This window comes from Anser brachyrhynchus (genome assembly GCF_964034855.1).
Source record: "Anser brachyrhynchus genome assembly, chromosome: 1".
Lineage (NCBI taxonomy): Eukaryota > Metazoa > Chordata > Aves > Anseriformes > Anatidae > Anser > Anser brachyrhynchus.
In genome coordinates, this window is record NC_137694.1 from 177,481,052 (window position 1) to 177,553,045 (window position 71,994).

At 38.1% G+C, this 71,994-nt stretch overlaps 1 long non-coding RNA gene across 4 annotated transcripts; it reads right to left on the reverse strand.

Annotated features, from left to right (window-relative positions):
• Positions 1 to 20,061: 20,061 nt before the first annotated feature.
• LOC308187589 lies at positions 20,062 to 47,993 on the reverse strand. 4 transcript variants are annotated; one of them, XR_013944805.1, is made up of 7 exons: positions 47,970 to 47,993; positions 42,751 to 42,812; positions 41,175 to 41,349; positions 31,597 to 31,633; positions 28,773 to 28,849; positions 26,969 to 27,008; positions 20,062 to 25,675 (listed from the first exon to the last, which is right to left on the reverse strand). It is a non-coding gene; the product is annotated as an uncharacterized lncRNA (long non-coding RNA). The 4 variants fall into 4 exon arrangements; XR_013944806.1 differs by having other exon boundaries at positions 31,560 to 31,633; XR_013944803.1 differs by lacking the exon at positions 28,773 to 28,849.
• Between the last annotated feature and the right edge of the window lie 24,001 nt (positions 47,994 to 71,994).

Below are 71,994 nucleotides of genomic sequence, written 5' to 3' on the forward strand. Positions count from 1 at the left end.
GCGTTGCCAAGCCTCACTCCATCATATTTGAAAAGACCTGGAAGTCAGGTGAAGTCCCTGGTAACTGGAAAAAGGGAAATATCACTTCTATTTTTAAAAAGGATAGAAAGGAGGACCTGGGGAACTACAGACTGGTGAACCTCACCTCTGTGCCTGGCAAGATCATAGAATCACACAACCATAGAATCATAGAATGATGGATTCATGGATTCATAGAATCATAAATTGGCTTGGGTTGGAGGGGACATTAAAGATCATCTAGTTTCAACGACAAGGCCATGGGCAGGAATGCCACCCACTAGGTCAGGTTGCCCAGAGTGTCATCTAACCTGGTCTGGAACATTTCCAGGGATGGGGCATCCACAGACTCACTGGGCAACCTGTTCCAGTGCCTCACCACCCTGAGTGAAGAATTTGTACCATGGTTTCCAAGTCCTCCTCCTTGTTTCCCACACTGCGTGTGTTGGTGTAGAGGCACATCAGCTGGGCTATCGGTCGTATCACATATCCAGAACACGTCCTGATTGCACTGGGACAGTTCACAAGTATTTCATTGTTGAGAGAGTGATCACATTTTCAGGTATGCTTTCTTCACTCAGAGTTGCATCCCCTTCCCCCATGAATAGATCATGGAACAGATCCTCCTGGGAGCAATGACAAGACACATTCAGGACAAGGAAGTGATCCACAAGCCAGTCAGACAAGGAAACACCCAGCACAGCTTTAGCAGGGACAAATCGTGCCTGACCAGTCTGGTGGCTTTCTATGATGGAGTGGCTGTATCAGTTGAAAAGGGAAGACCAACCGGTGTCATCTAACTGGACTTCTGCAAGGCCTTTGACATGGTCCCACATGACATCCTGGTCTCCATATTGGAGAGATACGGATTTGATGAGCGAACCTTTCAGTGGATAAGGAATTCACTTCAAGTCCACACCAGGAGAGAGGTGGTCAATGGCTCTATGTCCAGGTGGAGTATGGTGGCAAGCGGTGTCCCTCAGGGGTCTGTTTTGGGACTGCTACTCTTTAATAACTTTATCAATGACATAGACAGTGGGATGGAGTGCACCCTCAGCAAGTTTGCAGATAACACCAAGCTGAGTGGTGCAGTTGATACAACAGAAGGAAGGGAAAACACCCAAAGGGAACTGGACAAGATAGAAAAGTGGGCCCATGTGAACCTAATAATGTTCACCAAGTCTAAGTGCAAGGTGCTGCTCCTGAGTCGGGACAACCCCAGATATGAGTACAGGCTGGGAGAAGAATTCATTGAAAGCAGCCCTGCAGAGAAGGACCTGGGGGTTCTGATGGAGAAAAAGCTTGACACGAGCCAGCAATGTGTGCTTGCAGCCCAGAAGGCCAACTGTGTCCTGGGCTGCATCAACAGAGGCATGGGTAGCAGGTAGAGGGAGGTGATTGTCCCCATCTGCTCTGCCCTTGTGAGGCCCCACCTGGAGTTCTGCATCCAGGTCTGGGGCCCCCAGCACAAGAAGGATTTGGACTTGTTGGAGCAAGTGCAGAAGAGGCCCACAAGGAAGATCAGAGGGCTGGAGCACCTCTCCTCTGAAGAAAGGCTGAGGAAGCTGGGGATGTTCAGCTTGAAGAAGAGAAAGCTCCAGGATGACCTCATTTCAGCTTTTCAGTAATTTCAGGGGGCTTATAAAAAGATGGAGAACAACTTCTTGCTCAGGCAGCTAATGAATAAGATGTCTCAGATCATGAAGCACCTTAGATGGTACGATGGTACCAGGTACCTTTTTTTTTTTTTTTTTTAATCAAATTACCTAAGCTACGTTGCTCCGTCTTTTTATTTTATCATTTAATGCTCATGGAATTTCTATTTTTTTTTCCATGCATCCTATAACTATTGTTTATTTTTTAATGTTTATTTTCATTAAAATGTAGTAATTATATTCCTTTTTGAATTTGAGTCAGCCTCATCAGATATGTGCTGCCAATTTTTATATCTGATTCATATTCCATTTGTTTGTTTATTTATTTATTTATTTACTTACTTAATTACTTACTCTCTTATTTATTTATTATGGTAGTTGAACTTACTGCTATGAGGGGAATTCAGAGGAAAAAGAAATCCCAGCACCCCTTCATCCCCAATTCAAAACAAAAGATGCAGTGATAAGTTGATGTTGTCCAGAGAGGCAAAACAGGTGGTGGGCCAACCAGAGTCAGATCAGCTATCTGTTTTGACCGTATCACACTTTTTAAAGACACATGGAACTTGCTGGAACTGGGGATCTGAATTCCTTGAAAACTGTCAGGAAGAAGAGAAGAGGTAAAACAGCAAAAAAGCTAGATAACACCAAGGGACAGAAACTAGACCTAAGACAAATAGAAGAACAAAACATTTCTGACAAGTATTCTTGTCACAATACAAATAACTGTGGAAAATAGCTGAAAAGTCCATGGAATGAATGAACGTGAGCTATACATCCATGAGAATAGTCAGTAATACAGCTGTTATGGAATTGAGAAAACACTAATATATCACTGATAGCAATGGATTATCCTTTAAATGGAAAACAGGGAAAACATGGAGCATCTTCCTGAATCAATGCTTTATGCATTGTCATTGAATATGGAATGGGTCATTTATTTTGCTATTAATACATACAGATATTTTATTTGAAATTAATCATGAAAAAATGAAGTCTCAAAGAGGTGAATTTCTCTTTGTAGGTATGATGTTGTGATGTTGGTTTTTTTTGTTTGTTTGTTTCTCAAAAAAAAAAAAAAGTTTGTTATTGCAATTTTGGGGAAAAAATAAAAAGAAAAGAAAAGAAAGCAAAGAAAGCGAAGATAACTATGACATACTGGCTAAGGTGTCTATTTTGCACTTTACAGAATGTACAAATGAACATGAGAGGCCTGTGCTGAGCTGACTAAGGCACAATGAATATGAAAGTGAAGATATACTGCTGCTAAATTAACTTTGGAAATAGAGGGACAGAAACAATCCTTCTGAGTGATATTCTGTTTGTTTTCCTACTAGTTTTGAATAATATGTCTGTAATTTTAAAAGATATTTTCTGCAATCTGAAAGATATTTTCTTGATTATGAAAATGTCATTTGAGAATATATATTAAAAATCTTAATAAAGTTAATGTGTCACATTTACTTGTTCCCCTTATCCACTATACCTGTTACCCTGTCAAAGATGGAAATCTGTTTTGACACAATCTATTCTAAACAAATACATGAGAGATGTTTTTTATCACCTTATACTTATCTAGTTACTTGTAAGGTAATTATTTAATAATTTCTTTTACTGTCCTTCTAGGAATCAAAACTAGGTTTGTTTTACAGCTCTCCGAGTCCTTTCTCTTACCCTTTCCATAAGTAGGTACTATGTTTGTTTTTCATTCTTCTGGGACCTCTTCAGTCCTCAACAATTCCATAACCACTAAGTATTTCTTCTACTATCTTCTTAGTTACTTCAGGGAAAAAATCTCACAGCTTCTATAGTAAATTTCAAATGGTTTTCATTCCAGGAAATTCCTGCTTGGTCTCTCAATACTGTTCATTCCTTGTAATTCATTGCATATATAATTGCTTTACTATCTTTCACAATTACCACTTTTAGGCTAAGGAGATGTAGAGTGTTAAGAAGATGTAGAATTCCCATGTCATAATGAATTTATAATTTTAAATATCTCCTCCTCAATATATTTATAGTACCATTATTTTTCCAATTATGCTGTTTGATAGTTACACCTCATATCACGCCTTCACCTTGGCGCTTTTAAATCTAAGGTTTCTGTCTTTTCTAACAGTATGTCCAGGTTCTACTTTTGAATTATTCCTTTTCAAGTTCTGACTTACTAAAGATCTCCCAGTGTAGTCATATAAGTTTCTTTTATCTTTACCTCCTGTCTTTGCAAAGTCTAAAGACTATCTGTATCCACGACTTCAATAAAGTCTCTTTTAGGAGACGCTAGGTCTCTTTTTCAACTTAGAAATCTTTCCTGGTGGATTTTACTCACCAGGCCATTGAATTGGTTCAAATTTACATTTTTAGGACCATTCTCATTATTTTATAGCTCTGTCTCACTCTTATGTTGAGATAATTTATTTTACTAGTAAGTAAGGATTTCTCTCTAATTTGCTGTCTGTATGCAAAGTCTTAAATATGCTTATGTGAATCAAATTCACTGCTTGTGTGAATCAAATTCAGTCTAGTCAAACTACCATTTGTATGCCTCTGTTTCCTTCCAAAGAAAGTTTTTGACCATTAAGTCATTGACTGTCTTTTCCTTTGTAGTGCTATAAGTGTGGGCATCTAAGTCTAATTCCAGGGATGTGGCATCCACAACTTCTCAAGGCAACCTGTTCCAGTGCATCACCACCCTCATAGTAAAGAATTTCTTACTTATATGTAATCTAAATCCATCCTCTTTTAATCTCTTTTAGTTCAAAAACATCACTCCTTGTCCTATCACTCTACTCCCTGACAAAGAGTCCCTCCCCAGTTTTCTTCTAGGCCCGCTTTAGGTAGAGTAAGACTGCTATAAGGTCTCCCTGGAGCCTTCTCTTCTCCACACTGAACAACCCCAACTTCCTCAGCCTGTCTTCATAGAATAGATGCTCCAGCCCTCTGATCTTCCATGTGTACCAGTTCTGGACTTGCTCCAGCAGGTCCACGTCCTCATACTGTGGGCCTCAGAGCTGAATGTAGTACTCTAGGTGGCATCTTATTAGAGAAGAGTAAAGATAGAGAATCACCTCCCCTGACCTGCTGGTTACACTTCTTTTGATGGATTCCAAGGATACGCTTGGTCTTCTGGGCTGAAAATGCACATTTCCAGCTCACTTTGAGTTTTATATCACCCAACACCCCCAGGTCCTTTCCTTAGAGCCTGTTTCTATTCTCCATCCAGCCTGTATTTGTGCTTGGGATTGCCCCAATCCAAGTGTAGGACCTTGCACCTGGCCTTGTTAAACTTCATGATGTTTGCATGGACCCACCACTCAAGCTTATTAAAGTCGCTTTGGATAGCATCCCTTCCTTCCACGGTGTCAACCACACCACTCAGCTTGGTGTTGTCTGCAAATTTGCTGCGGGTGCACTCAATCCTGCTGTTCATGTCTGACAAACATGTTAAATAGACCTAAGTATATATTTATTAAACACCCCGAAACTAAACAGAAGCATAGGCTACTACATATGGTATATGTCTTTCTTAGTTTTACATTTGATTTTGATACCCATTTAAAAAATGTTCTATATAACTTAGGTAACCAAACTTCTTTCATATTTTTCCTTCCTTCCTTCCTTCCTTCCTTCCTTCCTTCCTTCCTTCCTTCCTTCCTTCCTTCCTTCCTTCCTTCCTTCCTTCCTTCCTTCCTTCCTTCCTTCCTTCCTTCCTTCCTTCCTTCCTTCCTTCCTTCCTTCCTTCCTTCCTTCCTTCCTTCCTTCCTTCCTTCCTTCCTTCCTTCCTTCCTTCCTTCCTTCCTTTCCTTCCTTCCTTCCTTCCTTCCTTCCTTCCTTCCTTCCTTCCTTCCTTCCTTCCTTCCTTCCTTCCTTCCTTCCTTCCTTCCTTCCTTCCTTCCTTCCTTCCTTCCTTCCTTCCTTCCTTCCTTCCTTCCCTCTTCCCTCCTAAATTTAGGGTGAGATTCCTCACATCTAACTTTTGGTATAGACATCTGCTTCTGAGAAAGATGGCTAGATGGCTTAACTTTTGGTATAGACATCTGCTTCTGAGAAAGATGGCTAGATGGCTTCATAGTTAATGGAAAACACATCAGTGGAATTGATGCTGTCACCTAAGCTAATGTACTCACCTGAACGAATATGGTTGCCTACTTTATGATGAAATCAATTGCTTTCCAGGTTCCATTGACTATATTAACTGGATTTTCATTTATTACAATGGGAATTTAAACATCTGCATTTTATTGACCTGGAATAAGTGAGATGAATTCTTCTAGGGATTCAATTCAGCTGGCCAGGATCTCATGAAATTTGCCATATCCTAAGTATCACGACTGGTGTTCAGGTAATCTGAAATGAGGAATCATCTATGTGTCACACAGTGTCTGTTTTGTATTAGCCAAAGTTTTACACTTCTCTGAAGCATCTTAGCGCTATACACCAGTGATAAAGCAACTAAATCTTTAATGGTTATCTCCAGATACTGCACCTAGGGTAAACATCATGAATTACCTGTATGTTTATAGTAGAGAATTAGACAAATAACGAGCAAGACTCTTCTAAGCCTTGTTCTCTAAATATTTATCAGGTAATTTGTGCCTTAACTGATCAGTTTAGATGAGCCCTTCTCGCCATTTGAAACATGTAGTGATAACACTTCTTGCTCATTCATTTTAGTTAGAATGTACAAGAATATGAAATACTTGTTAAGCAAACTGATGCTGGAAGTTTCTGATTAATTTACGGTCAGAACATCAGTGAATGTTATTTTTATACCGTGTAGCATGTACTCTACACCTACCCTGTTAACAGTATCTATTCACAAAAAGTAATATCTAGTTTCTAAACCAAATGATTCAGAATGATTTCCATCTACTGAACAGAAAACTGATCCCCTACAATGTAACTCAATTAAAACCGTTTTGAATCACTTGAACTAAGACTGTAATGGGCCATGTTTATTGTCTTTATATTGTAAGGGCATGATGATAGCTAGCATGCTTTGCAGTTAAAGGTCCTGAAATAATGGAGCTCCTAAAATGGAGCTCTTGAAACGGAGCTCCTGAAATAATTCTCAGGTTGTCCAGAGAAGCTGTGGGTGCCCCATCCCTGGAGGTGTTCAAGGCCAGGTTGAAGGAGGCCCTGGGCAACCTGATCAAGTGGGTGGCTCCTCTGCCTATGGCAAGGGGGTTGGAGTTACATGATCTTTAAGATCCCTTCCAACCCAAGCCATTCTATGATTCTATGAATGTGTGGGAGGTGTGGCAAGTACCATTATGATGTTTTTGTTACATGATGACGAGTGTTGAGTTACTTATGTTGAAGAGATGCATTATGATGCCGTGGGCATAACATCCTGAGGGTTCAAAGCCTGAGAAGATAGTGTGACAGTGCTTTATGGAACAAAAGGAATTAGAAGTCATACAATATCATTTCCAGCATGCACAGGAGCATACTGTCAACATTGGTGAACCCTAGTTTTATTTTAGAAGAACCTGATTAATCAGAAAATCAAAGCCAACAAGTAAGCTAAGGTATATGCATTGTGAATGATCTCCTTAGAGTATGCAGCTTGACAGGACCTGTTTAGAATCATAGAAGGGACATGGATCATTCTCACCTATATCCAACTTTCCACTGCCAGCACTTCACTCCATAACACTGATTGCTGAGCCTGGAAGTCTACAAGGATGTGGATTGCATAAACCTTTCAGGTAAATGTCTCCAGCTCTGAACTATTCTGCCAATAAAAGACTTCTGAAAAATCCAGTCTGCAACTCCCAAGCCACAATCAGTGGCCATTGTTGTCTGTCACTAAGGAAGGAAAAAAAAAAAACAAAAGCTCACTCATCTTTTCAACTTTTGTTGCAGCAGCTGTAAAAGGCTATCAGATCTCTTCATCACAGTATAGAAGACCAACTTCCAGAACCTCTTCTTTGACAGTGTTGAAATAGCTGATCTTCATTATAGAGATTATAACTTATATCTGCAAATGGAACAAACAAAGCCAGGAAATTGATACTAAAAATGACTGTACAGAACTGAAAGATCTTAAGAAAAACTGAAAAGGATAAATAACATGAATTATAGTGACCTTTCAAGGTCCTTTTTCTTCAAGGCATATTTTCTTATTTTAAGATGTAGAATTACAAAAGGAAGTACCTAGGAACTACTTGTGCAAATACTTATAATTCTGCTGAAGTCAGTTAGATTAGTTGAAAAAGTACCAAATTTTAAGACAATATTTAGCTGAAAGTTAAAGTTTAAATATATATATTAACTTTAGTTAATAGTGTTAGTAGTTACCTTAATTACTAATAGTGTTAGCAGTTACCTTAATTTGTTTCAGAAATTTTCTACACTATTCTTAATTACCAATTATAAAGTAATTGGTAATATAATTACTTTAAACTTGAAAAATAAATTGCATATATATATATAAATATAATATAGTGATCTCTTATGGCTTACCTAGACATTTAGAGGTTTCAAGATACCAAATGAAACAGGAAATTCTGGCATAGGTTTATTTTTGTTGCTTTATTTTATGCTTAAGGGTTATATTAATGATATATAAATATTAATATATAAATATTATATTAATGATATACAAAGGACTGTCCTCATCTATTTCATCTTCTCACCTTTCCCTTTCTTATTCTTTGTGTTCCAAAGTACCAGTTAGAAGAACATTATTAAGAACACAGATGATTTCAGCTTCCATCTGTCACTTCTGCTTTGTACTGTTAATCCCATATATAAAGGAAACAATGCTTTCAAGAAAATTTCTTTACCTTCTTGAATAGCTCAGAGGCAGTCCACCTAGTCATTTTCAACAATTTAACACACAGACTCAAATAAGGCCAGACCTATAATATACAATGGATGTAAATAAAACCAAGAAGGGATTCTATAGGTACATTATGAGAGCGAATGAAGGCGCAAGCATCGATCTATTCTCTTTAGCAACCAGAGAGCGGACCCAAGGGAATGGTGTCAAGCTGCGATAGGGGAGGTTCAGGATGGATATCAGGAAGAGAGGAAGAGGTTCTTCACTGAGAGGGTTGTCGTGCACTGGAACAGGTTCCTCAGGGATGTAATCACGGCACCAAGCCTGTCGGAGTTTAAGAAGTGTTTGGACTGTTCCCTTAGTCATATGGTCTGAATTTTTGGGTAGACCTGTGTGGTGCCAGGAGTTGGACTCGATGATCCTTATGGGTCCCTTCCAACTCGGGATATTCTATGATTCTATAATTAGCCAGAAAAGAAAGGTCGTTAAGAGTGTACCCTCTCTGATGGATGAGAAGGGAGAACTAGTAATAGAAGACATGGAGAAGGCTGAGGTCCTGGCAGTCAGGTGAAGTTCCTGGTGGCTGGAAAAAGGGAAGCATCACTCCCATTTTAAAAAAGTGTAAAAAACAGGATCCAGGGAACTACAGACTGGTAAGCCTTACCTGTGTACCTTGGAAGATCATGGAAAAGATACTCCTGGGGGCAATGACAAGACACATTCAGGAGAAGAACTTGATTCAAGACAGCCCGCACAGCTTTAGCAGGGACAAATCGTGCCTGACCAGTCTGGTGGCTTTCTATGATGGAGTGGCTGTATCAGTTGAAAAGGGAAGACCAACCGGTGTCATCTAACTGGACTTCTGCAAGGCCTTTGACATGGTCCCACATGACATCCTGGTCTCCAGATTGGAGAGATACGGATTTGATGAGCGAACCTTTCAGTGGATAAGGAATTCACTTCAAGTCCACACCAGGAGAGAGGTGGTCAATGGCTCTATGTCCAGGTGGAGTATGGTGGCAAGCGGTGTCCCTCAGGGGTCTGTTTTGGGACTGCTACTCTTTAATAACTTTATCAATGACATAGACAGTGGGATGGAGTGCACCCTCAGCAAGTTTGCAGATAACACCAAGCTGAGTGGTGCAGTTGATACAACAGAAGGAAGGGAAAACACCCAAAGGGAACTGGACAAGATAGAAAAGTGGGCCCATGTGAACCTAATAATGTTCACCAAGTCTAAGTGCAAGGTGCTGCTCCTGAGTCGGGACAACCCCAGATATGAGTACAGGCTGGGAGAAGAATTCATTGAAAGCAGCCCTGCAGAGAAGGACCTGGGGGTTCTGATGGAGAAAAAGCTTGACACGAGCCAGCAATGTGTGCTTGCAGCCCAGAAGGCCAACTGTGTCCTGGGCTGCATCAACAGAGGCATGGGTAGCAGGTAGAGGGAGGTGATTGTCCCCATCTGCTCTGCCCTTGTGAGGCCCCACCTGGAGTTCTGCATCCAGGTCTGGGGCCCCCAGCACAAGAAGGATTTGGACTTGTTGGAGCAAGTGCAGAAGAGGCCCACAAGGAAGATCAGAGGGCTGGAGCACCTCTCCTCTGAAGAAAGGCTGAGGAAGCTGGGGATGTTCAGCTTGAAGAAGAGAAAGCTCCAGGATGACCTCATTTCAGCTTTTCAGTAATTTCAGGGGGCTTATAAAAAGATGGAGAACAACTTCTTGCTCAGGCAGATAATGACAGGACAAGGAAGAATGGTTTTAAACTAAAAGAGGGGAGATTTAGATTAGATGTAGGAGAAAGTTCTTCACTCAGGGGGTGGTGAGGCACTGGAACAGGTTGTCCAGAGAAGTTGCAGATGCTCCATCCCTGGAGGTGTTCAAGACCAGGTTGAAGGAGGCCCTGGGCAACCTGATCTAGTGGGTGGTATTCCTGCCCATGGTAGAGGGGTTGAAACTAGATTGCCTTTAAGGTCCTTTACGACCATGTTAGTCTTTTCGAATTGTCAGTGGAGATATTTGTCATTAAAAGTGTGGGCTAGGCAGAATATATTCCCTCCAAACAACATAACATTTACTTGCTTTACATTTGCATAAAAATAAAACAAACAAACAAACAAACAAACAAAAACACAACAGTAACAACAACAACAAAACCAAAGCAAAGCCCACAAATAAATAAATTCAACGTGAAGCCATCTTGACTAGGAAATATCAAACAATTCTAAGCAATTGAAAAAGAGTTTCTAATGATTGGACACTGGGTATTGTTAGTGAGAGTCTATATTATAATTTTAGCAAAGCAACATGATTCTCCAGATTAATACAATAAATTTCAGATAACATTATATAATCTTTGCTTGAAAATGAATAATTATTGCTCATATAGAATTATATGCATCTCAAAAAATCATACTCACTTCTATTATATTTTATTCCAATAAGGTATTAAAGAAAAATCACTGTCAAAAGCCTGTCTACCATTATTAAATCCATACTGATACAATTCACACCAATTGATGAATACTACTACATGTAATAAAACTAGATATAAGCTTTTTATAAGCATAATGTTATGCTAGCTATTGAATTTTAATGTTCTAGTAAAATATTTTAGAATAAATTATTTTGTAGAACTTCAGAAGACAATTCTGCTTTTAGTAAGAATGAAGTATGTTAAATGCTTTAACAGTTATACTATTTTATTAATAAGTTTTTCATCTTTTTACTCTATGTGGTTGAGAAGATTAAAATAAACAAAATATTACAGCTTACATAAGAACATGAAGAAGTTACATTGCCCCATGTAGTTCTCAGAGAACCCACATATGCCACTTAAGAACACATATCCCATCCCAGGACAGGACACTGGAAATTAAAGCTTTTAAGACTGAATGTTTGCATCCTTCCTACATATCATGAAAAATCTCTCTGCATTTCTCTGCAAAATAATATTTTATATTATTATTCAAAGTGCTTGACAAATTGTGAGGGTTCTTTCCTTTTGCATTGGATTAGAGTGACCAAATACAATCATAGTTTTTCAATCTTCAGACTAATGAGAACATCTTGAGATTCTAATATTTCACCTCTTCTGTTCCCCCTTATGCTTAAGAAATTGTGTCATACTGATTTATATTGTGCCAGTTTCTGTTCTCATTAAAATATTTGTCAAAAAAATGAGGTACGGAAAATTTTTGATGTCTAGTCTGTTATATAGAATCAGGCACCGTGTTAGTGTATTGTACTGCTGTGACCTATTTTGAGTTTTAATTGCTTAGCCAATTCTGTTTCTCTCCCAACAGGTTACCAAGGCTATAAACAGGTAACATCCAGCTGATCAAAATGCAGACAGCCACAAGGCACAGTGCGTAGTTGTGGGACACATTAAGTTAATTTACATATTATAAAGTGGATTTCCAAAAGTGGAAATCATGATATCTGCTTCATATGAAAGGCTTCTAATGAGAATAGATAGCATTACAGTTATTTTCTTCTTATGCAAAACTCTGAAATAATAATGTTAATTAAAATCCAGCATTATCATTATGGTCTACTTCCAGAACTATGTGAGTGATATTAGTATTTTGTCTTCCAGAACTTTACATGAGAAAAAAAATAAAAAATAAAATATTCCACACATTAAAGAAAACCGAACCAAACCAAACTAAAACAAAACAAAACAAACAAACAAACAAAAAAAACAGTCAGACACCACAGGATAATTTAATTACTGTCCATTTCAATGAACACACATGACAGAATTTTGAGATGAGGTGATGAACAGATACATTTCAAGGGTGAAATTTTAATAATAAAATGACACTTGTATTTCTTTATGACTACATTCAAGCCTTAAATCCATTTTGTACTACTGATAACAATATTTTATGGCAAATTTACATAATCTCTTTCAAGCTACCTAAAAGTGGATGACAATATTCTATTTATCCTGGTCTTAGATCACAGAATCACAGAATGGTTGAAGTTCAAAGGAATCTTTGGAGGTCATTTGGTCCTATCTCCGTCTAGGTGACCCTGCTTGTTCCCCCCTGCCCAAGCAGGGTCACCTAGAGCCACTTGCCCAGGACCATGTCCAGACAGCTTTTGAAGATCTCCAAGGAGGGAGATTCTACAATCTCTCTGGGCAACCTGTTCAAGTGTTACATCACTTGCACAGTAAAGAACTGTTTCCTGATGTTTAGACAGAACCTGCTGTGTTTCAGTTTGTGCCCGCTGTCTCCTGTCCTGTCACTGGGCATCCCTGAAATGGGCCTGGCTCCATTTTCTTTACACCCTCCCTTCAGGTATTTGCACATTAATGAAAGCCCTCATGAGCCTTCTGTTCTCTAGGCTGAAAAATCCCAACCCTCTCAGCTTTCCCTCATAGGTGAGGTGCTCCAGTCCCTTAATCATCTTAGTTGACCTCTGCTATCCAATTCACACGTGGACTCTCTCCAGAGCTTCCAGTCTCTCTTGTACTATGGAGCCCAAAACTGGACACAGTACTCCAGTTGTGGTCTCAACAGTGCAGAATAGAGAGGAAGGATCACCACCACCCTTGACCTTCTGGTATTAGAAAGTTAATACCATTGGCCTTCCTTACAGCGAGGGCACATTGCTGGCTCATTTTCAGCTTGGTGTCCTATCAGGTCCTCTTCTGCCAAGCTAGGAAATAAAGGCTGACTGAAATTGGCCTTGGCCAAAGGGATATTCCATGCCACATGACATTATTCTGAACAATAGAACTGGAGGGAGTTGGAGGGAGGGGCTGTAGCACTACTTGTGGAGTGGCTGGGCTTTGGTTAGCAGGTGGTATGCAACTGAATTGTACATCACTCATTTTGCGAATAATTAATAATAATAATAATAATAATAATAATAATAATAATAATAAATTATATAATCATTAATCTAATCTATATATAATAATATAAAAATATAATTATTAATAATTTATTATTATTATTATTTTCCACTCATTCTGTCTAATAAAGGATGTTATCTTTCTCTACAAACTTTGTATCACAACCTTCAACTGTCTTGCTTACAGAAGTAAGTATTTGTATTTGTGTTTGAGGAAGTAGATCACAGCAGCTTAACTGTGAATATTTTACAGTTTTAAGCTAAGCTTTTTTTTAATTATTATTTGTTTATTTATTTTTTAACCACTTATTAAAACTACTTATTCTGCTAGCAGAAGGTGTTAGAAACTTGCTTAGATACTGGAGTTAGAGGACACATAACCTAAAAGTGGAATTCATGGATCCAGCTCAGATGTTTGATTGCATTCAAGAGAAAATCTTCAGGTGGTGAAGCCTGCTAATATTAAGAGACAATCGAGTCTCTGTAGCACTGTATGTACAGTACCTCAAAATTAAAACAGACAAGCAAGTCTAATCACTTTAAAGAAAACACAGATGACTATTATTTTTAAACTATATTTGTAGATGAAATAAATTTATTTTTGTTGCAGTAGGACTCCTACACATACTTATGGACATATAATGAAGTCTGTGGGACCCTGTCAAACTTTAATATAAAGAGATGAAAATAGAATGAAGCAGAAAAAATAAACAAACTGTTAGTTCACCGAAGGCAATACACTATTTTGCAACATTGCTTTTCTTGAATAGCACAGAGCTAAACAGAAAACATCCATGCCTATGACAGCTGGCATTTGTTGTTCATTTGGATAAGTATTGAACTTCAATTTACTTTTTATTTTATTTTATTTTATTTTATTTTATTTTATTTTATTTTATTTTATTTTATTTTATTTTATTTTATTTTATTTATTTTATTACTTTTCATTTTACTGCTTTTCATTTTATTTTACGTTAGAGATCAACATTTAAAGACACACTTCTTTGTTGTGTTTTAAACCCTGACATATTCAGAGCATATGCTGCTTTCAGCTGGACGTCATTAAGCTGAAGTTTGGACAGTAAGCATGCACTCTCATATTGAAAGGAAAACTCTGAACTGTGTTTCAAAACTTGAACTGGTTTTATATCATTCAAATAATTCTCCACTCACTGTATTTCACCTTCAGCAATATTTATATTTCTGATGCAGAGGGAAAGTCTACCTACACCCACTTTTGCTGGTTTAATTTCTGGTAAAGTTTCTGTGGGGACCCTGCAGTGAAATAGCTGGTGTTCACAGCATTATGGGGGACTATATGAGCATCCAGAGGGACTTTGACAGGCTTCAGAGGTGGTCCTGTGCAAATCTCATGAAGTTCAACAAAGCCAAGTGCAAGGTCGTGCATCTGAGTCAGGGAAATCCCAAGCACAAATACAGGCTGGGAAGAGGATGAATTGAGAGCAGCTCTGAGGAGAAGGACCTAGAGCTGTTGGTTGATGAGAAGCAGCTCAATATGAGCCAGCAATGTGCACTTGCTGTCCAGAAAGTGTGGCCAGCAGGGTGGAGGTGACTCTCCCCCTCTGCTCTGACTCATAGTTCACTTGTGCCATCACCCTGGGTGGGCAGTTGATAGTAGACACCCACAAGGATATGTGCTTTGCTGTCCATCTCCTTAATCCTCACCCAGAGTCTCTCTACTGAGTCATCCCTGATGGCAAGCCTAATCTCTCCCTTATGTACAGCACAACACCCCTGCCTTACCTGCCCTGACTATCTCCCCTGGACAAGCAATAGCTCTTCATCCCAGCACTCCAGTTGTGGGACTCATTCCACCAAGTCTCAATAATACTAATGATATCATAACTCTGGGAAAGGACCAACGCTTCCAGTTCTTCCCATTATTTCCTCATACTGAGTGTGTTTGTGGTGGTTTCACCCTGATGGGCAGCTGAACTCCGCCATGTTGCTTTCTCACTCCCCCTCCTCAAAGGAAGAGGAGAAAAAACTGACAAAGGGTCAATGTTTGAAATAAGCACAAGAAGATTGCTCATCAATTATTCTCATGGGCAAAACAGATTCAGCATAAGGGAGATTAATATAATTTTTTGCCCATTACTAACGCACTAGAGCTGTGAGAAACTAAAACCACCTTCCTCCCAAACAGCCTATTCCACCTCCTGCTCTCAGGTGGCACAGGGGAACAGGGAATGGTGGATACAGTCAGTCCATAATACTTTGTCTCTGCTGCTTCTTCATGATCACTCTCTTCCCCTGCTCCAAAATGGGTTCCCTCCCACTCTTCAAGAACTCCAATATGGGACCATACCATGGAAGGCAGTCTTTCAGAAACAGACTGCTCTAGCATGGGTCTCCCATGGGTGGCAGCTCCCACCAGACCTTCAGCTCCACCATGGGCTCCTTTCCATGGGCTGCAGCTAAGGCCTGGAGCCTGCAGGGGCCCCTCCACAGGACACAGCCTCCTCCAGGCCACATCCACCTGCTCCACCAGGGGCTCCTCCACAGGCTGCAGTGTGGAGCTCTGCTCCGCCATGGGACCCATGGGTTGCAGGGGGAACTTCTGCTCTGGCACATGGAGCACCTCTTCTGCTTCTTTCACTGACCTTGGTGTCTGCAGTACTGCTTCTCTCATATTTTCTCACTCCCCTCTCCTAAGTGCTGTTGAGCAGCATTTTTTTTTCTTTTTTTCCTTTCTTAAATATGCTTTCACAAGGGCACAACCAATGTCACTCATTTGCCTAAGCTCTGGCAAACGGAAGGTCCCTTTTGGATCCATCTGGACCTGGTTATTATCTATCAAGGGACAGCTTCTGTACCCCTCACAGAGGTTAACCCATGTCCCCCCCAATTAACAAAGCGTTGCTAAGTAAAGAATGTTAACTCTTTCTGTGTTTCCTTTCTGTTTTCTTTAACAATCCATTTCCACTGAAATGTTCACATTCTGATAAGCCAATATCATGTTCATCTCATACTCAAGAGATCCTACTTCCTCTAAATGACAATTAACCATCTGATGTTTATGTATGTTGAGTATTAAAATATTAATTAATTTTAAAGAAATAAAAATAAAAACAAAACTTTAACAAACAAACAGGACCCCAAAACTATGCACACACCCTTAAAAGAGTGGATCCAAAATCTCATTCTCTCCCTTTCCAATCTCATACAAATATTTTTTTCTGCATCTGAACTTTTGCATTCTTAACTTCACAATGGTTTACTTTCCAAAGGAGGAATAGGTAATAATGCCACCAAGGGTATCATACAGTAAGGTGATTGTGGAACTTTCTTAGGACATAAAAAAACAGTTTCAAGCTTCTTCAGATTAAAGCAGACCTATACCTAATATCTCTGACTTCCTAGCCAGTATCTACTCCTAGGTTACAGTGGAAATCATTTGTCTTGTGCCCATGTTATAAGAATGAAGTTACTTTCTCAGGAAACTTATAAGATAAATTGGGAGACGCCTTTTGAACTTAAGTGCCAGTGTCAGGAAAACACAGAAGGAGCCTACTAACTAATTGTTAGAGATATTGTTAGAGGCATAAATATATTTCCACACATAAACCCCAAATTGGGCAAGAGTTAGGTGTACTAGATCCACTGCTAGATGAGGATGACTGATTCAGCATATCTAGTGGTGATTCTTTTAGGTATCAGATTAATAAAGCAAATGATAAACATGAGCTGTTTAATAAATTGGGGAGTATTAAACCATTTTGGAAGCATTACTGCTGTCAGAATGCAATACTTGTTGCTCAGAGAACACAAATAGTCTAATACAAAATTTCTGTATGTTATGTATCTCAGGCTTCCTTCAGGTTATAAAGCTACAAAAATAAATAAAATAAAATAATAAAACAAAACAAATAAAATAATAAAATAAAATAAATAAATAAATAATACATAATACAAAATACAAAATAAAAAATATAAAAAAATAAAAAAATAACTAGTGCAGGAGAGAAACTAGTCACTTGGCTATTATATAAGATGCAATTAATTATTGCAGTGAGAATCTTCAAGACACTCAAAATATGTCTTGCAGACATCAAATGTATTTTTTTTCTTTTTTATTTTAAAGCTTATATATGTCCCTGAGGACAGGAATTCACCATCCCATAACACCAATTTAACAACCTACTCAAGCCTTTCTTTAGGGCAATCAGAATTCATCCTTATTACGGTAAAAAGAGAGTTAGCAAGCAATTCAAAACCGTAACACAATAAATGGACTTCAGAGAGCCCAAAAAGCATGGTGATCTTTGATGCAAGTTCTCTAGAACAGCACTTTTGCTGAACTCAAAAAGAATAACTTAAGACTTACTCAGTTCAGCTAACTATACTAGCTGAAGGATAGCTTTCATTATTTAATCAGTTCCCCTCCATATATACTCCCTGATCAGCCATTTAGGCATGATTATAGAGGAAGTTCTTTGAATGTCATTATTTTCAACCCATACAGTATGCTTTAGTTCAGCTAGCCCACCTACCTAAAAACTTATTTTCTAAGAAGAGAAGCTCTTTGAAGTGAGGAACAGGAGGGAGGTAGGACTGAAACAGTTGTTTTACAAAGCATGAAAAAGGAAAATTAATTAAGAGGTGTGACAGTTAAAGTCTGCATTTCACACTTTTGTTTTATGTTTAAAAGAAAAATGTAAGCAAGCGAGATGTTAGATTTAAAAAGAGAGGGTATGTTATACAGACAGTACTCAACATGGCATAAAGCCTATTTCTGGAACAAATTGAAGACCAGTAGACTTATTAGCATGGTGCTGTGCTGCGTTAACATCTTGCTGGTTTAGCACGACTATGTGACTTCAGAAATAGAAAAGTGTCTTACTCTGAAGGATTGGAATAGTAGTGGAGATAACACATAATCAAGAACTTCTCAGAATCCTTTGCTGCAATTGAAGCAAGGAATAGTTATTTCTTCTCATTTAAGTTTGCTGTCTTAAAATTAGGTGTCCAAGTCCAAGTTAGCTGTGTATTCGACCGCTATAATCAACAGAGAACATGCTGTTGTAAGCAATTTCCTCACAATAAGTTTATCTCTAGATGGGAGTAATTCCCATCTCAGAAGAGTTTTCTTTCCTCATAGATTATACATATGAAGGTTTTAACATAAGCACTTTATGCCATCCTAGCTGCCTTAAGGAACTCTTCCTGGTCTGAAGCCAGGGATCTCCAGAACATGGATCTACTGTATCATTGACTTGTAGAATGGTTTGGGTTGGAATGTACCTTAGATTTCATCTAGTTCCACCCCCTCTGCCGTGAGCAGGAATGCCATCTCTAGATCAGCTTGCCAAGGACCTCGTCCAACCTAGTTTTGAACATCTTCAGGTATGGGGCATCCACAGCCTCTCTGGGCAATCTCACCATCCTCACAGTGAAGAATTTTCTCCTAACATTTGTTCTAAGTCTCCCCTCTTTTAGTTTAAAACCATTCTTCCTTGTCCTGACATTACCTACCCGAGAAAAAGTTGTTCTCCGTCTTTTTTATAAGACCCCCGTAAGTACAGAAAAGCTGCAATGAGGTCACCCTGGAGCTTTCTCCTCTTTAGACTGAACATCTCCGGTTCTCTCAGCCTTTCTTCATAGGACAGATACTCCAGCCCTCTGACCATCCTTGTGGCCCTCCTCTGGATCCTCTCTAACAGATCAACATCCTTCTTGTTCTATATCGAAACTGTAAATGACCTTATTCTGACTGTCCTCCAAATCTCCATTTTCAGACATCCTAGGGCATCTAAAATACACAGCTGGAGGAGAGGCAGAATATGCTTTGGTACTTGAAACAGAAACCTATGTTTTATTAGCCTGTAGCTTGAAATATGGCATTTCCATTGCTAGTAACAAGCCACAGGCATTATACTGAGCTTGCACAGTCTCAGGACTAAGGCTTGTCAGACCTGCTCTGTCTGATCTTTTGTTTATCTTCCCCCATTTGTGTTTATCTTGGTTTAGCTGTTATAGTAACTTTATTTATTTATTTATTTATTTATTTATTTATTTATTTATTTATTTATTTTCTATTTGATCTGGTGGCTATAGCTATTTTGGTTTCCTTTTGTTTATTTTTAAACAATACCACCAACATTTTATGAGCTAACATAATAATAGTGTAGAGAAATAGAGGCCTGGTGCAATAGCAGAGGTCTTGAGAAGTGGGAACACAGCACATGACATAAGGAAGAGTAGCTACAGGATAGTAAGGCTTGGGCACAGACTAACACTGGAGACCCCACAAATATAAATTATGATATTTTATTGAGACCTTTTCTCTATAGATGTGTTCTTTCTTTTTCTGTAATAATTATGATTCTTGGATTAGACTGCTAAGATTTCAATTTTACTAACAATAAATTAGTGACGGTATATACAGGATGTTTCCTTCTTTGCCCTAAACAAGACTTTTGATCATTGACAGTTTGCACCATTAGTTTTTCTTCCTGTTTTTAAATGGAGACAAGATGTCTCCATTAATCTCCATCCTTTACTGGATGCAGCGGGGAACATGACTACTGAGGATTAGAAAATGGCTGAGGTTCTTAATGCCTTCTTTACATCTGTTTTTACTAGCCAGATCACTTACCCATGGAGTACTCAGATTCCCAGCCTGGAAGTCTGGAACAAGGAGTAGAACAACACCCCCCCCCCCCCCCCCCCCCCCCCCAGTTCAGGTAGAAAAAGAGACCTGCTGCTCCACCTGGACTGTCACAAGTCCATGAGACTCAGGATCCACCTGAGGGTGCTGAGGGAGTTGGCCAATGTGATTGCTGGTCTGCTTTCCATCGTCTATCAGCAGACATGGTCATCCGGAGAGGTCCCCGATGACTGTAGACTTGTTAATGTGACGCACATCAATAAGAAGGCGGCTCATAAGGAGGAACTGGAGGACTACAGGCCTCTCAGTCTGACCTCGGTGCCAGGAAAAGTGATGCAGCAGGTTATCTTGAACACAGTCATGCAGAATATGCATGAAGATAACCGGAGGGATCAGGCCCAGTCAGCATGGGTTTATGAAAGGAAAGTCCTACCTGACCAACTTCATCTCCTTCTATGACCAGGTGACCTGCCTGGTGGATGACGGAACACCTGTTGATGTAGTCTACCTAGACTTCAGGAAGGCCTTTGACACAGTTTCTCATAGTATTCTCCTGGAGAAGCTGGCAGCCCATAGCTTAGACAGGTACACTCTTTTCTGGGTTCAAAACTGGCTGGACAGCTGGGCCAGGGAGTAGTGATGAAAGGAGTAAAATCCAGCTGGTCACCAGTGGTGTTCCCCAGGGGTTGGTATTGGGGACCATCCTCTTTAATTATTGATGATTTGGATGAGGGAATTGAGAGCACCCTCAGTGAATTTGCAGATGACACCAAGCTGGGGGGAAGTGTTGATCTGCCAGAAGGTAGGAAGGCCCTACAGAGGGACATGGACAGGTTGGATCGATGGGCACAGGCCAATGGGATGAGGTTCAAGATGGCTAACAGCCAGATCCTGCACTTTGGCCACAACAACCCCATGCAATGCTACAGGTTTGGGGGAGAGTGTCTGGAAAGCTGTGCAAAGGAAAAGGATCTGGGGGTTCTGGTAGTTTCTCTCCTGAACGTGAGCCGGCAGTGTTCTTAGGTGGCCAAGAACGCCAACAGCATCCTGGCTTGTATCAGGAATAATGTAGCCAGCAGGGCCAGGGAGGTGATCGTCCCCCTGTCCTAGCCCTAGTGAGGCCACACCACGAGTACCGTGTTCAGCTTTGGGCCCCTCGGTACAAGAAGGAATTTGAGGCCCTGGAGTGTGTCCAGAGAAGGGCTAAGAAGCTGGTGAAAGGCCTGGAACAGAAGTCCTATGAAGAGCTGCTGAGGGAACTGGGGTTGTTTAGTCTGGAGGAGGCTTAGGGGAGACATTATTGCTCTCTACAACTACCTGAAAGGAAGTTGTGGGGAGCTGGGGGTCGGCCTCTTCTTGCAGATAACCAATGATAGGACTAGAGAGAATGGCCTCAAGTTGTGCCAGCGGAGGTTTAGGTTGGAAATTAGGAGACATTACCTCTCAGAAAGAGTAGTCAGGCATTGGAACGGGTTGCCCGGGGAAGTGGTGGCATCACTGTCCCTGGGGGTGTTTAAGGAAAGCTTGGACTTGGTGCTTAGGGACATGGTTTAGTGTGTGACATAGGTAGAAGGGGGATGGTTGGACCAGATGATCGTGAAGGTCTTTTCCAACCTTAATGATTCTATGATTCTATGCCTGACTTTATATGGTGAGACTTAGGTAGAAAAGATTTTTCCTAAGCGGTTTGATTCACTGATAGATTTTTAGAGTCATCTAAGACATTGGGCTAGCAAATGTGGTAAATGTGAGTTCAGAAAGTCCACTGATTGCACAATCACCAGCTGGAAGCCACAGTATCTAAGCAGTCTTTAATGGCCCTATAAACATATGGTAACATGACTGAACTCAGCACACCTAGTATTCATTATGGTAATAAGGATAAAATAATGATTGGTCAAGTTTAAAGATGAACAAGACAACACACAGTTAATGCCCGAAAAGGATTTTTTCCAACATTTTAAAATATAATACTTTTTTTGCATACCTGGAGTTAAGCCAGATTTTAAATTAACATTTTCTATAGCTAGTACAATTTTCCTTTGTGCCCTGAATTTCTGAAGGACAACTTCTGCATATATCCAGTTTCAATGATAGCAAATGTAAGGCATGTTGAGGATAATTTCAGCTGTGAAAATGAATATTTAAATTTTTTTTTTGGTATCTGTATTGAGTTAATGGCTCTTTAATATCCTAGCACACTGACATATCATGGTGATAACTCCTAGATAGACACAGACACTGAGAAAGATAATATCTTGCTAACAGGAAAACAAACAAACAAACAAACAAACAAAACTACCAATTAATGAAATCAGTCAAATCTCTAGCAAGTTTTGTAAAACTAAGTGTTCCTATACATAGTTTACAAAAGTATCTGCTGAAATCTCTGTAAGTTTTCGTATTGAAAATGTCAGTTTTGTGAATCAGCATATGGCATATTCTTAATATAGTGTCTTGGGTAAAACTTTGTGAATTTAAAAGGGCATTTCACTCAGACTGAGAGATTTATTTCATGTTAAATTAGTATTCAGTTGCTTAACTCTTATTGCTGTGTTTACCTTTTCACGAGGACTGTGAATTACAATCAGATACTCAGAATTACTATGGCTCTGTGATTTTATTTTTTACTTTTATAGTTGAGATTTTTTGAGCAGACAGGCTCCCAGCTTCGCAGGCTTGAATAGCTTTTGTTCATCTTGTTCCACTCAAATACATTTGAATCATTCATCATTCCATCTGATTACTACTATTATTACCTTAATTGAAAATGGGGTCTTGACCAGATATATGAAGAACACTAAAATGCATTACAGAAATTTGATGAGTTCAGTTTTCGTTATATTTGACCATCCACATTGTGCCCTTTATGATTAGTGGAGTTTATTATTATTATTATTATTATTATTATTATTATTATTATTATTAATATTATTGTTGTTGTTTTCATTATTGCTATTGTTATTGCTGTTATTATTTTAGGGTACCGCTAATGTGACCAACATTAGACATTTCATTTAGGGTGAAATAAATCATACCTGGAAGGGTCTATTTCTCTCCATTGACTGTGAATGGAGCCTACCATTGAATAGCTCAGGTATAGCTAACCACTCAAATGTGGTTATTGTTATTATTATTTTAAATCATATCAGTGTAACCCTCTCATGTGATTTTGGGTGGATCACTTTGTTCCAATACTGTATTATTCTGCACTTATTTCTTTCCTGAAACAGTAAATAATTTATCTTACTTAAATAACTTTCTCAGCTGAAATACTGTGGTTAGCACTATGATGAACTTTGATTTTGCTTATTCTGTGATCATTTAGATATAGCTGCTTTGTTTAATTATTTATTTTAGCTAATGTTTTAGGGAGAGGGAGATGTAAGGCATTCAAGAAATCTAGTATTTATTTAAATTTTCTGATTGCCAGAAACTACACAATAGCTGCATGCTGACTTTTTAAGTTATGAAATAAGCTGCACTTCAAGTACAACAATAGTTTCTTCTGAAAATTTTGTCTTAATCTTTCACCCTTAAATTTGTGAGAGTGTTTTCAGTCTTGCTACATAAAACATGTTTCAGATATAATGAAGAAGTATTTTTCATATAGCAGTTTAAGAAAACTGTTAAAATGTATCCCTGGCTAAGGTTATTCTCCACCATTTCCTCAAAATCAGTATTCTCCAAAAGTACCCAACAGCAATATTTATAATCAATGATTACAGGATTTTTACAACTTTGTAAAATTCAGTTTGCCCAATTTAAAATGTATTCAAGTAAAAACAATAAGATTCACGAAGACAGAAATCCAATTGTACGATCAGTGGAATTGCAAACAAAAAAGTAGTATTACAAAGAATGTGAAGTTTGAGACTCTTAAATAAGTCACTTGAGTCTGAAAAAGTTGGGCTGCAAAAAAATTTGACAGAGTATCTTCCTCTGTGATTTTTTAGCACATTAATGATAGAAAAAAACAGGAATTTAATGAGCATATAAAAAGGTATATGTAGTAAGTGTATGTACAACACCAGTTTGTACAAACACATGTATAAACACATAAATACATGCATATATGTATATGCATGCATAAATCTATGTATACATGGAAAGAAAGTTGACATACAACACATACTTAATGCCACATATTGCACACAACATGTCTATATATCATAAACTTTCAATATTTCTTTTAAAGTCCTTGATAGCCCTATTTAGATTCCTTCTGATAACGTGGCAAAACAAACACCTGAGTCATTTCCTATTTTTTAAGAAATAAATTGTGTTAAACAACGTTAATAGAGTGAATAAGTAGTACCACATAGGTTATTGAAACTGAGCTTCTTTTATGGTAAATATCTGCAAGTATTTCAGATACATAAATGTACAATTAAAATAAACAAACAAATTCCTTGTAGTTGTTATGCTCAAAACTTCAAATTATGGGCAAAGAAATTACATGTTATATTTATATAAATACATGTGTATAAATAAAGACCAATTATTTATTAGTAGTATAATTTGAATCTTAACATTAACAGGACTTTATTATGGAATCACACAGAATCACAGAATGGTTGAGGTTGAAAGGGACCTCTGGAGATCATCTACTCCAACCCCCTTCCTCAAGCGGGGTTGCTTAGAGCACGTTGCACAGGATTGCATCCAGGCAGGTTTTGAATATCTCCAGACAAGGAGACTCCACAACTTCTCTGGGCAACCTGTCCCAGTGCTCTGTCACCCTCACAGTAAAGAAATGTTTCCTCATATTCAGCAGGAATATTCAGCAGGAACTTCCTGTGTTTCAACTTGTGCCCGTTACTTCTCATCTTATCACGGGGCATCACCAAAAAGAGTCTGGCCCCATTGTCTTGACACCCTCCTGTAAGATATTTATTTACATTAATAAGATCCCCTCTCAGGGGTTGCTACAGGGAGTTGTCAGTCCCTGGAGCCCCTTTCTAATGAGGAACTTGATGTACATGACCATGGTTTCTTCTTTCTCACTCTAGAGTCTGCTTAGGGTCATTTTTATGGGTTTACTAATACATTTTTACACCTTTGCTCTTTCACATTACATCTGCATTTAGAATATATTGACTTTCATAGAAGTCAGATAGTATTTCTTTGTTCTGTTTGTCACCCTTAACCCAGTTTTGCCCAGCTCCAGGTTTGCATTTTTGTGGCTGACCATGGGTGAGTTCTTTGGAGCCATGGGGTATCCAGCTCAAGCCTGTGCCCTGTTCCTTATTGTGCCACACCTCTGCTTTTCTCCACCACATCCTGTGTTCTCACCTTTCAAGGCCTCTGCAATGGCACAAGACCTTTGTTTTTCTGCTCCACTCCCTACGCTGGTATGTGAAGAGCTGGAAAACCCTGGTGGTACCATGCATAGAGAAACAAAGGCAAAGTTAGCTATAGCCACCTGGTCAGTTAGAAGAATTACTGTTACAGCTAAACCAAGTAAAACAAACCTGCAGGTAGGTAAAGAAAAGCTCGGACAGAGAAAGCCTAACAAGCCTCAGGCCTGAGGCCTTGCAAACTCACTATAAAACCTGTGGCAGAGTAAATCATTATATATTCTAAAATTCTAAAATCATTTTAATGTAGGATATAATCTACAGAGTCAGGTTGATCTTGGGTTTTGAATCTTAAGGGAAGTGGAGGAAGCGCTGAAAGTCTCCATGGCTATTTTTTCTGTTCTTTGATGAAACTGCATCATCTGTGGAGGAAAATCAATTATATAATAGTAATCTTCAGTGTCAGCATATGAGCAAGATTTCATATCCTTCTAAAAGACTTAGAACTTTTAACAGCAGACATTATCCCTTAAAATTATTATTTTTTTTTCTTAGCTTTTTTGTCTTTTTTTTTTTCTTATTTTTTTTCCTTACACGTCAGTTCTCTTATGCATGTTTAACTATCACTTATTGTTAGATGCACTAAGGGTTTATTCTGCCCAATCATACGTTGTGTGATTTAATGACAGCAATTTTTAAAGTGCTTTTTGTGGTATTTCTTTAAAGAAGGCAAAATCAAAGAATCATACCCTGTAGCCTACATTCAAGTGTGAATTGAGTATAAAAATTAATTTAACAGAGACTGAGATGTTAGAAAAATGTGGATAACTGTATTACTTGCATTGTTCAGATTCTTGCAGTTGGACATTCTGATCCTGTATTAATCTGGAATCAAAACTACTTCTAACTACATGATTTCCAGAAGTACCATCTTTCAAATGAATTCTTTTGGAAATAGCATTGCTGTCATTACTCTTATTTGTAAGATGTAAAAGTTATACATAGCACTAATACTCAGTTAATGATAATGAGGGATAGAAGATTCCTCATCCTCTTAGAAGATCTAGCAGAGTAAAATTGTGTCAACTACACAGTTTTCGTTGAAAATATAGTGTTAGGCTGCTATAAGGACCAAGACAATTATCTTGAAAGAGACCAAGTTCTTTGAGAAGACAAGATAGTTTGAACAGGACAACTCAATAGTCATCCTAGTGAATCTGAGGTCTCATTTTTCCAACTAGGATATAGATAATGAGTTGAAATAAGGAATTCCTCTGTCTTCTCTGCTTCTAAAGAAATAATAATTAAAACAATCATTCCTTTAATAAAATTCTCCCAGACTTCAAGACAAAAATGTATTGATCTTGTTTGTTTATTTTACTAGAACACACCTGGAATAAGGAATTTCGGAAAACAAAGAATAAAGCAAGCTGTAGGAGATGCAAAAATAAGAAAATCATGCTAATTCCACTCAGTTTCCTGCAATGCTTTATTATTTTAGATGTAGTCATCTAAACTAGATCTAAAAAGCACTAAACATCATAAAAGTTAACATCCATGGGATATAGAATTGAGGAAAAGTACATAAGAAGAACACTGAAATACAGACTTGAAATAGAGGGATTTAGCAGTTGTTTAATAAACCACCGACATTGTTAACTATGATTTTTTGGATGAAGCTATTCTCTGAACTGATATGTTCAAACAGATGATACAGAAGAGACACTTGAACTTGACAGTAACCAACAGGAGAGCCTATAAATACATTTGAATTTAAGAAGGTCAGTACCTTTGTATTATAATTGAACATGATATACATTGATTCATGTCTCAAAATTGATTTCTAGCATTTTATGTACTGCAAGCCATAATTGACTTCAGAAAGTATTACCTAAGTCTTCTATAAAAATGTTATGTGCGAGTCCTCAAAATTTAGCTTCTCTAGTGAACAAATACATGAGGATTCAAGGAACTGTTTTATGTTCATTAGATTATGAATTTCTTTCTGAAAAAGGTTCTGATTTTCATCAAAACAGAACACATGCATTGTTCACCTACTTTCATTGTTCACCTATTTTCATTGTTCACCTACTCCCATATACCTTCTAGTTCTGTTATTCTATACTCACTCCCAAAGATCCTTTAGTAGTTTATGTAGTTGCTTGGAAAGTTAGTCTCTGAAAAATTCCTGAAGATGATTTTTACTTGATTCCAATTCAGTACATAATCATATAAATGAGTATCTATTAAAATAAATTTTATTCTTTATTCATGCTGTATTCTTATTCATACTATATTTTAAAGAACTGGAAAGATATAAGAAAATCATATAAATAGTCACTACAAAGAGATGAAACAGTAGATTTTATTGTCATGAAACATAAGTTTCATTGGCAGCCTATAACAAATATTGTTAAACATTAAAATTCATTTTTAACATTAAATATCTTGTATGGATATAACTTATGCACTTTACATATAAAACACTTCAAAGGTCAGGAAATCAATCACCCATGTTTTACTTGTCATGCCTATTCGTTTAAGCCAATATAAAATAATGAATACCTCTTTGCATTACAGTTGTGTCTTGGCCTGATTGATTCTCTATAAAGCTATTATAAAGGTCACAATATGGTAAGTCAAAGATGACTGGGGAACAGGAGAGCACAAGGTAAGATAAACATGTCACCTATTTTGTAATGAAGTCAAGCTGTTTCCTACACTTGGAAGTGTGAGTTAGCTAAAATCAAACTTCATTTTGGTATTAAATGTTCTCTTGTATTTTCATCGTCTACCCATATTTGCCATGATTTATAAGTGTGTATAACAAAATTCTCAGTGGGTTGGTCCTTCTAAAATACAGATTTTAAAATGTTAGCACTCTCCCAAAATTATTTGCATAACATGACTGCTTCTAGGTGCTTATGCAGTCATTCTTCTTATATGTATTTTGTGCATTTTAAGGATTTGGAAGAAGCATTTGGCATCTTAATTTAAAATTAAATATTACATATCTATATTCACATGTTATTATCTAAAATCTATGTGCAATACATTTATATTTTTTTGTCTTTTATATAAACACATGTGTATAAACACACAGCACATATACCCACATAGGTATAATGTTTACATCAGCTATACATGAAACAAAATTGGGTGATTGGGTAACGTGAGAGAAACAGGTGTATTATAGAAGTTTGTAGCATTAATAAATTAGAAATGTTAGATTTTGTGATGTTATTTTAAAACTATTATGATGTTATTTATAAACTATTATTATGTCAATAACTTAGATGGCTTTTATCTTTTTTCAATGCACACCCCATGAATTAGTACAGTAATCTATTCATCAAAAGTACAGATGTTCCTTGTAACTAATTACTAAGAGCTATATGGTAATATAGCTAATTACTTTATTTTTATTTTGTGAGACTATTAATGTGATAAAAAGTGTGTACTCAATAAGAAATACAAAAATAATTTTTAGTAGAATAAAAAATAAAGTACACAACTGACCAGTGTGATGTTACAATTCCATTCCAGGTCCCACATATTTAAACAACGTGTATTTTGATTTCATACCTAACATGAAACTGGAGAAAAATGTAGATTAGATAAAAATAAAATACTGAGTCTTTTTTCCATTATTTTAGATGATGTGATTGAATAAGATGAACGCGTAAGCATACACATAGGGGATCTGCTCATATATTTTGACTAGGCTGTTTAAAGCCTTATTACTCTTTTAGAAATAATCAATTGGAAATAAGTGTTTGGACAAGTATATGTGGAAAAAAGTTTTGAAAATGTTGCATGATTGTATGGACCATTGTGCAAGAAACTGAAAGGAGTTATGTGGTCAGTCAAGGACTGTTCTTGCTTATCACTATCTCTTGCATATTTCAAGTAGCCAAACATATCTTGCTTTGCTGAGGGTCAAGAACACACAATGCTATTGCATTCTTTTCTTTACATGAGCTCACCCCTATATTAACTTTTCCAGACATGGAACCCAATCACATGTGGTGGCTGTCGTAAGAGTTACACCCTTGGCTATGACCACAAGGCCAAGGCATGAACATGCAGAATTGTTAACAGAATAGTGATGTCCCCTTAAGTAGGAGCAAGCCTTGACTACAGGCTGATGCTCCAAGCTCCTGGTGGTTCCCCTAGTCCTGGCAAAGTTCCTGCATTTTTCCGGACTGTCCACATCTGGAGTGGTAATAAACTGCATTTTATCTACTGGCTAAAGTGTGGATTCTTGCTAATCGTGAGCACCAGACCTTTGGTACTATACAGTAAGTTTCTTTGATATTTCTACAATTGCATATTTAATGTATTTCATTTGAAAATGTCAAAATAACATATTTTTGAGATTATTATATTCTCTTTTGTTTCTACAAAAGCTTTTACTGGATTTGTTAATACTGGATTTGTGAAATACTTCTGTTCTTCATAAGATGCATTTCTGAAGAAATCCACACATCTAAAACTGTTTTATAAGATCCTTTATGTTGTTCATCAAAATATATGTATGTGTATCATTTATCAATTTATAGGAGTAAATTCCAAATAATTACTTTATGCATTGTATGTGCTTGTTATCAGAGTAAAATAAATAAATACATAAAAAATTACTGAAATAATTTTTCTCTGCTTTTCCAGTAACTGAATAATATTTTCCTAGTTTTTCCATAAGTATATAATCTACATAATCATTTATGTATTGTTAAAGCAACTAATATATGTCCACACAGTCAGATATTTTTTAATCTGTTTGTCTTGCTCAGGGGATTTTTAATTTTTTTAAGAAACTGAACAGATAATGATGCAAGGAAGTTTGCTAAAAATGTGTTCTGAATTCAAAATAAAATAATTTATTTCATATCCTAGAAGAACTTTCCACCTTCACTAAAACTTTTTGTTGGAAAAAATGCCTTTGTGAAAGCAAAACTCAGACTTCTGATTTTGTGATGTAACACCTTAAAATAATTTTCTGAAAAAAAGACACTAAAGACACTAAACTCCGACTTACTCTGAAAATCTCAGAATTCATTAAAGTTCTATAAAACATTTGAAAGTATGTGAAAAAGTTCACACACACACAAAAAAAGTATTTGTTAGTATTGCTTTGTTCCTGAGCTGTTATTTCTAAAACTCCGCAGGAAATATAATTTCATAAAAAACAAAAACAGAAAGTACAACCCACTCACACTAAAATGCCACATTAAAAGACCCCAGGAAATGAGGTAAAAGGAATGAGTTGAGGTTTGGTGTCCAATTTTTGGAAGAGCTAAAGTTACTAGTTTCTTATTATGACAGCTTTTCTCTTGTTTCATATTGAAAAGGCCTGTTTTGGACAAGAGAATGACTGCAAATTTCTCATTGTACTGGCAAAGGTTAAAATGAATTTTAAAAAGTCTATTAGACAATGGGAACTCAAAATGTTGTGTGATATTAATGTTCTAAGAAGGAAATTCAATATGTGGCATGATCATGTGATATGCAATATGCAGATGCAATACAGTCAAGAAAAAGAAAAGCTTAACAGTTATTTTTTTCCCCATGAGTTAAGCTTTCTGTCCTTCAAAGGATCTTCATTATGTAAATAATTTTCTTGTTTATATAGTAAATAGGAGATATGTGATTTTGTGTATATATAGATTACATTTTTTCCACCAACTTTCAGAAATTCATGGGAAAATGTATATGTATTTTATTTACAGTTAAAATAACACTTCTTGATGCATTTGAATATTTATTATTTTGTTACTGTTGTTTAAAGATCTCTTAATGAGTTGTTGACTCATTAGTCTTGTTAACTTCTGTCTCCTGAGGAAAAGTCTACATTGTTTACTGAAGAGGAACTAGCTCTTTTTTTTTTTTAAAAAAACAAAACCAAAACTAAAGCAAAACAAAACGTTTAATTAAGGCTTTTAATAATATTTACCATTGCATCTTTTTCAATACTTTCATTGTCATTTTGTTCTACATAAAGAAATAAATAGCTGAGCTAAAATAGGTAGAGCTTGTCCAATTTATGAAAAAAGTTAGTATAGATGCATTTGTCTCTCATAAAAGATTCCTCATTCTCAGTGTTATAAACCTTTCAGAATCATCTCCCTACAATCATGAAAAAATGCTAGGTGAAAAGTACATTCCTGTTTTGATTGTATAAATATTCTTGTTAGTTACTAATAGTTACTAACTGAAGAACTTGCTTGAACAGTCTTGGTAAAACTGACAGGCAACTCAGTGGACAGAAGCCATTAAACCATATGAGAACAGGTTGTTAATAAGTACCTTCTCAGCATGCAGCAATTAGAACTTTGCAACTTACATAAGAAGTCATAGGAATCTGTTCATCTCTGTGAGAGCTGAAAAAAAGGTTACAGGTATAAATACTGAAGGGAACATATTTCCAAAATACTTGATAATTTAAGAAATAAATAAATAATCAACACATAAACACCAACAAACTAGTAATAATAATAATAATAATAATAAAAAAAAAAAAAACAGACAACTCCAAAAACAAACCTGAGGCAATATACTGAAATGCTTATTGGGATACTTGAATGTACAATACTACTATGCTATGGTTATTACATAGTGCATATTTAGGCACTCATATGAACAAATAAATTGCCAGATGCTGTGATAATAATTCAAATCAGATTAAGGCTTTAACCTAATAATAAAATGTAGTTAGTGATACATTAATCACATGATTAGAGATTTTTCTGGTATATTAAACAATCAAAACTAGACATTTGGAATTATGGAGTTAATGATAATTAGTATAATATATACAAATACATTATATTTTGGCAGAATTATGATAGCTCTGTGCTATATGGATAAATATTATATGCCTCTGCTGGAAGGCATACAATGGAGATTTCTTATACTTCTTAACAAAACAAAAGAAAAATCTCAAAGTTGACTGGATATGGTTGTTATGAAACAAAATCCTGAGATTGGGAAGTAAAGACAGACCCAATACAAGGGACAGTCTAGAGTGTAGACTGCAACACGTAATTTAGAGTGCCATCACTATTTTTTGAAGGTCAAAGTCTTGTTAGTTCCTGGTGGTAAATCCATGCACGGTAAAGTAAATATTTTTGTGTAATACAGCTGTCCTTACTATATGTGTCTGAACGTGACAGTAGGTGAGAACACACCTGGAGTACTATGTCCAGTTCTGTGCTCCCCAGAACAAGAAGGACATGGACATACTGTTGGACTCTAACAAAAGGCGACAAAGATGATGAAGGCACTGGAGCAAATTTCCTAGAGAAGACATGGCTCAGGGGGATCTCATCAATGTATATAAATACCTGATGGCAGGACCTAAGAAGATAGATCCAGGCTCTTTACAGTGGAGACCCATGACAGAACAGGAGAAAATGGGCACAGTCTGAAACATAGGAGGCTCCACCTGAACATAAGGAAACAGATTTTTTCTCTAAACTTCTGAATTTCTGATTCACTAAGATAACTTTTAGTCCTATTCTTTTTCCACTGTGGCCAAGTAGGGGAAAGCTAATATTTTTCCCGACTTTATAGTCGGGACTACAACGTGACTATGACTATGAAGTGATTCGTATTAATGAAAACAATGGAAAGACTATCCAGGAAGCAAAATTGTTCTCTGGTAGTTCCCCATATCATTCAGTCCTAATAGAAGTTATCAGATTCATTGTTCCGTTAACCTCTTCACTGATACTTTAAAACCTTAAATACTTAATAACTTTTCTTCTCATGATACTGAAATTGTATGTTACTTATACTGCTTGCAAGTGTTCTGTACAGGTTAGTATATTTAGACCTACTTAACAGATTTATTTCAACAGAAATTTTATTATATCTTTAGAAGAACATTAAAAGGTTGTCATGGTTTTTGTCTGAGATGGAGTTAATTTTCTTCATAGAAGCTCATATGATGCTGTGTTTTGGATTTTTGATGAAAATTGTGGTGATAACACACCAATGTTTTTAGCTGTTGCAGAGCAGTGCTTACACAGAGCCAAGGACTTTTCTGCTTCATGTGCTGCCCTAACAGTGAGGAGGCTGGGGGTGCACAAGAAGCTAGGATGGGACGCAGCCAGGAGAGGTGACCCAGACTGACTAAAGGGATATTCCATATCATATGGCATCATGCTCATCAATAAAAGCTGGGAAGGGAGGCACGTTTGGAGTGATGGCAGTTGTCTTCCCATGGAATTATTATGCGTGATGAACCCTGCTTTCCTGGAAGTGGCTGAGCACCTGCCTGCTGATGGGAAGAACCTTGTTTTGCTTGCTTGCTTGCTTGTTTGTGCAGCTTTTGCTTTACTTAGTAAACTGTCTTTATCTCAACTAATAAATTCTCCCACTTTTACGTTTTGGATTCTCTCCCCCCTCATACCTGGGGAGAGTGAGTGGGCATCTGTGTGGTGCTGAGCCGCCTGCTAGGTTAAGCAACAGCAAGGAGTTAAAAGAATGCACATAATATATCACATGATAATATTCTAACATTCAGTGAAGTGTTTTTATCCAGTGATTACTTAACTTATTTTTAGTCATATGACTAAATTAAACACATGAATTTGAAGGCATCAATCACTAAAATGATTGTATTGTAGTTAAGGATGAAAAAAAAAAAGAGAGAACAGAAAGATGATAAGTGTTTTTAATTAGACATTTTAAATCACTTCTCACAGTGAGGAAATAAGTTCTCTGTGATTATGCTTTCTGACTTTCAGTGTTTCTTTTGAAACTTAACTGGTTATTAGAAAATAAAGGCCAAATATATGTGGATGCTTTAGAAATGAAGTGTTGCTATTGTTAAATAAACAATGCCATTATTTGCAGTAGTAAATAACCCTCTTCATGTCTGGACTTCATCTACTGCACAAAGTAGTTCTCTGAGATTTTTTTTTCTGTTTGTTTTGGGGAAAATATATTAATACATATTTAATAGCTCTTGTCTTCCATCACTGTGGAGAATAGTCAGACGTGTCAGTGTCACTGATAAGCACCAGCCTTAGGGAAAAGGGAGTTGAGCAGCTTGTTCTTGTTTATCTTTTATACTAACTTTGTGGATGGAGGTCCACAGGCTTGGTATAAGAGACTGCTGAAGGAGGGAATCTTGTGTTTGTGGGATGGCCCAGTTTTGGTGGCAAAACAGAATCTTTAAGGCCACAAAGCCTGGTATGAAACCTTTTGCTTCATTATTTATAAAACAAATATTAAAGTTCACATCCCTGAATATGATAATCACAGAATCACAGAATCACAGAATTGTAGGGGTTGGAAGGGACCTCGAGAGATCATTGGGTCCAACACCCCTGCCAAAGCAGGTTCCCTAGATCAGGTTGCCCAGGTAGGCGTTCAGACAGGCCTTGAGTATCTCCACAGAAGGAAACTCCACAACCTCCCTGGGCAGCCTGTTCCAGTGCTCTGTCACCCTCACTGTGAAGAAGTTCTTTTTCATGTTAGTGCGGAACTTCCTATGATCCATTTTGTGGCCATTGCCCCTTGTTCTGTCCCCACAAACCACTGAAAAGAGGTTGGCCAAATCCCACTGTCTCCCACACTTAAGATATTTGTAAACATTTATAAGATCCCATTGATAAGATCTCAGTCTTCTCTTCTCAAGGCTGAACAGACCCAGGTCTCTCAGTCTTTCCTCACAGGGAAGATGCTCCAGGCCCCATATCATCTTTGTGGCCCTCTGCTGGACTCTTTCCAGGAGATCCCTGTCTTTTTTTACTGAGGAGCCCAGAACTGGACACAGTACTCCAGGTGAGACCTGACCAGGGCAGAGTAGAGGGAGAGTAGAGAGAGATCACCTCCCTTGACCTGCTGGCCATGCTCCTTTTTATGCACGCTAGGATCCTTTTGGCCTTCTTGGCCACCAGGGCACACTGCTGGCTCATGGTCAACCTCTCATCCACCAGGACCCCCAGGTCCTTCTCAGAGCTCCTCTCCAGCAGGTCATCCCCCAGCCTGTACTGATACATGTGGTTGTTCCTTCCCAGGTGCAGGACTCTACACTTAATGAGCTTAATGAAATACTTGCTAAAAATGTATGACTACAGTACTCAACTCTTCATCCAAATCATGCTAAACATCACCCCAGGGAACAGATAATGTTAGTATACAAAAAAGCGTTAGGAGTTAGTGTAAAATGTTAGTGTTAGGAAAAAAAAAAAAGTGGGGTGGTAGGAAGTAAGAAGAAATTGGAGACCTAAAAGAAGCAGTCAATGGGCTGTTCTCCTCTACCACGACAAGATGACAGGGACACCTTCTTGATAAGCTCTGTGTCTTCACCTTTTGGTGAGGAATACCCTGGACAGCATTTTGCTAGCACTATTATCATATATACATATGTATCATATATACACTTACTGCGCTATTGCAGTAAGTGTATTTATCAATGGCAATTCCAAATCTGTTATATCTGTTACCTTATTAAATACACTCAACTTTGTGAAACTGTCTCGGTGACAGCCCTTTGCAGGGCTCTGGAACAGGAAAACACCTGACTCTGATACGTCCCCTTTAACATCACAATCATGTACCCTTTATCCATTGTAGAAACTGTAAGATGTTTAAAAATGAACCACAAGGAAACAAAAGCTAAACGAAACAAACAAATAAACAAACAAACAAAAGGACCTAAATCTCTCATTTAAGAATCATAACTCTGTGGAACTTAAAATGACTTGTATATTCTGTTCCAGTGAAATTGCAGAAAATTGCTGACTTTACAGATGCATACTGCATATACATATACATACTGCAATACGGTCCTGTTTGCTTGTTTGTTTTTACTCAAGTGCCTGTCCTTTCTGAAATTTGTTTTCTGAGTTTTATTACTGCAATTGGAACCAGGATCAATACAGTGTGGCAAAGACTTTGGCAATGTTTCATTTACATTCTAGTTCAGCCTGGGATTTGAGAAACACCACAGACATTATATAGAGGAGACAGATTCATGAATGTTGTATTCAACATTCTTTCAAGACAGTTGAAGTGGAAAGCACGATAAACTTAGTTTTGAAACAAACAAACAAACAAACACACAACAAATTAGCCTTAAGGAAAAATAAAGCAACAGCTTTTGAAATGTTAGGATTCACCCAGTCAATCCTTTCACTATATAGATAACTAGGAGTTGGATGAATTACTTATTTCTTAATATTTCTTATTATTACATATTATTTCTTATTATTACTTATTTAACATTTCTGCTTAATAAGATTTCATGAACTCTCAGTCATTATACACATTCTACAGCTGGTACTTCTTATCCCCTTTGAACATTTTCTTTTTCTTTTTAACACTTTGATACATGATAAGTGGCATATACGTATACATATACATGTTCCCCTGGTTTCATGTATTTTTAAATTTGTCTCTGTTAAAATGAAACTTTGCAGCAGCCACAAGAAAAAATATATAAACTTGTCCTATGTTCATATTATAACAGCAATATGTTGCTCTGTGTACATAGATCAGCTTCCTCATCTTTGTGTATAGCATGAACCAGAATAATAACAACATTTTTCTTTTTTACTATTTGAACTTAATTGAAAATCTTTCTTACATTTACATTTTATTCAGAAACCTGAAAAAGCATGGCAAGTTGTAACATGACAAGTTGTAACAGGACAAGTTACTTTGGTTTCTAAACAGTATACACTTCCCTCAATGCAATTCTCCTAATCTGAATTTGATTTCTGTTATCCTTTTACTAACTTGCAGCACTGAACAGCAATATTCAGATTAAGAAATCCTACATGAACTTCCCTATTAGCATATAGGTTTTCCCTATAGTCATTTAAGATAAGTCAGACCCTATTCCAATATACATGGAAGTAATGATCTGGATTTTTACTCCAAGTTTACATAAAGTATCAGAAACAGCATTTCCACTTCTACTCCCCCCCACACCTCCCTTATATAGATATGCATACATATCTATATAGCTGTGTTTATAAGCCAAACATTAAATTACAGTAGCTTCTTCATTCTTAGTACGTACAATGAAACAGCAGCAACATTCATTTAATTTACATTAAATCACTGTCAAGATCTACTTTTGTTAAGATAGAAGACAGTGATGGAATAGAATGAAGAATTAGATTTTTTTTTCTAAAACACTCAAAATGATCCATATTTTAATTCCCATCCTTTCCCACCTTCTGTGCACACTTCTAATAGGAATTGGGAAAATGAGTTTTTTATTTGTTTGTTTGTTTGTTTGTTTTTTCCCAACTGTCCTATACCTATAGATTCTATTCTTATGTCTTTTTCTACAGTAGAATCTTTTAGTTTTCTGAAATTCTGTATATAATTGCATCATCATGTTAAATATATATATATATATATTTCCTTCAACTATTTTCTTCTCAAAGGTAACATTAATCCATATCTTTTAAAATATAACAAAACCTGGATAATGTCACCCTTCAAATCTGCAGACAGAAAGCAAGGATTCTTATTACTAGTGCTTTACTCTTCATGTGAAATATCTTGAAGGATAATTAAAACCTATTATCATAAATGACAAAGACCAAGTGACAACTTACAAGGGTGAGCTTCTGATGTGCGTTTTATTGTTATCACTTTGTTGAGTCATGTTCAAAGCATGGTAATTCACAGTAATTTTGCTAGTGATTAATGTCAAAATTTGAGAGGATATACTTTATTAATAACTACTCTAAACAATGGTTGTCTTCATATCAGAATGCTGTTAAATTCACATTGAGTTTCATCTTACTTTCTAAGAATTTTAGTCTATGAAATATATATAATAATGCTATATATATCAAAGATATTTGGAATCTTATCAATTTATAGTAATCTAAAAGTTCAATACTTTAGTTGCCCACATCCAGGTAGCTAATCCATTTTTGATGAATCTGAGATACCAGTGTGGGATTAGATGATACCACACAAAATCAACAGGTTAGTAATATCCATCTGGAGTGGCAAAGGAAGATCAGTATCTTAAATAGCTTTAAACAACTATATGTGTACACATGAATCAAATCACTTTGTCTTATTTACTGTAGTTTTGTTTCCGTGTATTTCCACGTAAGTGTTAATGATCATCTCTTAATATCTTGAATATTCAATAGCTTAAAATTATTTGGCAAAGAATTGTCTAAAATGGTTAATATATCCCACAGTTTTTGGTATCAAAAGCTTTACTGTATGAGTGTACAGTTCTTTAAATTCCTAACATCCTATTTTCTGTATGCCCATAACTGCCCTGGAATGGACACCTCGAAAACAGCAATGGTCAACTTGTTTTTAAAGATAGCAGTTGATGACAGCATTATATGAAAGGTTAATGATTACAGAATATATTTAGGAAGTGACAGACTTCTGTTTATTGAATCTTTCTCCATATTTTGGAATTCTACAAACTTTGTTTAGGAGTGAAAACAACATAATTTATCTCCTCAAATTAATCAAATTCACTGTAGATCCAATAATTGCTTTATGTGTGATTACCATTTATAGTCCTAAAACTGTAGTTCTAAGAATCATAATTCAAGCATTTACATCATTACTCCTGTCATGAGAAGCTGGTGGTGATACCCAAATCTCATGATTCTTTTTGTGTACTACCCTGATGACCATTTAGACATGAATACGTGTGGCAGGAGAGAAGGGGATCCAACCAATTGCCATTCTGTGAAAAATGTGTTATTTATGGTGAAAAAATAGTTTTAGATGTCAAAATTAGTAGTACTCCTAGAAAATGTAATCCAATTAGGCAGACAATATGGGACTCAAGTATCATGTAGAAAAGAAACGCCTACTAAACACCATGAAAATATCTGAAATCAAGTGATTTGAAGGTCAAACTCTTTGCTGCTTTTGCTAAGAATAAGATAGAATTTCTTGAAAAAAAAACACACCATGAAACAAAACAAACAAACAAACAAAAAAACTACAACAAACCCACAATGTTTTGAGAAATCTGACTCATTCTACAAACATCAAATCTCATATTCAGTTTCTTTAATATGTATATATAATCAAAAAGCATATGAAAGCATGCATAAATATGTAACTTGATAATGCTACTCATTAGCTTTTTTGCACAGGATATAACAAACATGACATCAATATCAGGCTCACCCTGCTTTCATATGCTGGGAAAACTTCTTCTAAGAATACCCCTTGTACTATAAATAGTTCATTAATAAATTATATAAAATAAGCCTGTAGCATTAGATTTCTTTAGTAACAAGGTGGTTTGACTTAATGAAAATGAGCAATCACATTTTGGTTATTGCTGAGGTTAATGTAAAATGAATTCATGCATTATTATGCAAATAAAATTGTACAACAAGCATATGTGAGGTTTCCATGTAACATGAAAGATCCATTAGGTGTTAATTAAGACTTCTGTGGATTGAAACAACAACATATACACATTTAAGCACTGAATATATTGAAGCAAAGGGATTCATTGAAGCACATCTTCAGTAATTTTGTTCTCAATCCCTCCTAATATTTGCAGCCACTATGCCAACTAAATAGATCTTTTGTTGAATACATCAGAACACCTGCAGGCCTTTGATAAAAAAGCTAATGGAATTCAGAAAAAAAATGTTAGCTCTGTGAAGAACTTGCATGTATAAGGAAAGAAGTGACCTTTTAGCCCTTCACATATCAGAGGCTGTAGTAACGTGTTCTTTACCACACAGGAACAATAAACATCTGTAAATTATTCTTTTACTATTATTATTATTTTATTTTTATTTTGCTATAACTCCACAGCAACTCTTTTCAGGCTAAATATAAAGGATGGCCATTTTCAGATGTGCTAAAACAGAATAATAAACATTTCTATACATTGTTTGACTCTTGTTACCAAAAATAGAATAAAAAATTCTAAAACAGATTTATAGTGTAGGGATAAGTTGTTGTAATGTCTGACAACAGGAAAAGAGGGTAAATATATTGTTTTTGTTTTTGTAAAACACCCAATTTGTCAATGACTATGTGCTCAGCAAAAAAGCCAAAACAAAAAAAAAAAAAAAACCACCACCAACAGAAAAAAAAATAAATTACTCTCTAAGTATCATTTCATTATAGAAATATATGTAAACTATGTCTCATTGAAACAAAAGGATGCAATATTTATGTATTTTAAATTATGACAAATTTACTTTTGGTTTCACTGGAGGAAAGTATAATCAAAACAGTGAAAGTGCCCTAACACTGGAATTATTTAGATGTATAAGTCCTCATCCAAGAAAGATTTTAACTTCTTTATAGTCAAAAATAAAGAAACAAAGAAATAGGTGACTCTGAGGCATGATTTATCTGGCCTGCTTTAGACAATCATTTTTGAATGTAATCAACTGCACCCTAGAAGTGCCTGTTGCTCATCATTAACTGTAAGAGGAGGCTACTAGTGAAGATCATACAGTTTCCACACAACAGGTGTTTAAATTTAAGTGAGATGAATCCTACACTCACGTATACTAGAACTAACAACTTGCTCTGGGAGTATTCTTAAGAATATAAAGAGGTGCTTAGCCTTGACTTAGACATGTGGAAGAATGAATATCATTTCTCTGCCTTCTCAATTCTCATTTCAGCTTTAGCCCCTTCTTAGGATGGTGAGAAAAACAGGTCATTGCTTGACTGTTGCATGCTAGGAAATAGAGTGGGAAAAGGTGAGGAAAACCCTGAACATAGAATTGAGAGTAGAATGAAGCAGGTCCAAAAAAGCTGGGAAAACATTTCCTGATTTGCCGCTCTGAAACAAAGGACACTAGGATAGCGGGATTGAAAGGACCAGTATGGAATGAAAGGGCCAGTCAAATCTGGCAAATCAACAGATGGTTACAGGGCTGTTGCCACAGACAGGGGTTTGGCTACTTAGATGATAGAACTCACCTTGAGAAACCTCGTCTGCTGGGGACTGATGGGGTCCACCTGTCAGAGAATGGGAAGAACATCATAGGCTTGCCATAGTTGCTGAAGAGGGCTTTAAACTGAAGTTGCCAGGGGAAGGTCAGTCCATCCCTCTCCTCCCAGTGTGATGCTAGTGTCAGTGATATATGCCCAAAGCCTGGAGAAGGGATATGGGTTAGCAGAAGAATACCTGAAGAATAGCACAAAGAAATTCCAGCCACTCCAGCCAGTAAGCCAGTTTCATCAGGGGCCCAGCTTAAATGTCTCTATGCTAATGCATGCAGTATGAGGAATAAACACAAGGAATCAGAAATGTATACCCGCCTGCAGAGCTATGACCTCATTGGCATTACAGAGACATGGTGGGATGGCTCCCATGACTGGACTGTTGGGATGGAAGTGTTATAAGCGAGACCACGCAATTTTCTGGTCTATCGAAGATAATTTATTAATTAAGTAAGCAGGTACAAGCAAAACAGCGCTGGGCGGCTGGGGAGTCTCCGCTCCACCACAGCACGCAACTTTCCCTTTTCAGTGTCGCCGTTTTATAGCATCCAAGTTTCGGCTTGTCAGGACTTGTTGAACCTTCTGAAGCTGCGCAGTTCGTTGTTGGGGGTCGTTGTTTTTCTTTCAATGATCATAAGTTGTGCTCGTGTTCAAGGGGGAGGGTGGTGAAGCGGCAAACAGTATTTCACAGAGTCTTTGTTTTACCTAGGATGTATATCCAACACCCCCTCCCCACTATCTACTTCCTTAGTCTTCCCCCTTAACAAGGTCGTAAATTGCAAAACCTTATCTTCTCAGCAGATTCTCTGAATTCCTTTTAAAGACAATGAACAAACACCCACTAATTTATCACAGAAGGATACAGCTTCTTTAGGATGGACAGACAAGGTAGATGAAGAGGGGGCATCACCCTCTATGTCAATGAGCAGCTGGAGTGCATGGAGCTTTGCCTGGGGATGGATGAGGAGCCAACTGAGAATTTATGGGTCAAGATTAAAGGGAGGGCAGGGACAGGTGACATTATAGTGAGGGTCTGCTACAGGCCACCTGATCAGGGAGACCAAGCAGATGGGGTCCTCTATAGACAGATAAAATAAGTCTCATGTTCACAAGCCCTGGTCCTCATGGGGAGCCTCAACTATGCTGATATCTGCTGGAGGGTCAGCAGAGCAGGGCATAGGCAATCCAGGGGAATGCCCAAGAAAGCTGGTTAATATTCAAAGATTACCTCCTCCAAACTCAGGAGAGAGACATCCCAACAAAGAGGAAGTCAGACAAAAGCACCAGGAGGCCTGAATGGATGAACAAGGAGTTCCTGGAACTCCTTGCCAGGATGAAGTCAAAGTTGTAGTGAAATATATCTTTAATGGCTTTTCTGGACCACTGGAAGTGAATAATGTATGTAAGTACATTGGCTGTCCTGTGCAATGCAATGAAGTCCCATTACAAAGTGATATGAAATCAGGTGGATCTAAAACAAGCAAACAACACAAAGGGAGAAACAAACAAGCAAACAAAAAATTACAACACTGCAACATCTGAAAACCTTTACCTCATTTGACTGTCGGTCCTTCCATGAGTGATCTAGCTTCTCTATAGTCAAGAATCTTCTGCCTGTAAGCCACAAATTAATAGTTTCAATGATAAACAGAATTATTTTGTCATCTTTAATTCAGATGTAGATTTGTGTAAAAAAATCAAAATCAAGTCCAATATCTGACGTCTGGCATGATCAAGAGACCAATGGCAACTGATCCAAAAGCTTGTCTAAGAATATGCATATCTATCTGTATCATGGAATAAATACTTAGTTTTAATCTGATGTTGAGATCCCATGCATGTTTTTTAAATTCAGTGGTTTAAAATTGATACAAATTGTACTCAAAATTAAATTAAAAAGGATCCCTCTATGCCTCCCTTACTTAGCTCTGCTTTCCTCTCAGAAATATGCAATAATCTGGAAACTGATATGCTTTTTGCCTTGGGCATTATAACTTGTTGCTTTATTTAGAACCAGTCTGCACACTATTACTTTTACTAAATACATGATGAATTTAAAAGTAAACATAGTGGATTTTTTTTTTTTGTCAGAGACTCCCTGTCATTGATTCTACTTCATCACCAAAAATTTAATGGATGCCTGTCAGAATATGCAACATTACAAAATTAGAATTCAAGCTGAGCTTTTGCAATAATTTACTGATTTCATGAAAAAAATGAAATCCAATCAAAGAAAAAAATAAATGTTAGATTCTAGGCACTGGACTGGAGCCAGCTAGCTGCATTACTGAGGTGACACTAAAGATCCCAGTGGGAAGGTGCTCAGTGAACAGCAATAAAACAGCCTTTGTAAGCTAATTCCCAGAGCAACAGTAGCCTGACACTGCCCAACAGCAAAGTCAAAGAAGGGGATAAAAATGAGTGTAACAGATTCAGCATATTATTACTGTCCTGCAGAAAATGAGGGGCATTTTAATAGGAGTTATAAGTGAAATAATATACCTTTTCTTCTGCTATTTTTAGACGTGTTTTAAGGAAAGCACTAATAAACTCCACACCTCATGTGAGCGAGTACTGAAATTATAGGGGCATGGTGATTTTGCAGTGTCATTCCTAGTAATATTTGCTGTCATGTGATTGAGGACAGACAATAGAGTAAAGGTGACTTATTCTGTATGGGTGTCTGTCTCTCATCTAAGTACTGGATTTTTCTTTTTTTTGGCCAATCTCAGCTGTGCATGCCAAATGTTTTGATCTATTTTCTCTCAATGAAGCACTCTCAGTCAATTACAATTAGATGTTTCTCCCTAGATTCTTTTTTTTTTTTTCAATAAGACTTAATCATTTTCAAGGAAGATTTAATTATCCATTTTCTTTCCAAGAGAATAAATCTATTTTCTTGAAGTTTAGCTACATTAAGGCATTGTGATTTAAAGAAAAAAGTGTAATACAGTTTGCATACCAATCTGAAATAGAACGGAGAGCAATGTTTGCTGATGATGTAATAATCTGCTTTAAAAGTGAACTAAGGACAGATTGTGAACCCTTTCTCTGTGAGTCATGTTTACTGAGATTGCCAGTGTACATGAAGAAGTCCAGATTTTCAAAAAACTTTATAAACCAAAAAGGAATTTAAAGGAAGGGCCCTTTGAACCACTGAGTGCAAGTGAACAGATATCACAGAATGGTTAAGAGGTTGGAAGAAACCTCTGAAGGTTATCTGGTCCAAACACCCTGTTCAATAAGAGACTCCTAGAGCAGGTTGCCTAGCACCATATTCAGCCAGCTTTTGAAGATCTCCAAGAAGACGCCAGAGCCTCTCTGGTTCCAGTGCTTGGTCACCCTCACAGTAAAGGACTGTTTCCTGATGTTTAGACAGAACTTTTTGTGTTCCAGTGTGTGCCCATTATCTCTTGTCCTAGCATTGGGCACCAATGAAAAAATATATGGCTCCATCCTCTTTTCACCCTTCCTTCAGATATTTGCACACATTGATAAGTTACCTTCTTTATATACATCTTTCTATATACCAGCCGTATCATGCTATTTTTTAAAAATATATTATTTATTTATTGTGAAAAGCTGTTCTACAACCTCACTACTGTGATGAATTACTCCTATGATTTTCCGGATTCCTATACTCAGCTTGATCTTAAGGTGACTCCTTTGATACAAAAAAAAAAAAAAAAAAAAAAAAAAAAAAAAAAAAAAAGCAAAAGGCTTTTCTCTGGGCTCTGTTGAAGTCTGTTCAAGTTCCCCTGAAGTGTTCCCCTGAAGGACAGCAGTCCTTTTGAAGGGCATGTGAACAGTTCACATTAGCTCTCAGCCTATCTCGTTTAACCTCCTTTTTGCACGAAAGATTTTTCATTCCCTAATGTAGTAGACCTTCTTTATACTTCTTCCAGTAAGTGGACTCTTATTTTTCACCTTCTGGTAAATGTATCTTTCTTATTTTTCGATCATTTTAGAATAGGAATTAGATACAAGATAGATCTTTCAGTGTAGTATTATGTTACAAGTGTACTTTGGGGGCGCTGTTGTTGAGCATGAATTATACTGTTGTTTGTATAGAAAGTGTATTGCTTTCAGCTCAGGGATGATCTGTGCAATTATTACCAACTTGAAAGCAATAAAGTAATTTTAGTCTGTTAAGTTCAGATGAATATATCTTTATAGAGAGTTATACAGAAAGGAGCTTGAAAATCTCTTTTGTTTTAGAATCTGTAGAGTGCTGTCAGAGTGCTTTAAATATACGGGATATCAGAGTTTTAAAACTGTTGAAATGTTTCCAATTTACATTTATCTAACTCTAATGATTTCTAAGTACATACAATTTAGAGTTAAGTTTGCAGAAGGATCATAATTTGAAAATGAACATTAGCAACATAAAATGAAAAAAAAAAAACCAACAGCAACAACAACAACAAAAAATATTTTAATATTAATTAAAACAAGAGAAAATGTAAAAGCAAAATAAGGGATGACAGATATTCCTTTTGGATAGAAATGTGCCATAGGACAAGTATGAGGAATTATGGTGAGTTAGCCTTTGTCAATAACCAAACTCCTACCCAGCTGCTCAATCACTTCCCCTTGTCATCAGGACAGTGGGAGAAAATAAGATGAGAAAGCTCATGGTTCAAGACAGAGACAGGGAGCTTGCTAATTACTGTTGCAGGTGAAACAGACTCAGATTAGGAAAATTAAAAATTTATTGCCAATTAAAATAGTGAGAAACAAAAAGGTGTTAAAACAGCACATTTCCTCTCTCCTTTCCCAGTCTCAGCATGACTTCCAACTCCTCTACCCCTGACTGGTGCAGGGAGAATGGCGTTGGGGGTCAGTACACTGTGGTTCCTCTCTGCCACTTCTTTTTCTTTACTCCTGTGTGAGTTCCTCCATGGTTGCAGTTCCTTCAGAAATATACCTCCACTTTGGCATAGGGCTGCAGCAGATCATCTACTCCAGTGCCATGGATCACCTTCACTTTCTCTGTCCTTGGTGTTCACTCTGTTTCTTACTCGTTTTCTGCTGTTCCTCATTTTTGTCTGTGTAGTGTTTTCTGCCCTTTCTTAAATACGTTTTCCTCCATCTTGTCTTCTGGGACAAGCCATGCTATAAGTCAGGGCTGTTAGAGTTGGTTGCTACCACTGTGTCCAGCATGGGGCAGCCCTAGCCTTCCCTCACAGAAGGCACTCTGCAGCACCCTGCTACTAAAACATGGACACTTACACTCAGCACAAGAATTCATACTAGATTGTTTTTCTCTCTTAAAAAAAATGAAAATAAAATAAAAAAAATCTCTCTCTCTTCTGGCCCCAAATATCGCTACCAATTAAGGGTTTTTGTTTGTTTGTTTGTTTGTTTTGTGTGTGAAGTATAAGATGTTAGGCTTAAGTATGCCTTTAAATACTTGATTCCAGAAAAAATTACCAAAATAACCTAGTAATTCCAATTGTTTCTCACCAAAAGATTGATATGAAGCAACATTTTAAAGTACCATTGTAAGCTTGTCTTAAAACTGCCACCTACTTAAAGAATGAATGCTAATTATAGACTTAAGTGGGGTGTACACAGAAAGCAATAGGTTTGCTCACTTCTTCCTACAGGAAAATCCACAGAAGTAGCTCAGAGAATAAAAAAGGAAACTTTATGTCCAATTAATTAACAATAAACCAATTGCAGCTCGATAGGCACAAGCCAGACCCCAGCACGCTACAGTGATTTGTGTCACTTTGGAACTGCCAGAGTCATGACACCTTTTTTTCAAGCATTCTGCCAGCTTTTTAGGATTTTGCAGTTGTTCAGGGGTGAATGTCCAAAACACTGGAGGTGACCACTGCTCTAGAAACCTGCCCATATCCTCCCACACTCCCTGCCACTCGCAACTATCCCGCCTCAAGACAGATCTCCGGATGAGATTCCTAAGTCGTTGTTTAACCCTCAACAAAACCTGAAGCGCATTCAGGAGACATAACAACAAGAGCAGGCTGGTCTGAGTATCCCAAGGATATTCAACATCTCGGAGAGCCACCGTAACTAGCTCGGGGGATAAGAGGGTGGTGGTGAAGGAGAAAGGGAGAGTGAACAGGTAGGGAAACATGTCTTCCCCTGTCCCCTTCACAGATTGGCTCCCTAACGAAAACAGGCAATAGGTGTAATTGCTAATAGTTTCCGAGATATGGGTTCCAAAGTATAGAGTCGACGTCAGTGCTGAGTACAAATACCAGGTTAAAGTCGTGACCAGATATTTCATCATTTCATAAGCCATTGCTACACCGCACAGTACCATAACAATCTTAAACCAGGGCCCGGAAAGGATAAACAACGCGACAGGGAGCACATACAGAAAGTAACGCACCATAAAACTCAATTTGGAATACAGGTACAGCAGACTGGAGATTAAGGCAATCAACGTCGTGACTAGCAACTATTAAGCAGGTCCAATACTTATACCAATTTTAGTTTAACACACTCTGGTCAAATTTGTCGATATCTCAACCCTTCGAGCCCCACGTTGGGCGCCAAAAGGGCTGTTGTGGTTTAACCCGGCTGGCAGCTAAACACCACACAGCCGTTCGCTCACCCTCCCCCCTCCCTCTCTGGGATGGGGGAGAGAAACGGGAAAGTGAAGCCGGTGAGTTGAGATAAAGACAGTTTATTAAGACAGGAATATAATAATAACAATAATAATAATAATAGTGATAATGATAATAGTATTAATAATAATAATGTGTAAGAAAACAAGTGATGCACAATGCAATTGCTCACCACCCGCTGACCGATGCCCAGCCTATCCCCGAGCAGCCGGCCCCCCACCCCGGCCAGCCACCCCTATATATTGTTTAGCATGACGTCAGATGGTATGGAATACCCCTTTGGCCAGTTTGGGTCAGCTGTCCTGGGTCTGTCCCCTCCCAGCTCCTGCTGCACCCCTAGCCTGCCCGATGGCAGGACAGAGCAAGAAGCCGAAAAGTCCTTGGCCTGGTGTAAACACTGCTCTGCAACAATTAAAACATCAGCATGTTATCAGCGCTCTTCTCATCCTAATCCAAAACATAGCACCATACCAGCTACTATGAGGGAAAATTAACTCTGTCCTAACTGGAACCAGGGCACTAAGTACACATACACCTTGGTCAAAACTAATGCCAACTTTCCTCTAGAGATTATATAGCCAGATGTATCAGAATTACAAAATGAAATGAGGAGCTAGTGAGAGGAAATCTGACTCAGGAGCAAAAGGAGCAGATCTCAGGTTTTGGATAAAGCTCTGTGACTATATCTGAATTCTATGTGAGGCTACTGCTGCATTTAAAACAGCAATGAAACAGAGACAAAGGGGCAGAACCTCACAGCTCCACCTTCTGGTAAAGTTTAGTCTTCAGCTGAGCTCCAGTAGATCAGATAGCCTCCTTCAAGGTATCTCACAAGACAAGAACCTTTTTGAGGAGATGATTTCAAGCTCACATAGACTTGAATAGAATTCATAGAGTTTGTATGCACAAAATACCTAAAGTAGCTTTCTGCTTTCAGCTTTTGAGGCAAATGCTCTAGAAACTGTTTAAATGATTGGACACAGCTCCTCTCTCTTTGCCCTGATTCTGTTAAGTGTTTGTTCTTAGACAGCAGTTGAACATACTGCTTGGTCTTGGAAGGAGTCTGAACTGATTTGTTGGGTACTTCTGTGACAAGTTGTATGTCATCATTCATTTTTACAACAATTTAATGATTTATATTTAAGGAAGATGGCCAAACATCTATTTGGTTATGTGAGGCAGAAATTTTTAGGAGCTTTGTCTGAACATTTCAAGTAAGTGTAATTGCTTACTTCTAACACTGGAATCTGAGACCACATTTTCAGGAATAAGTGCCTGCAATTAATCTCCTAAATTTGTATTAAAGAATGTAAAGAGTTGGCCTGAACTCCAAAAATTCTAAGTAATCAAAATAATAAATTGTAAGCTTCTAGTAGTTGAAAATATTAGTTTATTTTACATGTGTAGACAGAGGAAACTGCATCTATATGTGTAAATTCCTCTAGTCCACATCTTAGAGAGATGGGTTTATAAATCTTCTGGAGGAGGGAAGGGGGGAAGGAGAAAAAAAAAAAAAAAAGTACTTAATAGCAAACTTAATTTACTCAAAATATATTTTTGTTTCTCTATTTTTTCCTATATTTTACCCTTCTACATTATTTATAATTTATTCATATTTTGCTTTTGTTATTTTAGTGAATAATTCCACTGTATTAATATAACACATTTATATATAAATATTAACACAACTATATACTATATCGTTAAGCAAGGTAGCAAGGTGAAGAGTGTGGCTGTCTCCTCCAGCTGTCATGGCTCGGGACTGCTCCTGCCCAGCCACTGGGGCCTAGCCCAGTGCATGGAGACCTGGGGTCTCTGCCCAGGCAGGAAGATGTGGCTGCTGCTTTCCCCCTTGCAAATTCAACAAGGAGCAAAGCTGAGCACATATCCCAGAAATGCACAGAAACACAGAGACAGAGACAGGACACTTACAAGACCAACCACAAAGGCTGCCCTGGTCAAGGGCTGTCTTCAACAGCACTTGCACACAGTATTCACATAAACATAGACAGACAGCTGAACTGCCTTCCCCCTCTCCAGATGGTAGAGAGAGAAGTTCACTAGTGCAGGCGCACACAGAGCACTCTAGATTCACAAGCACACATGCATTCGCATATCCCTCAAGTACTGATATAGCCCCTCTGTCCATCCAGCATGACTGCCCAGATCCCTCAAGTACTGGCATGGCCCCTTGTTCCATGCAGCAACCCCCAGCCAGATCCTGGTCCCCTTACCCAATTCACAGGTCATCTTCACCAGCTGGTGCAGCTTGAAGTTTGCTACAAACATGTAGCACGTATACACTCATCCCTCAAGCACACCACATTTGCAAGTCCCTCTGTTAGTACCCAGTATGTATTAGGTTTACATGGCAAGGTTTTTGGAGCAGGAGTGCTGCAGTTGCGGCCTCTGTGAGAAGAGTCCAGAAGCTGTCCCATGTTACATATGAGCAAGCTCCAGCCAGCTCCAAAGGGACCTGCCACTGTCCAGAGCTGAGCAAGTAAGTTCATTTGTTTGTGCCTCTGTGAGAGCAGATTTCAGAAAGGAAAAAAAAAAAATGCTGTGTAACAGCAGCTGAGAGAGAAATGAGTAAGAACCAGACCTGCAGACCCCAAGGTCAGTGCAGAAGGAGGGCAGGAGGTGCTCCAAGCACGCAGCACAAGTTCCCCTGTGGCCTGTGGAGAGGCCCCTGGTGGAGCAGGCTGTCCCCCTGCAGCCCATGGGTCCCACACGGAGCAGATCTCCACGCTGCAGCCCGTGGAGAAGCCCCCGGTGGAGCAGGTGGATGTGGCCTGGAGGAGGCTGCGGCCCATGGAGAGCCCCCGCAGGAGCAGGCCCCGGGCCGGAGCTGCAGCCCGTGGAGAGGAGCAGGAGCAGGGGGTCTGGGGGGAGCTGCCGCCCGTGGGGGACCCGTGCTGGAGCAGTTTGCTCCTGGGGGATGAACCCTGTGGTACGGAGCCATGTGGGAGCAGTTCTTGAAGAGCTGCTGCCTGTGGGCAGCCCCCGCAGGCTCAGTTCGGGAAGGACAGCATCCCGTGGGAGGGACCCCACATGGAGCAGGGCAGAGAGTGACTGTGAAGGGGTGTCAGAGATGAAGTGTTAGGGACTCACAGCAGCCCCCATTACCTGTTAGAAGAGAGTGAAGGGAGGGAAGGTGTTTTTAGTTTGTTCTTAGTTTCTCACTGTTCTAGTGTGCTAGTGATAGGCAACATGTTATATTAACCTTCCTATGCTGAGTCTGTCTTGCTCGTGACTATAACTGTTGAGTCATCTCCCTGCCCCCATTAGCCCTTTCCATTGTATTTTCTGCCCCTTTCCCTTTGAGGAAGGGGAGAAAGAAAGCACTTGTGTTGGAATTCAGCTGCCTAGCTGGGTAAACCACCACAGCATACCAGCATGGACCCTCTACCCCCTAGGCCTGAAGCTCTTGCTACTTGACAGGTAGTCCAGCTTAAAGTTTGCTAGCAAATACACGTGTACAAGCCACACACACAGTATTTGGGGAAGATGCAGACAGATGCTGCCCCTAGCAGCTGGCATCAGGCCCATGGGCTGTGACCCGTGTTCCCACTCCAGATACTGGTGCAGAGCCCTGCTTTTGCCTCATTCATGACAATCACAGAATCATAGAATCAATAAGGTTCGAAAAGACCTCCAGGATCATCTGGTCCAACTGTCCCTCTACCACCACTATTACCCAGAGCAGTTGAACAGCAGCTGAACTGGGCCTGTGCTGGAAGCTGTTGACGTGACCCCCAAGTAGCTGGTCTTGTGAACACACACTGATTCAACCCCAGTGGCTGAGAGTAGAAAACGCCACTCAGCTCAGTAGCTGATGTGAGGAACCCACTCTCTCCAGTACCTGGTACCACAAGCTAGAGGGGCCTACAGCCCTGGTCTGACTCCAGCATTTGGCATCCAGACCACTCACACCAGTCCCCCAGTACTGGTGGGCTGGCACACCAGGCCCCAAATCTGTGGAACCCTCCTAGGTCCAGAGAGGGCCCTCTAACTATTGATACTTAGATCCCCACTTGCTCCAGCAGCTGGCAACACAGGCTAGCAGTGGCAACTCCCCCGGCCTGACTGCAGTAGCTGGCACCAACCTTCACTCACACATATATTGGTCTTGCCAGCAGCTGGTGTGTAGTCTTTGCAGCACACATATACATGGAAGAGAGAGTTCATGAAAAGATTTCTTGAAAAAATATGAGAGGATGGGACAGACTGCAGTGATCAGATGCAGGGATCGTCCTGACGAGCATACTATTATACCTTTTGTATATACAAGCCTTTTATATTTTTTATACCCTTTTCTACCAACCTCCCTCTTTGTTCCTCCTGCTCTCCCTTGCCCCTGCACATCCCCATGGGTTTGCAGAGCTCTGGAGTTTCCTTCACCCTCCCAAGCCAGGCATCACTTGGCCACAATTACCCTTATTAGCTACCAAGTCCAGGTTGATCTTCCTGGAAATGGCACCTGTAGTTTGATAGCCCACTGACTACTGTGAGTGAGAGGTTTGTTCCTTGTCATTGTCTCCCAACTTGGAAGTCTTCAAGTAGATGACCCTGCTGGAACAAACATTCCTATATTCTCATATGCCTTCTTAAATTACTGTGGTTGAACAAACTTGGTTCTCACTACTGCCTCCCTTTCTTATTATCCCTTGTGCCTTGGAAAAGATCCTTGACCAGTAACCCCTAAAGAAGCACACATTCTCCTTCTACGTAACCTTATGTAAGTAATACATGGAAGAAAGAGAGCCATGGTCTTCTCAAAAGTATTAGGAAGGGGACTTAAAAATGGTAGGTAAGAAAAGGTGAATTATGCTCAAAATCTGACTTTATATAAAGCTTATATATTTAATTTTAAATACAATTACATTAATTTAAACTTTATATACCATTCTTTACATTATTCATTATCATTTGTTAAATTTTATATACCATTCTTTATATAAAGAACAAAGTATTTATTGGGGTCACTCTTAACCTTAAGTTTGCTGTCTAGAGATTCTATATCCTTTATAGATCTAACTCAGCTAACCAAGATTAGATTCAGTGGAGAGATATTAAAGGACTTACCAATAAGGTGGATTACTTGTGAATAATTGTATAATATATATATAGTTGTGTTATAATTTGTCTTAATAAGAACACTGAGAACATTTTAACTATATATGAATGTTGTTTTCCAGTCTCTCTGTCATGGGTACAAAAAGGTGTGTGGAAGAAAAATGATTCAGGTAATTTGATTTTAATTTCCTAAAGCATATAGTAAACTATGTTTTATAGAGGATATCAGATGCTTGTGCTATTTGCATTAAAAGGGATTTCCTTATTTCCATATGATTTTTTTCTGGTCTTTATCTTTTCATTTGGTACATCACTGAGGTATTATATGGATGATAAGAAAACTATTATTCTTCATGTCTAGTGGTTTATATATTTCTTTGGGGCTTGAAAAGCATCAGGTTCTTTTAGATGCCAGTAATTTCAATTGCTTTTGAAATATTTTAAACTGTATGTTTAAATTACCATGAACAATGAAAGGCAAATCAAGTGCAATAACCAGAATCTATGCATTATTCAACTGGTAGTTACTTCATCTTATACTCACTTAAAATAATAATTTTTACTAAGAGCCCTGCTGAGAATACTTGTTGATATTACCTGAAGTAGCTAAAGTGATTTTAATTTTCATATTTTAGTTTATATTTCACCAGATTTGGTATTTTCACGTACTGATCAAATTAAGTTTATGGAAATTTGTGCATGCATATACTCATGATTACAAATATCATCATGATTAAATCATTATTCTGGAATTTATTACTTATGAAGCTAAGTACTGTTCTATTTCTATAGACATTTCTTAACGATTTGACCAATGCCTAGTATGTCAGTTCTTCTTTTTGAGATCCTTGTTTGTTCGGGTTGCCTCTGACTGCAGACTAGCCATTTTATGCTGGTTAAACTTAATTGATTTCTACCATAGATATGAGACATCAGACGAAAATACTATCTTATGATGATGGAAACAAATGATTGAGAAGGATTGCAGATAAGCTGTAAGCTGTTTCTACAGAATAAGTTTTAGGGTGGGGGGATAGGATGTACTTTGTCATAAAAGCTTCAAGCTTATATGTCAAAGCTTCACACCCCTTCAGTTTTTCACTTTGATTAAAAAAAAAAAAAAAAAAGAATATAATTCTATAATTCTATTCTAACATTTCTGTAATTCCAGTATTAATCAATGTGTATCCAGAGTCTGACTTAAACTGTGTATATGCTGAGCTTGATCCAGCAAGGCACTTAATAAAGCTGTTTAATAATAAGGAAAAACATATGAAATATTTTGAATTTTAAAAATCTTCTAATAGATTAATTCCTAGTCTTTTTTTCTAATGTTTCTTATTTAAAAACATTATTTTATGCAATTTACATATTTCATGTTTTCACTTTTTTCTTCTTCCAATTTTGCTTGATAATAATGAAAATCGCAGAAAAGGAGGACAATGGAAAAGAAAACAGGAATATTTTTTTTCATCTTTTTTTTTTTAATGTGGAGACAAACATCTTTTTGAAAATTATGAGTCAGAATATTGTCATATTCCAAATTATGTTGTCCACAAAATTTGTTTAACCTGAAATAAGCATCAAAATTGTATTGACTCATCTTAGACCAAGATGACTGTTTTCACAAGTTCTACAAGCTAGATTTTTTTTTCCCCATATAGGTATATATTAATCTATTACATTGTCAACACTAATATTGAGTGACATTACATGAAAGATTCAGATCCCGATTCTCAGTCTCATCCAACACTGAAAATTCTAAATATGGAGGCAGATTTGGAAAGAAGCTCAGGTCTCTAACATATTCACTGGGACAGATACACTTAGACAGTTCTGCATATCTTGCTACTCACTGGTGACAGAGCAAGAGAGAGAATGATCTTGGAAAAATTACCTGCAATTCCAAATGCAGAATATTTTTTTTAGAATGTAGTCCTTTTTCAGTGGAGTGGAATTATGGTATAACTGGCATAATGGTTTTTGTTTTGTTTTGTTTTGTTTTTTGGTTGGTTGTTTTTTTTAACTACATCAGCAAATGTTTATGTTATGCTCTAGAATATGCTGTTTTAAATTTAAAATCAATTTATTTTTGGATATAACAGGTATAAAAGCAGCTATTGATGTTCATACTATCAATATGAATGACAATACAACATGTTTAAAAGCCTCCAAATTTCATTGGCATAATATTTTCAAGTTATAATAGACATTCCCAATTATATATCAGTTCTTTGAAAAATTATTTATGGATTTCTCTGCTAATAGGCACTTCTAAATTTCATATATGTGCTGCTAATATTTACCTGATATTAAATAGTTGTTATAGATCTATTGGAAATACATGTACACATTTCTATATGTTCGACAATAGTAATCAGGCTGTAAAGAACTTGTACCCTTATTCATTCAGGAGGACCACAAATTATGCACATAAATTCATACTTAACATAAAACTAAAGATTTGCATACAGCTCCAGGAGCACTGGGCCAGGTCTACATAGATGCCTATTGCACAGAGTAGTCTTTGTACATGGTGACTAAAGTTATTAACAAATTAATATTTACAGAAACTTTGAAATGTAATTCAAAAAAAAAAAAGAAAGAAAGAAAACTAAACAAATGCAAACATATCCTAAAAGGTTTGTTTAATATACCTCTCTTTATTGCACTTTTTTGAGGTAGAAGGAAAAAAAATAATAATTACATGAGTGTACACATACCTATTATGTAAAAGACCTAACAGGAAGTAAGTGGGGAACTGCTTTTGCTGGTTTTTTTTTTAGGAAGCAGAATGTACTTTAGTTATTGTATGCCAGCTGAGAATTGGAGACTTAACTGTGAAACTGAAAACTAGGATGATCTTAACATGCAGTAACCCCTTACTAATGGTGGTTGGGAGAATTTGGATCCAAGTGACAGAAACTATAGGCTTTCAGTGTCATGTTACAACAGTCAGTCAGTATAATTAGGCATTAATAATTAGGCATTAATAATTAGGCATACAGTCAGTATAATTAGGCATTAAAGTCCCTCCAAAATACATTTTAAATTTTGCTGTAGCAAACTTGAAAAAAGGTATGGTCAACACAAATAATCATTGTGCCTGATGTCACATGAAGGCCAGCAATGAAATTTGTGGTTTTATCTTTGAGAACATTAAATGAGATTCAGAATTAGAGTCATGCATGTACATTAAGCCATGACACAAAGGGGAAGAGTTTTATAAAGTGAGGCTAACTGGTCAGTCAATGAGATTATATCTCTTCTAAGGAGGAGGAATCTGCATTTCTAAAAGATCAAGGAAGTGAACCAGTGCCTATTCTAATTGAGAACAGGTGGACTGTCTCTCAGAAAACTAAGAAAAAAACTTGTCTGGGGGAAAAAGGTTAAATGCATACAGACACCTGGATGGACTTTAAAGAGTACAGTTTCTCTCTCCAGGGCAATGCTCTATCTGAGTTGTAAAGTATATAAAAAGAGATTTATAAGAGTTTTGTCTCAGGAAAGTCTACGATAATTTAAAATAATAAAGATAATGAATTTCCTACTTAATCTAGTATATCAATTGTACTTTTAATACACTTCCTCTCCTGTGTTTCTATTTTGTTTCCATGATGTGCAGCAAAACAAAACATTCCTTTATTTCTGTGTGTATAAATAACTTTATTTATGCTATTTACTTATTTACCTCAGCCTAGTCTGTGTTAAGAATTGCTAGGTTCTTTATAAAATGTATGGTTGAAGATAAAATTCCCTGTCGCAAGATGTTTAAAGTTTTTTATGTATTTCAGGAGAGACTGAATAACTTCATAGAGGATAAATCCCCTGAGAAGTAGTGAAAACATGAAAACTGTTTTGGGGCAAGGAATTCCTGTGTAGCAAAGACTGAAGGCTAGGAAACTGCATGTTACAAGTGTTATAGATGGTTGTCTTAATTCTTTGCAGTCAAAATTACTCATCTACTTTTTGTTACAGTTAGAGACAAGGTAGTGTAATCTTTCTAATAGTTTGCATTCCCAATTCAGCAATTCTTTTGCTCTCTCTTTCCCTCCCCCCACCTCCCCACCCCCTCTCTTTTTTCAGGGGTAACCAATAACAGCAAAGTTCTCCTTGCCTGTGTATTTGACAAATAAGCAAACAGGGCAGTGCTAGTCTTTACAACTATCCAGCTCTCCAGGACATATCTCAAGTATTTAGAGAGTACGCTGCATATAAACCCACAGAAACTGCACATTCCAGGTAAAAAGTTGATACCCAGGGTTTCAACAAGTGTTTTCTAGTAACAGTTTTTTAAGTTTTTTTTGTTGCGCAGCAAGGTGTTTGGGAACACTTCTAAACCCTAAGAATACCCAATAATGTCTCTTATCAAAGTGGTCAGCCTGAATACTGTTCCCCCAGGAGTAATAGGAGATTTTTTTTTTTTTTTTTAAAAAAAAGAGAGATCCAGCAGCAGATTTGTGCTTTTCCACAGACTTCAATTCACCCTTTCTTCTGCACTGTATCAGAAAGTGAACCCCATGGATTCATAGTACTATGAGTTCTTAGTCCAGCTATGCCCTAGCAGTCTTCCCTTATGAGGGTTTTTGAACATGTTTTGAGCTGTATAGTGAAGCTCAGATGCAAGCTTTTCCCAGGTATTGCAATAAACACGGAATTTATCTGGATAATTTCTACTGTAATCCTGTGAAGCAGGTGATCTTTCATGAGTGCCACTCTAAGCTGTATGATCAGTAGTGAAGCCTCACAGCTAGAAGATATTCTCCACTTCTAAAAATCACACCGTGCTTTTATTTGTAGGATAGGATTGTGGTTGAGCAAAAGGTTTGAAAGCTTCAGTCATGTACAGGGTTTATTTGATATAAAAACAAAACAAAACATACTTGATATCTCTGATAGCTAACCCTGACAGACCCAAGTGGCTGAAGAAAAGCTCTCATAACCAAATTCTTTTGTGTGAACAATTCAATTTCCCCTTCCTAGCTCCAGGGCAATTTCCTTAACCAAGACTTTCATCAGACCTTTGGCTTTACGCGGGTGCAGCAGCCCAACTAAGTGGAGTTTCTTGCAGACTGGAGACATGAAACTTCATTTGTGTCAACATAATGGCACTTATAGAAGAATGAAGTGTGCAGCACTCATGTAGCAGATTTGACTCAAAAACTAGCAGCTGTATGATCCTCAGAAGTATGTATTTTTAAAAACTTTTTCAACTGGCATACTTAAGACAAAGTTTGTAGCTCTGTGTTCAGATTGTTAAAATAGCAAGAATAGAATCATAGAATCATTAAGGTTGGAAAAGATCTCCAAGATCATCTGGTCCAACCATCCCGCTTCTACCTATGTCACACACTAAACCGTGTCCCTAAGCACCAAGTTCAACCTTTCCTTAAACACCCCCAGGGACGGTGATGCCACCACTACCCTGGGCAACCCGTTCCAATGCCTGACTGCTCTTTCTGAGAATAAATGTCTCCTAATTTCCAACCTAAACCTCCACTGGTGTAACTTGAGGCCATTCCTTCTAGTTTAATTGCTAGTTATCTGAGAGAAGAGGCCAGCACCCAGCTCCCCACAACATCCTTTTAGGTAGTTGTAGAGAGCAATAAAGTCTCCCCTAAGCCTCCTCCAGACTAAACAACCCCAGTTCCCTCAGCCGCTCCTCATAGGACTTCTGTTCCAGGCCTTTCACCAGCTTCTTAGCCCTTCTCTGGACACACTCCAGGGCCTCAAAATCCCTCTTGTAGTGAGGGGCCCAGCGCGGAAAACACTACTCAAAGTGCAGCCTCACCAGAGCAGAGTACAAGGGGACGATCACCTCCCTGGCCCTGCTGGCTACATTATTCCTGATACAAGCCAGGATGCCATTGGCCTTCTTGGCCACCTAAGCATACTGCTGGCTCATGTTCAGGCAAGTGTCTACCAGCACTCCCAGATCTCTTTCCTCTGCACAGCTTTCGAGGCACTTTCCCCCAGACCTGTAGCGTTACATGGGGTTGTTGTGGCCAAAGTGCAGGACCTGGCACTTAGCCATCTTGAACCTCATCCCATTGGCCTGTGCCCATCGATTCAACCTGTCCATGTCTCTCTGCGGGGCCTTCCTACCCTCTGGCAGATCAACACTTCCCCCCAGCTTGGTGTCACCTGCAAATTTACTGAGGGTGCTCTCAATTCCCTCATCCAAATCATCAATAAAAATAATTAAAGAAGATGGGCCCCAGTACCGACTCCTGGGGAACACTACTGGTGACCTGTCGCCAGATGGATTTCACTCCATTCACCACTACTCTCTGGGCCCAGCCATCCAGCCAGTTTTTAACCCAGCAAAGAGTGTTCCTGTCCAAGCCATGGGATGCCAGCTTCTCCAGGAGATTACTGTGAGAGACCATGTCAAAGGCTTTGCTGAATTCTAGGCAGACTACATCAACAGTCTTTCCCTCATCCACCAGGCAGGTCACCTGGTCATAGAAGGAGATGAAGTTGGTCAGGTAGGACTTTCCTTTCATGAACCCATGCTGACTGGGCCTGATCCCCTGGTTGTCCCGCATATGCTGTGTGATTGCATTCAAGATGACCTGTTCCATCACCTTTCCTGGCACCGAGGTCAGGCTGACAGTCCTGTAGTTCCCTGGGTCCTCCTTACAACCCTTCTTATAGATGAGCATCACATTCACAAATCTCCAGTCATCTGGGACCTCTCCAGATGACCATGACCACTGATAGATGATGGAAAGTGGCCCAGCAATCATATCGGCCAACTCCCTCAGCACCCTCAGGTTCATCCCATCTGTCTCCATGGACTTGTGACAGTCTGGGTGAAGCAGCAGATTTCTAACTATTTCCACCGGAATTGTGGGGGGTTTCTTCTGGTCCCCATCCTAGACTTCTAGGTCAGAAGGCTGAGTACCCCAAGGATAAGTGGTCTGACTAGTAAAGAAAGGTATAGAAGGCATTAAGAACCTCACCCTTTTCCTTATCTTCAGTAGTCATGTTCCCCGCTGCATCCAGTAAAGGATAGAGATTCTCCTTGGCCCTCCTCTTGCCATTATATATTTATAAAAACATTTTTCATTATCCTTTACTGCAGTGGCCAGGTTGAGCTCATACTGGGCTTTAGCCTTTCTGATTTTTTCTCTGCATGCACTGGCAACTTCCTTGTACTCTCCCCAAGTTACCTGTCCCCTCTTCCACCAGATGTAAACTCTCTTTTCTCCTGGAGACTCAGCAAAAGTTCCCTGTTCAGCCATGCCGGTCTTCTTCCAGCTGGCTCATCTTATGGCATACAGGGACAGCCTGCTTCTGCACCTTTAAGACTTCCTTCTTGAGGAGTGTCCAGCCTTCCTGGACCCCTGTGTCCTTCGGGACTGACTCCCAAGGGACTCTCCCTATGAATGTCCTGAACAATTCAAAGTCTGCCCTCCAGAAGTCTAAGGTAGCAGTTTTACTGACACCCCTCCTAACTTCACCAAGAATAGAGAACTTTTTGTGGTCACTCTGCCCCACTGAAGCCACTGGAGCTCCACACAGTTCAGGAAAACCATATAAAACTAGATCTGTAATCATCACATCTCACAAATTGAGTAAAATTACAAATAAAATGAAAAGCAGGAGCTGTCAACTTTCAGATTATTTCATCAGTGAGTAGGGTGTCTTATTTTTGGGAGCTGTGAAAATGGGGTTAAATCACATAAAAATGTAACCAACATGCTACACCGACTACTGTCTGGTATTAACTTGGATAAAAGCTAAACTGAGCTCTCTTAGTACGAAAAAAATAAGGTCAATATTTGTTAAAATATTTTTCTAGGTCATAATTTCTACTGCTTTGTGGATTCTCAAGTGGAGCTTCAGTGAAGTTGTGAATGAGTTGAAAAAAAAATCAGAACTGACAAAACTGATGCTGTTGTTAATATCACAGTCACGGACATGAGAACTTTCTCATTGAGTGGTTCAAATTCACCTCCCATTTACTCTTTTACACCCAGAACTGGTTTTATTCTTGATTTAAATCTTTATGAGTAGAGTTCAGAACAAACTCCATTGTTGTTTCCTTTGTTTCTCATCTGATCTTTTTCCACTCCACCCCCTCCCCCTTTTTTTTTTAATTTATTTCCTGTGTGATTTTGCTACTGTGCCTGCCTACAGGACAACAATTTCTTCTCTATTCCCATGTCCTGTAACCATTTATGCCTCAATTTCTGCTATTTCTGAAGTAGCCTCCTGATGCATAACTGCACAATTTTGTTAGTAGCAAGTGACAGTGAAGCTTGTAATTTACCTTCCTCAGCACATACACAAATGAACTCTCTTTATATTTACCCTGTCACTGCCCCACAGCTCACACATTGCTCTTTAAAATACCAACATGCTTCTCCCCTACAGAAGAAAGAAAAGGATTTACATATTAATTATAACTTGTCTAGTAAAATTGAAACAGACAACTGTAATTATGCAGAGGCACCATGCACTTGCACTTTACTAAATCAGTGATGAATGGAAAAGAAATCTCATGAAAATGAATTTGCAGTACATATTGATTCAGGCTGAAACATGTGACTTCATGGCATGTATGAAGAAACCTTAGTGATTCTATTAGTCGTATTGATGAGTTTCTTTAACTGCATCTTCTGTATACCTAGTTTCTGAGAATTAGAGGTTAAGTGGATTGGGTATTTAAACAATGAGCCAAACTTTCAATATCTGTTTGCTTTAGAATTAAACATACAAAATACAACATAACGACATACAAGCTACAATGTGAAGTTCTGATAAAACTTCTGATAAAAAAGTTAAGCTTTAGACTCTCTAAGGCTATTAGGGCTTCTACTAGGTTCATAGACTTGAGTATTACCCTGTGATTAGGCTCTTAAGACATTTTATCTTCTAGACTGTGACAGAAAGAGGACACAGTATCCTCTGCACTCATAGTCTAACAGATAGAGCAGATACAGCAATGATATTGGATATTCATATTGCAGTCCTTCCTTTGTTTAAAGAAACTTAAGCCATATCTTGAAAAAAAAAAAATCCTAGCAGAAAGGATGTGAGTATGAGATGGCCGTCTACAAATGAGCTGAAAATGGTTTTAAAAGAACAAAATCTTGGTGAACTCAGACTTTAGCTCTCAAATATATTTGTAAAACTAAGCTCTGCAGAGCAACATGTCAGCTCATAGGTAGAATACTATAGAATCTGTCTGCTTTCCAGGGATACTTCAGAAATGAGAAAGACATGTAACACCTTAAGTGGTAAACCTCTTGCTCAGCCCTGTATTTACAAAAATGAGTATCTCTAACCAAATAATTTTTCAGGGAAGCCAGATTTTTTCCCTTTTCCTGCTACCCACTTACTTTGGCTATATTAATATCTACAGTAATATCAAGAAACCCCGGAGAGTATATTCAACTGCGTAAAAATCTGGGACCTTGGTATATTTGGATATGCTTTGAATGTTTTGATACGGCTCACTGTCAAAATGTCTACAACATGACCAGTAAAATGCTAGGGTACCAGAAGACAAGAATGCTCCCAATAATCAGTTCACACTTCCCACTTTCATTGTTCACATTTCCCTTCTGAACTTTGTTGTTGATCATTGTATGTTGCTGGAATGCTCTTAAGAAGGATAAAAGGAGGTATGTCCTTCTGCTCCATGTCAGTAATCTGTGACAAATGAAGTGACTGGACATACATGATAGCTGTTATATCACCAAGTACAATCTAAAACAGAAAAGACAAGAGTCACCCTTGAGGCAGTCTCAAAATTTCTAGGTAAGTGATGTGGACCAACAGCTTCTCCTCTGGGTAGTCACAACCTCTGGACCCTTCCCTTCCCTTCCCTTCCCTTCCCTTCCCTTCCCTTCCCTTCCCTTCCCTTCCCTTCCCTTCCCTTCCCTTCCCTTCCCTTCCCTTCCCTTCCCTTCCCTTCCCTTCCCTTCCCTTCCCTTCCCTTCCCTTCCCTTCCCTTCCCTTCCCTTCCCTTCCCTTCCCTTCCCTTCCCTTCCCTTCCCTTCCCTTCCCTTCCCTTCCCTTCCCTTCCCTTCCCTTCCCTTCCCTTCCCTTCCCTTCCCTTCCCTTCCCTTCCCTTCCCTTCCCTTCCCTTCCCTTCCCTTCCCTTCCCTTCCCTTCCCTTCCCTTCCCTTCCCTCCCCTCCCCTCCCCTCCCCTCCCCTCCCCTCCCCTCCCCTCCCCTCCCCTCCCCTCCCCTCCCCTCCCCTCCCCTCCCCTCCCCTCCCCTCCCCTCCCCTCCCCTCCCCTCCCCTCCCCTCCCCTCCCCTCCCCTCCCCTCCCCTTCCCATCAGTCTCCACATAAAATTCATTACATGATATTTTCTCTCTTCTAACAAGTTCTCGTTTTCCACTTCCCTCCAGTGTTCTCTTGCAATGTATACTACATTTTTACCCCATATGAAAATTCCCCTCAGGTCAGTGAATACATGACCAAACTGGACATTTGTAGGTCCTTTGGCACTGGTGGGATGCACTGAGAAGTATGGAGGCAGCTTGCAGAAGCCACTCTATAGTCTTTGTTTGACTGTGGCAACTGGGAGGAGACTGGAGGAAAGTATATGTCACTCATATCTTCAAAAAGGGCAAGATTGAGGACCCAGGTAGTACAGGCTGGTCAGACTCACCTTGATCCCTGGGAAGGTGATGGAACAGCTAATCCTGGAAAACACTTCGAGGCACATGGAGAAGAAAATCATTTGAAGTAGTCAGTATGGATGCTCTAAGGGGAAGTCATGTATCACCAACCTGGTAAGCGCCTATAATGAATCACCAGCCTTATGAATGACTAGGGAGTGGGGATATTGTCTTCCTGGACTTCAGTAAGACCTTTGACCCTGTCCCCCACAACATCCTCTTAGAGAAGATGTTGAAGTATGGGCTGGTTGGGCACACAGTAAGGAATTGAAAACTGGCTGAACAGAGAGGCCACAAGAATAGTGGAGAGTGTTGCAAAGTCTAGTTGGAGGCCAGTAATGAGTGGAGTACACCAGGGGTCAATAATAGGTCCAACCCTGTTTAACATCTTCGTTAACTATCCGGATCACGGATAGCGTGCACCCTTGATAAATTCATAGATGACACAGAACTGGGGGGAGCGGCTGATTTACCAGAGGGCCATGAAGCTGTTCAGCAGGCCCTTGACAGGCTGGAGAGATGGACTGACAAATATCTCATGAAGTTCATCAAGGAGAAGTGCTTGGAGAACAGGAAAGTCCTGCACCTGGGGAGGAGCAACTCCAGGCACCAGGGCGTGCTAGGGGACACCCAGCTGGAAAGCAGCTCTGCAAGAAAGGACCTAGGAGTCCTGGTAGACACCAAGTTGAACATGAGTCAGCAATATGTGCCCTTGCCACTAAAAAGGCTAATGGTATGCTTAGCTGTGTTAGGCAAAGAATTGCCAGCAGGTCAAGAGAGGTGATCCTTCCCCTCAACTTAGCATTGGTGAGGACACACCTGGAGTACTGTGTCCAGTGCTGCGCCCCGAAGTAGAAGAGAGACCTGGGCATACTGGGAAGAGTCCAATGGAGGGCTACCAAGATCTTCAAGGGACTGAAGCAGCTCTCCTGTGAGGAGAGGCTGAGAGAGCTGGGACTGTTCGGTTCCCAGGCTCAGGGGGAATCTTATTTATGCCTTGAAGGAAGAGTGCTAAGAGGACAGAGCCAGGCTCTTTTCAGTGATGCCCAGTGCCAGAACAAGAGGCCACGGGCACAAACTGGAACACAAGAGGTTCCATCTAACCATCAGGAAGCATTTCTTTACTGATTGTGACAGAGCACTGGAACAGCTTGCTCAGAGAGGCTATGGAGTCTTCTCCTTCCTTAGGGATCTTCAAAAGATGCCTGAACAAGTTTTTGGGTGGCCTGCTTTAGGCATCCCTGCTTGAGCATGTGTGCGTACACGCGTGAGTTTCTGTGTGTGTGTGTGTGTGTGTGGACCAGATGGCCTCTAGAGGTCCTTGCCAACCTCACCCATTCTTTATTCTGTAAGAAATTGCTCAAGCCTACCTTTTTGCTTTCCAGAGCTACACTTGTAAAAGACAGTAGAGATACAACAATAAATTATTTGTCCAAGATAAGAATATTAAGGAAAATTTACAGGTTTATCTACCAGCAACCAAGAACCTACAACCACCTGCAAAACCTCTATTAAAAAGGGTGTTGCCTTCCCTGTGTGCTATAGATACAGTTTGACAGAAAAGAATAATCTCATTTTTAAATGTTTTCATGACCTCAATTAAAGTTTCACAGGAAGCATGGTATATGAGAATGTAAAACTGAATTGGCCCCAGTGCAATAACTACTGTGTCTTTAACACTTTATGCAGAGATTGGAGTACCAAAGTACTTCACCTATATGGCACTATCCCATATAATCTGTAGCATTTCTAAGGGAATAATGTGGGGAATTATAATATTCCTGGGCTCTATTAGTTTAAATTTCAGACTGTATGGCTTTGACATTCAGAATTGAAAGGGTTTAAAACTAGGAAATTATTACCCACACATGAAGAATAATTTGCCAAATGTCTTTTCCATATACTCTTTCCTTACATTTCTTTCTCCCTTATGGCTGGAGGGCTGTGATTAGTTGATTAGTTGTTTCTCCTCTGTTGATGATTGACAATGGTGACAGCAATGTTCCCAGAAACAACATCATTTTTTTTTTTTCTTTCACTCTTCCTCAATTCATACAGGAGAATTGGGAAATGTGGGGAGGGGAGAATAACATATATAACATAACAAAAGCACATTCTGTTTTCCTTACTTCTGTTTGTATCTTACAGAGACATCATATTCTTCACTTTGTATAATAGGAATTCTTTTTTATAAATCTACTCTCCAGAGAAAGTATTATGAGAGTTCTTTTCCATTGTTTTTGCCTAGAAATAGACATAAATTCTGGGGGTATGTTTAGCAAATATACTCCCAGAACACTATGAATACCCGGTGCTAGGTTTTTGAGAGGAAAAAATGGTGTCGTAACCACTCCTAGAGATAGCCATTAAGGTGTTCTTTAACTTAGCATCTCGCCTGGGGAGCTTCCAAATAATATATATTTATATATATATAAAATTAATATATATATAATATATATGTTATATATATAATTATTACTCTCTCTTATAGGTAATACGAATACTATAGAATATTAGCATGGAAATTATTTTCTTTTTAATTTTCTGTTTTCCTCCCCTTTTTGTTGCTACAGCTCTTCTAGAAATTGCTTCCTATATAGAAGATCCTCTTCACATCAGTGTGTTATCAATGTATATACCCCTAGAGCACTGCACTGTATGAGTAACTGGCTCGGATCAGCCAGGTGCTGCCCTAGATAGCAGTCTTTCCCTGGGGGCACACCCTTGTTTGTAACGTAGGCGTGCAACCTACTTTCGAAATTCCCATCCACATGCACAAACATACTCATATGGAGTTAGCCTTTTTTTCACTGAAAGAAAGACTTTAAGGAAACATCCTCTCTGAAGAATTCACATTTGTATTTGATAAGTAAACCAGTAGCAGGAGAATCTGTAATTTGTCTTAGCATGACCTGTCTTTCAGATAGACAGCCAGTAATGTTTTCTTTACTAAGCAATAACCAATCTATGATTTTTATTTATTAAGCAAATTTCTGCCTCATTGAACTATTACTTGTTCTAGACTTTCAAAGAGGCAACACAGGTCAGCTGATGTGGGAACCTCCATTCCTTTATGGGACATCTAAAGAAGTGGTATGAGTAGCAATATACTTTAAAATCACATATGCAGCAGCCCATAGAATACTCCTATACTGGAGCTTTATTTAGAAAGTGAGGGGAGTGGGGGGAGTGGAGAGGCAATTATGAAAAGCTTAAGTGGTCTTTGAACTCAGATTGCAAAAATATGTAGTCAACCATAATTTAATAATAAGGTAAGTCTTATCCTGCATGTTACTATATGTTGTAAAACTCCTTACAGAAGTCACAGGGAATTATAGCAGCTCGGTATCCTAATGTTAAGTTTCAGAATAAAAGTCACACTTAAGCTGTACTGCCGGATAGCAAAGGACATGCAAAAAAGGTGGTAGCACAAGTAGGACATAAGTAGTGTATAGACCTTCAGTACTTCTGACCTACCTACAAAGCAGTAAATTTCCTTCTACATCCTTAATCCTATACAATCCAGATCTCTGTAACAATGCCAACTTTATTGTTTTGATCATTTTCTTGGCAGCAATGTTAGAGCTGGTTAGCTGCAAATTATTCTGTCTGAGCCTCCAAACATGAATACGTTTATGAACTATAAATTATGTTCAAAGACATGTCACTACTGCCCTCCCAGCATTATACAAAGAAGTCCATTAAACTGTACATAATATGAGTTTAATGCTATTTCCTTTGATGTCAATAGAGAAAAAGTCTGACCATGTGCTTAATGCACTGGTTAGGATTTTGATGAGCATGCTTAGTCTGACTGCTATAGCATCTTCCTATGCAATCCAGGGAAAGTCAGTAGGAATAAAAATAAATAAATAAATAAATAATAATAACAACAATAATAATAATAATAAAAACACAGATGTTTAAGTCCTGAATCCCAAAATATGCATGTTTAGTGCAGTTACGTTAAACTGCTAAGTTTCTTCTAGCTAGGGTTTTGAGCCTCATTCTCTCATGTTTTAACAAATGTGTTTTATCATAAGGGAACAGGGGCATTGCCTCTTCTAGCTGCACATAGAATGAAAGTTGCAAAGTACACTACCCCCAAATTTATTAACCATTTAAGGTTCTAAAATCTTATTACAAGTCTCTGTTTTGCAGTATCTCTGAAAGAGCTGTCTCAACCCTGGAGAAAAGCGAGAGAGAGAGTGGGACCAGTGGGTGGAATTTATCTCAACTAGCTTAGTCTGATGTATTCATTAATGACTTTATAAAATATAGAGAAAAATAGGAATAGGCATTTTAGGATATGATTCATCTAATCCATTTGTCATGTTTTCTTTAGGATGCTATGGCATTTATCACAGATAATGACATTTATTTCCAAAGGAGCCTAGCTCAGATGTAGCTGTCTTCAGATGTCTATACCCAGTCACACAGACCTTGCCCCTGTGATTCATAGCACTCCTGCTGGCGAAGGTAGAGAGATCTCCACTCAGCAAGCTCATGCTGCAGATTCCTATTCCTGCCTTTTAACCCATAAGGAGACAAACTGTGGAGATCAGCGCTTTGAACTCTGCCAAAGGATCCAGAAACTGAGCAGCTATTGTGATGGTGGTGGGTCTTCCACCATTACAGCCTCTGAAGCTACATATATATTGTTGACCTAAATCATGATTTAAGCTCACACTTGATTTGTAACTTTGATCATCAACACTGCTTGAAGACTAAATTAAGCCAGTGGTATCTCTTAGCTAGAAAATACAGGTAGAGGAAATGAAATACTTATATTTGAACAGAAAGGATTGACAAGAACCCAGTTCCAATTAATAAAAATAGGTTGTATAGATGTAGTTGTTCTCTGACATCATTAAGATCTTTTTTTTTCTTTTTTTTTTTTTCCATCAAATACCCATCTATAAGGCAGAGAAATGAATACATCCTTTCTAGCACTTTCTTGCCTACTCTTAAAACCCCAGAAATGTCTGTTGTAGTATGTAGTTCCCGGTCTCATTGTTGTATATGGAGAATACTCATATTCCGTGTTCCTCATATTGTTTAGGAAAAGGAGATGATTTAGCAGCCCATTATATTAATTAACTTTTATGGTAATTTATTTCATTGATAATAGAGGTTCTCTGTATTTTCCAAAGTGTTAACTTTTAAAAAGTTGGTATTCATTAGGAAAACAACAACAACAACAAATGCATACTATTTATAGCTGTTATATGACAAGGAACAGAGATACAAGATACGCAAAGTAGGCATACTTGGAGACCATAGGAACTACAGGTTTTTCAAATTCTTACTCCCCTTCTGTAAACTCCAGTCCCAGTGAATCCTTCCCTGAAATTTCACATAAGTTAATATCGAAGCTGTTTTCACACTAAATTAGTTTACAACTTCGAGCTTTTCAACAGAGACCATGCGTTGTTGAAACCCCCCAAATTCAGTGATTTGTTCCAGTCCTGAAGCCTACCTGATCTGTCCTCTGGTACTGCTTTTGCATTCTACCTATCTCAAAGTCTGCTAGAAGTATTTAATTATATTTTTAACACTGTTTTTTACTTTACATGAATACTCTATTTTATCATTTGCAAAGGATTTTTGAATTCTAAAAATTCTTCTATGATAGAAAAAAAAAAAAGTTATTTTATCAGATATCTTTGTATGTCCTTCTAGCTAACATCTGCTTGTATATTGTTTTATTTCCAAAATAAAAGATAAACAGATGATATTGTTTCTTCTGCAATGTTTGTTTGCATAGGTGGGGCTTTCGTTATAAAACTTAATGCTGTGAGCATCCCATAATGAACATATATCTTGATGCTTACTGCCAAGTCTGATCATGAACCTTTCTAAGAAATTTGTTACAATAAAATAAAATAAAATAAAATAAAATAAAATAAATATTTAGCAGATAATTTTAAATACCAGATTTCCTGAATGTTTTGATATTTTACAGCAGGTCTCAGTGCCATAAAAATGTGTGCAAACTGGTTATTTGCAAATACAACTATGCATAGTCAGCTGTTGATGTTCTCAACTATGGGACTACAAAGGCATATTTAATACATATTTATGCTATGGTGCCTGAAATGATACTGTATAATTGCTATATTAGTATTCGATATTTAGATTCCAATCTAACTATGCAGAAATATATCATCTGCTTGAGCGAGTTCCTTAGATCTTGTGTCTGGATGTACATGGCCATTTCTTATTTACCTGACCTCTAGAACAGACTAATAAAAGGTAAGCAGATTCAAAACACTGGCTAGAACTTTGGTACCACTACCTCAGTCCCATGAATTAAATACAGAGAAAGGGAAAATAGGTAGGTGGTAACACTGAGATTTCTCACTTTCTTCATTCTGCCCCTTAAAATGATGCAGTTATGAAATGCTGTATACAAATTCTCAATTGTATCATTGTATAATCCTGGACAGGATGTAGGCCACTTCCTACAGATCTGCAAAAGGCATTTTAAAACAGCAAGTGTATCATATTATAAAGCAATGCATGTATGCATACACAATTTCTAAAGGCTGGGAAATTTGTAAAGACTGCAGACAAACGTTGAAAACAGCTACACTAATTGGTAGCATAAATAAATGACATTTTGGAGGGAAACTCATTTAATCAAGAAGGGGTCACTGATACCAGATGGGAGACCTCTGTACTACTGGAAGATAAATGAATTCTTTTCACTACACTGTCCATATAACGGTACACTATAATTAAAACTGCAATAGTTAACAACATGATTACAAAATTTGACATCTGGTGAATACGTGTATTATGTTTGTTATATTTAAGATACAGAACACCTTTTATTATTGTTATTACTTGTCTCCAAATTTTTAAACACTGCTTAAATGGAAACATTGTAAAATTCCCAGTATCAATTGCATCTCCTTGACAGCTTTTATGATTTCCTACCCTTAATTTTAATACTGTGAAATATTTTGCAGTTGTTTACCTTTCTTTGACTTTCATATAATCACAGTGCACTTTTTGCTTGTTTCTTCAAATAAACATACCTCAGTTTTTGTCTATTTATTTACAGTCTGCTCATAATGCTGCAAAGTGTAGGTTTACAGATTATTCACATTTAAAAGTGCAATATCAGTTCCATCACCATAGATGTTCAGCCTCATATTACTAATTTATTATATTTCTCAATCAATGAATGGTCAGAAAACAGTCAGTCCAACTCCATAAACAATACAACCTCCTCTGCATCTCCTCTACATCTACACATATGCAAATACACACTTTGCTTATGCCAATGGCTTTTGTTCGATTTCCTTCTGGAAGCTAATAAAAAGATTTCTATGAAAGTGGTACCCGTTGACACACTATTCCTTCAGACGCAAACCGTCAAATTTTGTGAATTATTTCAATAGCTTGGCCTCCATTTATGACCCTCAAGATACTCTAGAATCACAGAGCACTTTAATACTCAGCTATTTTCTAGAATACACTATGAAGTACTGTGACTGTAAAATGTTTGATCTTTGGTATTCCATTCTGAAAGCCTTGTCGAAGCTGTATATTAACATTTTGCTAAATAGTTATATGTAATACATAGCTAAATAATGTCTTCGCTGTGCTCCACAGATGCTATCTAACCATAAAGCACAGGACTGCCAACACACAATCATGAAAATCAATAAAGTAGAAACAGTAGCCATCCTTATCTTTTTAATACCAGAACTGCATATTCACCCTTATCTTATCACACAAACACTAGTGAGGGTTTGAAGCATGTTTTTTATTTTTACTGAAATATTAATGGACAGTGTGTTCTTTACTCCTTCATGTGAAGTGCAACAACATACCGTTAAGTAGAAGTTACCTTAGAGGTACCCTATTTTCAACAGCAAATTAAGTGAATCTAGCTTATGGCTTCTATGAAAGCCTCTTAATAGTTAAAACTTAAGTTTCAACTCATCAAAATGAAAGACGCTTGTGAAATCAATAGCAATAACCTCATTGACATAAGTGATGTCAGGTTTTCAACCACTATGAAATGCTAAATGTGTTTCATTAAAGATACAATAATTACAAGGCTGTTGATGAAACCAAGTCCTGAATTCATTAATCAGTTAGTTTGAAATCTAAAATAATGACCTAATAAGGCAAAGTACTTCAGAATTTGGACTATCAATGAAAAGAAAATACAGTAGCAAATAATATACTGCATTTACATCTATACTTTCAGACTTTAGCCACAGGCTACCATAAGAGTAACAAGAGCCAAAAGTAGCAGTTTAATAACCCAGTTTCTTGTTAGCATGGTGAAAAGAGAAATAGACATAAACACAAGTCCACAGACGGTTCAGCTGATCAATTTTCCAACCAGCAGACATTTGTTAATTGGGCGTCCTCATTCCAGCATGCAGACTCTGGGAGCAGACCCCTAGAGGGCATTTCGAAACTCAAACAGGCCTGGTGGAATGGCTGATAGAACTC